Source organism: Erythrolamprus reginae, chromosome 1 (assembly GCF_031021105.1).
Source record: "Erythrolamprus reginae isolate rEryReg1 chromosome 1, rEryReg1.hap1, whole genome shotgun sequence".
Classification (NCBI taxonomy): domain Eukaryota; kingdom Metazoa; phylum Chordata; class Lepidosauria; order Squamata; family Dipsadidae; genus Erythrolamprus; species Erythrolamprus reginae.
In genome coordinates, this window is record NC_091950.1 from 268603424 (window position 1) to 268675512 (window position 72089).

At 41.7% G+C, this 72089-nt stretch overlaps 1 protein-coding gene across 1 annotated transcript; it reads right to left on the bottom strand.

Moving 5' to 3' along the window:
* Positions 1–2001: 2001 nt before the first annotated feature.
* On the bottom strand, positions 2002–18112 carry YWHAQ (tyrosine 3-monooxygenase/tryptophan 5-monooxygenase activation protein theta). Its single transcript, XM_070732967.1, has 6 exons — positions 17827–18112; positions 16046–16414; positions 4541–4664; positions 4211–4374; positions 3533–3628; positions 2002–3017 (listed from the first exon to the last, which is right to left on the bottom strand). The coding sequence occupies exons 2-6, from the start codon at positions 16337–16339 to the stop codon at positions 2958–2960; spliced, it is 738 nt and encodes a 245-aa protein (XP_070589068.1). The 5' UTR covers positions 16340–16414; positions 17827–18112; the 3' UTR covers positions 2002–2957.
* Between the last annotated feature and the right edge of the window lie 53977 nt (positions 18113–72089).

The following is a 72089-nucleotide window of genomic DNA, read 5'->3' on the forward strand; positions in this document are numbered from 1 at the left end:
CGGTCCACTTCCTCACGTGCCGTATGCTAGGAATTTAATTTAATTCATTCAATTTATAATCCATTGATTCCTATGGGAAACATTGATTTGTTTTACGAACTTTTCACCTTACGAATGTCGTCCTGGATCCAATTAAGTTCATAAGACAAGGTATCACTGTATTTAGTATTTCACTACTAACATTTTGCCCCTTAAATGTGACCCAACATTTTGCCACACCTAATCCAATGTTCAGTGGCATACTCCCCAGAGTGAAGGTGGCATTTTTAATTGGAGAAAAGGGGAGATGAAAGTACTTAATTTCAAAGAGAGAAAATTTTATCAGGCTACATATAGTGACAGCAAGATTCCTCAACATACTTTTTTCTTGCATTTCCAACCATAATCTCATCATTGAAGTCCTTTTGAGTTTACCTGATTAAGAAAATTGTTGTGATTGATCTCCATCCCTGGTCTAGCCAAACAAATGATGCTGCGCTGGCAGAATGCTTGAAGGCTGTAAAAGGTCTGGATGAGGAAGAACCTACTCACCCATGGCAAGGTGGAACGAATAATGTAAGATGGGAGTTTGCAACCGTAAAACACTCAGAGCCACTTGGACCTGTTTCCCACAGAAAATGGGGGCTACAAAACTTGGGTGTTTGTGGCCAACTCAACATCACTCCCACCTAGTCACATGATCACCACCCCCAGCTATACCTACCCAGCTTTTTTGTTTTCTGTGGGAAACTGGTCTCTTTCCTTCTCATTCCTGTTTTTCCCTCTCCCTCCTTTTCTTTTATTCTCTCCTCTCATTTGTTTCCCTTTCTCTCCCTCCAGCTTTATCTCTTCCTGTTTTTTTCTCTCATTCTTTCCCTTCCTCATTCTATCATTTTTCTCTTTTCCTCATTTTTTCTCATTTCTCTTTCATGCGTGCGTGCATTCACAAGCGGAGATACCTTTGCAATGTCAGCAGTGGCATTGATCGAAAGGCGCTCTCCAGGTGCCTTTAAATGTCACTCAAGGGATGCTTTCTAATAAATACTGGTGGCGGCACCACCCAGCTAGAATAATAAAACTCAGGGCGGAGGGAAAAGGGGGCCGAATCTTGCATGCACACCTGGGAATCAGGCTCAGGAAGCCAGAGAACCCGCACCAAAGACACTCGCCCATCAGCCTGTCCACTATGCATACCTTTAGCTGAGCCTGGCCACTCATTTTATTTATATACTCTTATATATTTATACACTCTCTTGAGGATATCCCTGCTCATGTGAGCCTTCCCGACCCAAGAACAGCTGGCCAGGGGTTCACGCAAGGAGACTTGTCTTCAGAGAAGCTACCACTTGTGCTTGTTCTTCATTGTACCCTGCTCTTGGATCCCATTCCCACCCCAGCAGCCCTCATGTTAACGAAGTTGGTGTTGGCCATAATCATGTTGGACCAGTGTCCTGGGGCGGAGAGATTACGTGACTGGGTAGCAGGGAACCGCAGGAGGGGCCAAAGAGCCACATGTGGCTCCAGAGCCATGGGTTGCAGACCCTGGGGCTAAAGGATCTGCCCTCCCCCTCACCCGACCCAGGTCATACTTTGTTCTTTTAACTCTGAATCAGAGTTTCTTTCCCCTAGTGTTAAGGTACTATTAGGTGACTGCACATCATAACTTGGTGCCATTTTTTTTCTTTTTAATGTCTTGGTTTTTAGTTTTAATGTGGTTTTGCATGTTCTTTGAACTTTTGATTGGGAGCCATTCGGAACTGCTTATGAGATGAATGGCTAGAAAAATATTTGAAATAAGCAGGAGGAAAATGGAAACCACAAATATTTCTATGAACGTTCTCAAAATATTGAGATTAACAAAGATTGAGATCAATGAACTTGGGGGTTGTTGAATTATTTTGTCCCCAGAGTTTATGTAAAGGATACAGTATAACTTGTCTTTACTTTCAATTCAGCAGTCCAGCTTGTTAAGTAAACAACTGTATTTTTAGAGAAGCTGCATGCAAATGTTACAAAGCAACATTTTATGGTTTATAAAATGTAATTTTATTTAATGTTATTTTGTTACATAGGGCATTAACATTTTCACAAGGCTTTTTTGGGACTACAATCAATGATTAGCAACACACAATAGTGGTCCATCTACCTACAGAACAAATCACTGGACGAACTTGACACCTTCATACATGTGCACAAATCTGCATGGAAAAGTTTTATACTTGGACATGTGACCACTTTCCCCATTCCAGTGTTAAGAAATGACATGCAATTTAGTCTGCCAAAAAGGCACTCCCTGTTTTCTGGCAGTAACATGCTGCTTCTAAGACATAATCAAGTGAATACCAGAACTACAAAGGCAGGAGTGTGATATTTTATTGGGAGGGGATAGCAATTGGACAGCAGCAACTGAAGAGTAAGAAGAGTCCCTGTATTTAAACACTCAATAGCTCCTGCTGTACACATACGTAGGAAGCCACACTACTATGCTTTCTATGTAGCCCAATACTCCCATATCCTACAGAAAGGAATTAACAATAGCATGTAAAATCAAACCAAGTAACCCCTGAATAATAAGGTAATGTGAAGAATTGTACTGCACAAAATGCTTTAGTTGTATTACTCAAACATTTGTGTTTTTTCCGTAATACCAAAACAATTGCTTGAAGGACCTGGTTCAGATTTATTTTAAAAAATACCAAATAACTTTAGTCTACTACTTAAAGTGTTTGGAAATTATTTGTTTATATGAAATTTAAGCCAGTATTAATACTTTTCTACAGCAGTAACCGCACACCAGGAAGGCCAAGACAAACACAAATCAAGGAATGGATTTTTCCCAAAGCTGCAGTGTGAAAAGACTATAAATTGATTTCCATACATATGGATGGGTTCTCTTTGCTATAGGAAATCCAAGTGGAGCTATAAGGAATGAGATGTGTAAAAAGATTTCTTGAGGAGAATGACACTTCAGGTACAGCTTAATTTTCTGCACCTTCCGCAGCATCACATTCTTCTCCTGCGCTGTCTGATGTCCATAACTAGAAAAAAGAACAACCAGACTGAAGTACAGCACATTCAGTTTAAATATATACTCATTCTAAATGACAAATAAGTAATGGCAAAGATAATTGGCTTTTTAAATGATAAATTAATTTCCTTTTAATAGCTTTACCTACATCATATGAAACTATAAACATCACATGTGTAATATACATTGTTTCCCTGAAAATTAAGACCCTGTCTTATATTTTTTTTATCCCTGAAATAAGCTCTTGGCCTTATTGCCATGCACTCAAAAGCCCAATTGGGCTTATAATCAGGAGATTACTTATTTTGGGGGAATAAGGTCTAATATGCATTTTTATTTACATTTAGCCAAGGGAAATAGTCTTAGAAAGACAATGTCAAAAATGCAGTCTACTTTTGTTCCTATAACAAACAGCCTTGGCTTGAAACTATTATTCCTAAAGATATTTCCCAAAGATTCACAATTAAGAGTTGCAAACTTAGATTTTAAACAGTTATTCTAAGAAAATTAAAAGGCATATCTTACTGTGAGGTTGTCTCTAAGCAACTGCATGATGAGTGTGCTATCTTTGTATGAGTCTTCATTCAGTGTATCAAGTTCAGCAATGGCTTCATCAAAAGCCTATAAGGGACACAAAAACCAATCTTAATTCATTTCAGGAAGATCTCCCCAAAGTAAACATTTAGTTAGAAAGCTAAATCAACTTTCTTCATAAGCATATATTATTTCTTTAATGAAAACTGCTCTGCATTATATTCAGGAACTAATAATTATTAATACAAAGCCTGTCTGATGAAGCATTTAAGCAAAAAGAGGGAGAGATATTTAGTCACAATATATTCATCTGGTCAACAAGATTTATCATACATACTTTAGATAAAAGGAAAAAGAGAGCATTCAGCCCTAAACACTGTTCCCCCCAATTAAGTTTCACTGAGATAAATGAAGGCAATGATGCAATCTTATATAGTGTAAATTGCATCCTGAAATCACTAAGTGATTAATTTGAAGAACAATTAAGTGCCCTTTTGTACACTTCATTGTTAATGGGCCTCATGTTTTAGCACATAATAGCAAATCATGGGAAAAGATACACCAATCTAGACTATATAAGAACTCTATGTTTTCTACACGCTGTTCTCATTTAAGAAAATAAGCAGATGGGGACTACAAATGCATGCACACATACACAAAATAACTTACTGTCTTGGCCAATGTGCAGGCCAATTCTGGATTATTGAGAATCTCATAATAAAACACCGAAAAGTTAAGCGCTAGACCCAAACGAATTGGATGTGTAGGTTGCATCTCTTTCTTGCTGATATCAAATGCTTCTTGATAAGCTGCCTGTGAATTTTCTATTGTTTCTGTCAAGAAAAAGGAAAAATAAGTGAAAGTGGCCTAAAAAAATTAGCTAGGACTACTACTATCCACAGAAACAGGCCGTATACATAATGCCTCTGCCTTTTATAATGCCTTCATACACATTGGTTCTAGCTGAAAACAAGAGATTTATATGAACACAGTACTCACGTTTCCTGTCGTCTTCTCTTGCAACTTCTGCAAGATAACGGAAATAGTCTCCTTTCATCTTCAGATAAAAGACCTTGCTCTCTGGATTAGTTGCATTAGCTATTAAGTATTTGTCCAGCAGTTCCTATCACAATAAAAATGAACACATTTGGTCATGTATCACCTTGCTTGGGTTCAGATAAAATTTTGCCACCATAATAGGGTACATTACATGATTACATTAAAAACATTTGAACTACTGTTCTAGGTTGTAACTGGGCACAGTTGCACTTTGGTTAAGAGAATGCCTTTAATAAAAGGAAGTTCTACAGTTATCTTGTTAATTGTGCAATACACAATATCTAGGCCAAGCTTTCCGCCCTGACAGAAAGGGGAAGAGTCTGGTATTGTATGAGGGGCAGTTGTGCATGTGTAGGTACAGCTTCATTTGTGTGAGCAACAGGCACATGGGCCAGTTACAAATAGACCAATAGGCATATCTAGGCATTATGAGGACCCTTATCTATACATACTATTAATAAGAAATTGAGGAACTCCAATAAATAAGAACAGCATAATACTTATACCTATTAAACCATAAACATTAAAAATTTGGCAGTTAGGCTTACAACATCCCCATTAAATCCTCTAATCTACTTCACCTGATTCCAGTGTTTTGGGGGGGAAACAAGGTCTTTTAAGTATTTTTCAGAATGCTAAGAGAGTACGGTATTTATGCTAACTGGTCATACACTTATTTAATTTAAAATTCACCCCACATTTCATTCAATATTTCAAGGCAACATGCATAGCTCCCCCTGCTATTTTCCCTCATACCTATTTGAAACAGCAACCTAGATTTTCCAATTCCTAATCAAATGCCTTAATTACTATACAATTCTAGAGGTTTACAAATGTTCACTATAAATATTAATACAACTGTTCTGAAGCATTCATGGGCCAGGAAAAACTATTCATCTGCTCACCTGGGATGATTTTTTAAAATGCTATCAAGCATTGTCGGTCCTTCCCGTTTTCCTTCCTCAATCCTCTTTTTTTTTAAAAAATAATTTTTTTATTATTATTTTTATTATTAATTATTATTATATTTGTATGCCGCCCCCTCCAAAGACTCAGGGCGACTCACAAAAATAACAACAATGTAACAAATCTAATACATTAAAAGAAGTCTAAACCCCATTATTTAAAAACCATACAACACACTTTTGTTGTTGTTCACTCAAGCCTTTTTTCCCTTATTCTTTCAGCACTATGTAATATAAACATTACTTTGCTTTCTAATTTAATTAATGAAGGGGCTTTCATGTGTTCACAATACAAAAATTAGAGTATCTGAAGAATATTGCTAGAGTGATTATTTTAAATGTGGGTGGAACAGTTATTTTCCCAAAATCTTAAATGAACATTTTGTGTCAACTGAAGCAGTTTGCCCAATTAAAAAACTATTTTGCAACAAAGATTCTTCAACAGCAATATATGGCTCTTTGTGGTGGTTTGCAAAATCATTTAAAAATTATATTAATATCATTCTGTACATGTTTATATGCTGTTCTAATCTGTAAGACTATCCAAGCCTGAAAAACAACAGTGTGTGTGTGCGATAATTTGTATTTGTGTAGTGTGGCAAGCTGTAGTATCCCTTCCCAACTAAATATGCAAAAGGGATAAAAGATACATAATGCCTAAAGTTTTTTACCCACTGGTAAAATGAAACTTCTATCAGAATTTCTATTTTTACTTTTAATTTTGACTTAAATCATTCTCTTAATAGTGCAGAAACACCATGCTGCTCAATGCAAGAGTTATGTGCATATCTTTCCAGGCAAGAAAATTCAAGAGTACAGTACTCAGTTTATTTTGTAATGTTCCAGACGATCTTTTAACTTTCCATTTTATGTAATTTCTCTCAACATTCAGTGGTTACTTTGAACATTTCTATAGTTTCATACATTTGGTTTAAATGTCTTAAATTTAGCTATCTGGGAAGCTTTATACCATTCTTTTTATTGAATTCTTTTGAACTGAAAATTCATAGAAATCTGATTTACAATGAAGCATTTCTGCCAACATTGTGCATTCTGAAACAATATGTTCAACTATTAGATCCTCTATTGCAGTGATTTTCAACCTTTTTTGAGCCGCGGCACATTTTTTTACATTTACAAAATTCTGGGGCACACCACCAACCAAAATGACACAAATCTAATAAATAAATAAATAAATAAATAAATACATACATACATACATACATACATAAATAACCCCCTCATATATACAATCCCATGTAACATCCCCTTATAAATACCTGTACAGTCAATCATCAATCATCCCTCCTGAAATTTATACCACTGTCTCATTTCTGGGTACTTCTCCTGTCTTTCCCCCTTTTCTCTCTCATGTTTCTCATTTCTCTCTCTTCCTCCCTTTTTCCCTCATTCCTTCTCTCTCTTTCCTTTCTCTCATTCCCTTTCTCTCTATCCTTTCTATCTCTCACTTGTTCTTTCTCTCCCTCCCTTTCTGTCTCTTTCCTTTCTCTCATTCCCTCTTTGTCTCCTGGGGCTGACTGCGCCTGCCCTCCACCCCCCACCGCGGAGGGAAAGCATTTGGCATCGGCACCGCCAACCCCCCCCTCCAGGAGCAGAAAAAGCCTCAGCAACGGAGCCGAAAGGCAAACGGCGCGATCCGTCACTTAGGCTTTTGCTGCTCCTGGAGGGGGGGGGGAGGATTTTCTCCTCCCCACCCCCCTGGCAGCCAAACGTCGCTGAGGCTTTGGGCATCGGCACCTTCCCCTCCACGAGCAGCAAAAGCCTCAGTGACGGAGCCGAAAGGCAAACAGCATGCCCCGTCGCTGAGGCTCTTGCTGCTCGTAGAGGGGTGGCGCTGATGCTCCCTCTCGCCGTCCCCATCTTCCCGCGACTGCCTGGGGCCGCTGCAGCCGGCACACTCCCGCTCCCACCGCTAGTGCCCTCCCGCCGGGCCCAAAGGACACTTGCCGCCGACGCCAGGAAACTCCAGCTGGGTGGGGCGCTGCCGGTGCCTCCGAGCTCCCACTCGCAGCTGTCCCCCGGCTCCTGCCTGATGCCGCGGTTTCTGGCGCTCTCCTGCTGGGCCCCAAAGAAGGAAGCCAGGAAAAAGTAGGCGCGAAGAATCAAGCTCTCCTTTTTCCCGCCTTCCTTCTTTGGGGCCCAGCAGGAGCGCGCCAGAAACCGCGGCAACGGGCAGGAACCGGGGGACAGCTGCGAGTGGGAGCTCGGAGGCACCGGCAGCGCCCCACCCAGCTGTAGCTTCCCTAGGAGCTTGGCGGCACACCTGACTGTGTCTTGCGGCACACTAGTGTGCCGCGGCACACCGGTTGGGAAACGCTGCTCTATTGAGGTATCTAAATGTCTATTTGTGGGCCTCTCTTGATCTTTACAGGAGCACATTTCATTTAAGCACCATCTCCCATCTTCCTTTTAGTATCTCTATAACATTAATTCATACAGCTGTAGCAGCAACCTATTCCCAGTAACCTGATATCTGTAACACTCTTGTAATCTAGGTACATGCCCCATTTTTTAAACAAAAAAAATAACCAGTTATAGAACTGAAAATGTTATCTTTGCTTATTTACAATGTAAAGTCTGAAAACACAGATACATTCTGCTTGTCTTATCTCATAACATTGCAGGTATGATCTGCCATAATTAGGTGTTTTAGATGAACATTTATTTTTTATACAAGTTTCTATGCTGCTTAATTTTTGTACTTACTATACGTATTAAAACAAATTCTACCCATAGTTGTCGACTCCTAAACCACAGACATATTAATATGACAAATTTCACTGGTGCCAGTGTAGTAATAAGTATATACCATGATATAAGATCATACAGCAGAGCAATATACAGTACATGATGCACAGAATATGATGTACATATGGAAACAAATGACTAGTTTTTTTCTTAACTACTTGTATGAGGATTATTCTTTATATTATTCATGTTGTCTGTCAGGCCTGGAAATCATGTCTGAGGCCTTGGATCTTCAAGCCTGCCACATTTGGTGCTCTGGGAAACTGGGAGAGGGGATAGGATGGAGCTGGGGAGATATATAGTCAACATAACATTCCTTTCTCCAAGAGTTAAGGCACTCTGCCCTGCAACTAGTGGAGTGTTCACTGGGAAGCATTTCCAATTGGGACAGTGCATTGATTGGATCATGTGATGGACATATGGGTGCTGGGGCAAGGACTTGGACGTTCTTTTGAGTGGGAAAAATCAGGAAGCTTTCAGATTCATGTTTTCCCAGATGTGCCAATGTGACATCTCTACTAAATTGGAACTTTGAGGAAACTACATTTAGAGTGTGTGTTAGTTACTTGGAACTTTGACATTAACCCGAATCACCTTTAAAATTATTAACTAGCGCCCCAAAACTCCGGGGTGCTGTCTGGGGTCCTGAGCCCTGAACATCAACCTGAAAACGGGTGGCACACTTAGGAAAGATAGAGTAAGACAAGAAAGTGACAGAGTGCAAAGCAGGGGCTGGCTCGTTGATTTATGTCAAGACCATCTACTCCCCTTCCCAAGCCATGATGGAAGCAGGAGGACATTGTCTTGTATGAACTGCACCAGTAAAGGCTAAACCAATTCCGTTGTATACACAGTGTACAATGATAATAAAGGATTTGAACTTAAACTATGCCACATATTGTAATTCTATATACCTACTATCGTGTGTCCCCACAATCAGGCATGCGCTGAAATAAGCCCCCCGCCGCCGCCAACTACTTTCTGGGGAAAGAGGGGAACATGCCAGCAGCCACTCTTTTTGAGGCAGCCATTCTTTTGGCCAGGAAAGCAAGAGCAAGCGAGAGGCAGATGCACGCACCCCCATGGGACTATAGTCCAGCTCCTCGGGGCTTTGCCTATGGCAATTTGAAACACACTCCTGCCTGCAAGGAAGAGGAGGTGGGCATCGATACCTGCCTCGCATGGAAGCACACTCCTTGCAATAAGGGTTTTTAAATTATTAAACATTACATTTGTTATATGCTGTTTTACTATTGTTGTTAGCCGCCCCGAGTCTGCGGAGAGGGGCGGCATACAGATCTAATAAATAAAATAAATGTGGTGGCAAGGCCGGTCACAGCAAACCCACAACTGCAGGGCTTGAGCACAAATGGGTACATCCATCCCCTCCCTGTCACTGCGCATGCAGCAGCCAGGGCTTTCCAGGTCCCTGCTGGAGGAGTCGTATGCTGACCTGGAGCTACTGCCACTGTTCCCTGCGGCAGAGGTGCTAGTGCACTGCAACTTTCGGGCACTCACTGCTTGTGCCTCTGCGGCTACTGACGTTGCAGAGCCCTGCAGTCAACTAGAGAGTGCCGGGCCATGGATCAGCCTTGCCACCCCTTCGGTTCTGCCTCCTGGCCCCGCCTCCCTCTCTGGATCAGGCCGCTCATCCTCCACCTGTCCTCCCCATGGGAATCCCCTTCACCCAAGAGCCAGAGGAGGGTCAGTGGACACAACACCAAGGAATGCGACAGAGGTATAAATCCCATGTAGGACATGCATCTCACGGCCAGTCCACCCTGCCACCTCCAAATTGCGCCTCACTGCAAGATGTGTGTCCTATCTGACACATGCAGCTCTGTCATGTTCCTTGATTTTGTGTCCAGAGAAGTCCATTGTAAAAGAGTTTTTGCAAGTTCAAGAAGTTTGATTGAACTCGCAAAAGGTTTTCTTCTACAATGGACTTCTCTGGACACAACACCAAGGAACATGATGGAGTTACAAGTATCAGGTAGGACATGTGTCTTGCAACGTAATACGTCCCACCTGCCAGAAACCAGACTCTGTGAGACTCATCACGCTACCGTCACTGCATTGTGGAGCAGGACTCTGCAAGGCTTGTGCTGTTACATGTACAAAACACAGGACCCCAGCTGTGCTGTATGATGAAGCTCACAGCAGTCCTGCAGTTCGTGCTTGCAATGGCACAACAAACCTTGTAGAGTCCTGCTCCACGAGGCGGTTGTGGCAGGCCAACTGCTCGGCCAGTGCCAAGGACGATAAGGCCAAGGCTCTATTTCAGGGTTCCAAAAAAATAAGCCCCTGTCTTATTTTCAGATAAACAGGGTATAAACCAGATTATTAGCATAATCCCTTGTTCATTGCTTTAAAGTATGACCCAAGATCTTAATAATCTTCATCAGAAAACTCTCAGAAGACTGATGAATCAGATTAAACAAACAATAAGTACACTATCAATTTAATTGTGCAAATTTACTCCTTTGAAATAAACAATATTGCAGCAAGACTTCCTTCCAGGTAAACTGGTTAAGGGAGACATTGATACAATATTTGGATTGCTGTGTATCTTCATTTAGAAGAAACTATTCGGCATTCAAGTCTAATAAATTAAAATGAATTAAATTAATTTAAATTCTATACTAACCAACACTGCATCATGCACCATTTACACCATTTAATATTTTATTTTATTTTATTAATTATCAAGGGACAAGGAACCTTGAAATGCTTGTCTAGGCACTTGTAACTTTGAACAGCTACATAACAGAATCCTACATTTCAAATGGCACAGACCACAGTCACTTTTTAAACAAGTAAAAAATGTTTGTAAGGCCAGGCTCCCCATAAGAAAATTTAACCGCTATATTCCAAGAAAGGGAGTTTCAATTAATTCATAGTTATCTTGCAGAATCTTTAATGCACATTAATTTATTTCAAGTTGAAGCCTGAAATATTATTGCTAAGATGAATCATTCATCAAATTAGACCTAATGCCACTACTTTAAATGTCAAAATGTCCATACACAATGTTCTACATTACTTTCAACTTTATGTATACATTTAAGTAATGTAAACTTATGGGCAGATACTGCAAAGAGGAAACATACAGATTAGTTACAAATCATGCAATGACCAAATTAGTCCAATTATAAATTCTGATATTGATAATACTTGGGGGGGGGGGGGTATCTAACCATGTTAGCACCGTGTTTTTGAATCTAAAAAGCAATGTTGATGCTTTTAGCAAAAAAACCCAAAATGAAAACAAAATAACAAAAATATTTCTAATTTTCACAATTAGGTTCATATGGGAAATATCACTGGATAATCAAGATTGTTGCTATTGGAGAGGGAAACATTTTGCCTCATACTTCATACAAATGTTAATAAAAGAATGTCTACCCCTCCCCTCAAGGGAATAAGTACTTAATGATTCAGCAATAATAACAACAATGATACTTGTTTTGTCTATTCTTATTGTTTTGTTTAGGGATAATAGGTACATTCGCTGCTCAGAATTCATAATAAAATGAAGACAAATATAATTCTAGGAAATGGGAAAAAATTCAAAAATGCCTAGTAAGGAAAAAAAAACCACATTGACCTCCATGGCTCAAACCTTATACGAGAGACAGGCAATTTAGTGCTTCCAGATGCTTTGACCATCAACTCCCATGAGACCCAGTTAGCATATTCAAAAGCAGAGAAGATTTGAGATAAAAGTATATTCATTACAACAAAATGTCTTGCTACCGTTATTCAACTTAACTCTTTAGAGATATCTATCTAAGGTTATATATCACTTACATACACAAAAACTGGCAGAGACAATCTAAATGTGCTAGTCAGGAAAGAGAACATTCTGTTTTTCTCCCAGAATGTTCCATGTATTCCCCAGAATACACCACTCTGAGCATCAGAATTGGTTCATGCAATTCTCAAGTAAGTTACCCACAATAGGAAAAAAATAATAGTGTTCTGGATGAGTACAAGGATAATCTAAATATAACTCACCAAGGCATAATATACTATGGAAATTTTGTTTCTATCTGCTTCTATCTATTATGTCTTGTCTGTTACATGTATCCTATTGAAATCTGGGATATACTGTAGCCCCAAAGTGCCTCCTCTAAACATTAGCCTATGAATTGTAAAATTGTATGTACAGAAAAAGGAATAAAATACATTGGAAATATGTATTCAACTTAATTTCAATTAAATTGAATTCAGTTTTTTATCTAGCCTTACCAACTGTTGAATTTCAGTGCTTTGAACATACAGAGGCCAAAATAAGTTTCAGTCTATAAAATACATGGCGCTGCTATATTTTAAGTTCCAGGATTTTTTAAAAATTGAAGTAGTTAAATCTATTTATCAGGCTGGGACAAACTGGAAATGTGTTTATTATTCTGCAAGTACCAGACATAAAAACTATCCCTCAGATGTAGATCAATATTACATTTATCTGAAAAATGGTGGAGACAGTACTATATTCTTTATGATGAAATCACCACTGACAGCTCAGGATACAAGAAATAATATGAAAGACTGTGAGGAAGTTAGATGAGTAAATACTGTCCCATACTCCTACCTCCCACAAAAACCTCAAAAGATTTGATTGTTCTATAAATCATCTGCGAAGCTTGCTGTAAAATATTCTTTCTGGTCAGCCTGGATCTAAGGTTTAAACCCAAACATCTGTTATATTATTCTTTTATAAAACAAAATTTGAGCAAATGTCTAGCAATACTGTAGTACTAACATAGGAATCTATGCTTCAAAAATTCAATTCATATGTTCTACTACTGTATTCTACATTAGGTAACTAGGCTGTTTCAACCAAAATTCATTATGATATCAAAGAACAAAGCATTCATATGTGCATTGTACCTCAAAAATAAACATTTACTGGAGATGAGCATGATAAGCAAAGTTATCCATAATGGCTTATACGCTATAGTTTCTTTTTTGGAATGGTTTTACAAATTAAATTTGTGGACTAATTTATAGACAAATTCCTTGTGTGTGTCCATTCCTCTTGGCCAATAAAGAATTCACTTCTCTATTCTATTTCATTCCACCCCATCACTGTAAGATTCATTTTTTTTTTAAATACATGAATATTTAAAACAGATCATATTGAACAGAATTATATTATTTGATATGTTCTACAAACCTGAACAATCCTATATGACTTGTACAAAATGTATTGCTAACTATAATTATAATCTGTCATTAGGCAAAGATAGACTAAGTACTGTACATTAGTTTAAATGACTTCTTTTCTAAGGCTTAGACTTCCTGAGCAGTTTATAGAAATCCAGCTAAGAAGTACTTAGCTGATCCTGGCTCATTTAACAAGGTAAGTAGAAGCAACTGGATAGGATATGAATGGAAGACCACCAGGAAATTTCAGGATAGTAGATTATATACTGGAAAGTTTAAAAGAATCCTAGAAGAAAAGAGTGGCAAAACATTTGACTCAGACTTTTATATTCCTAAAAATGGTCTAACGATTAAAAATGTCAGATCTATCTCTTAGCCTAGTTATTTCAAGCTGGAAAAAATTAAGAAATTTGCTTGTGTTAAAGAAGTTAGTGGCACATAACAGAGATGACTAAGGATTGGCTAGGATTCAAAAGATTCAACAGCTACACCCAGAAGCACAAACTTTCCCTGTGAACTTTTCATTTTCTTTTGAAAGCAGATTAAATACCATAATCTATTTAAAAAATAAACTTATTTCTGAAATGTTCTACTAAACAATACTACTATTAATAATTTATTGGACTTGTATGCCGCCCCTCTCCGAGGACTCGGAGTGGCTCACAACAAATAATACAAATACAAATATAATATTAAAAATAGTTATAAAAACCCATTATAAAAAGCAGTCATACAATCCAGACAAACCATACATAAAATAAAACAGCTAGGGTATATCACTTTCCCTAAGCTTGGTGACATAGGTGGGTTTTCAGGAGCTTGCAAAAGGCAAGGAGGGTGGGGGCAGTCCTAATCTCGGGGGGGGGGGAGTTGATTCCAGAGGGCTGGGGCCACCAGAGAAGGCTCTTCTCCTGGGTTTCGCCAGACGGCATTGTTTTGTCGACGGGACCTGGAGAAGGCCCACTCTGTGGGACCTAATCGGTCGCTGGGATTCGTGCCGCAGAAGTGATCACCTTGGCAACCTTAGCAACCTGCCAGTGACATCAAAGCTCCACCCCCGGAATCTCTTCGTGGGAGGGATTCCCCATTCCGGTTCGATCGAATTTTGCGTAAAGTTCGTCCGAACTTGCCGAACCCAAACACCGTTGGGTTCGCCCATCACTAGTCATTACCAATACGGTGGAGTACAATGGTACAAAATGCTGTTTGGGGGGGGGGGGGGAGTCATTTTGGGGCAAATATCAAAAGATGAAATTTTTTTGCTGCCACAAAATTACATGTGCATTACAAACAATATAACAACTGAACACGATCACAGACAGAAACACTTTTACACATTTAAAGAGAAAAGCATTTGTGTTGATTGACTGAATTCTATTAATCAGACCACCAAGCTAGAAATTAAAAACTTTAATGAAACTTATATTTTAATTTTAAAATGTATAGAAATTATCTTAATTGAAAACATATTCAACTAGAAATTTCAATAAACATGAAATGCGAGGTATTTTCCATCTGAAGCACCAAAATATAGGTTAACCCCTATGTTTTTTTGGAAAAAGACTAACAACTCCCAAGAATCCTTTGACATTATCACTGAAAACTAGTGGTACAATTTTTTTTAATCATATTGAGGTAGGAACATAATTGAAAGGTAGCAAAAACACAATAGAGATTTAATAGAATTTCAAAAACAAATCACATTCAAATTATGGGGAGTTTAGGTAAAGCTGTTTGTCTCTCAAAAATATTCAAATTGCCCAGGCTCAACCAAAGCACTTACTACTTTATGTGTGTGCATGCCTCCAAGTCAGTCTCTGTTCCTGTTAATTGTCCTGACAGGTCCATGTAATCTTCTTGGCAACATTTTTGGAAGTGGTTTGCCATTACCACTTTCCTTGGGCTGAGAAAAAGTGACTAGCCCAAAGTCACTCAGGTGGCTTCCATGCCTAAGACTAGACTACAACAAAATATTCTGGTTTTTAACCTGGCACTTTAATTCACTATACCAAACTGGCTCTAGTTAATTGCCATCTAAGCAGGTTAAAACTTATATACTATTTAAATATTTTAAAGTGATTTACCGTATTCATCTCTATTACAATTAATCAAAGTGCTTAGTCAGTCACAAATATAGTAGCTACAGAACATCAATAGATACTTTGGCCATCTTGAGAAAATATACATATTTTCTTTTATCACTTCTTTTTACTATGCTTAGCATTAACATTTCCATATTCATTAAATTCTTGATATAAAAAATGTTATCTGCTAAATATTTACAGGATCTTAATTGTGAATAGGATTAAGTATAATTTAATCAATGTTTTTTCTACAGTAACTTTTCAGAATCTAAAGATTCCTCAGTGAAAACCTATTTTTTTAATTTAACGGTACTTTTGGTAATCAAATTCTTAAATTTATACTACAATTTTTATTAGTATCGCAGAGAAAGGCAATTCATTCTTTTCACTAGACATCAACCTCTAATTAAAATATTATCACATAAAATTTGAAACCAAAATGACCATAGCCAACTCACCAAAACAGTAGTACAGATGGACTTAAGCTCACATTCTACTTTCTCTCGATAATCCTTGACAAGTTGCATTTTCTTATCATTGCCATCCGTTTTCTGTTCAATGCTCGAGATCACCCGCCAAGCAGAGCGCCGCCCCCCAACAACATTTTTATAGGCTACAGAGAGAAGGTTGCGTTCTTCATTGGATAATTCAGCACCTTGCTCTGTCACTGCCTTCATGCAGGTTGCCATATCATCATAGCGCTCTGCCTGCTCAGCCAGCTTGGCTTTCTGGATCATCTCGGTCTTTTCCATGTTAAACTGCAGTGGGGTCTGAGCAGTAAGGCAACTGATTTAGGAGGAAAGATGAACTGTACAGTTGCTCAAAACCTGAAACATCAAAGAAACACTCTTCAGTCTGTGGTTTATTTTTTCCCCTCAAGACAAAAGACCTAATGTTAAATTATTTATTATTATTATTAGTTATGAGACTTGTATGCCGCCCCTCTCTGAAGACTCAATATCCAACATAAATACAATATCCAACATGGGTTTAGGAAGTCAGAGCAATAAAAAAGGCAATGAGACTAAGAAATAAACCAAGTTTCCTACTTGCAAGCCACCAGATCAGAGCAAAAAAAATAAAAATGCCTTTCCTCTACCAGAAAATAACACGAGGGGGGTGGGGACGATTGCTTGCTCCTCCTATTCCAAAAACGACGAAGACTATCTATGTAAAGGAGACACCAGAAATGGTGGTCAGCAATTTTTAAAAAAAGACTCCTTAGGTTGAACACCCAAATGACATAATATTCAACTACCTTGGAAAGTCTTCCCCACAAGGTTTCTCCTCTCCCTCCCCACCCTCCCACTCCCAAAGCAGCCTTTGAAGTGTAATTTTATGGGGGCAAACGGTCCAGAGACCAACCCGAATAAGCGCGATTGGGACTCCTTGCCACAGGGAGAGCAGCAGGACCGCCAAGGCGACGATCCAAGAGGAATGATGGACGAGGAACGGGGGCGGTTCGTGCTCTAGAGCCGAGGAGCGATTTATACGGAATCGCTCCCAGAGACTGGCACCCTCCGGGTGATCTTTCTTTTTTTTCTCCAAGGCTGAGATACACCACCGCCCCCGCCACCCAGCGGTAGGTGCTGCCCGCGAGGTAAAGCAACCATAAAAAGCTAAAAGAATCTCGTTTGGCGAAGGAGACGAACCGGGGGGGGGGGAGGGAGAGACGGAAGCGAAGGGCACAAAAGGTCCCTTGACCTGTTCCGGAGGCCCATTAAAAAGCCTCCGACGGAAAGCGTAGGACTGTAAAAGCAGACGGGGGGAGGGAGGGAGGGAGGAAAGAAAATGAATCCGCATCGGAACGTCTTTTTCCCCCCCTCAGCTCCTCCTTTGGAAGGAAGGCAGCAGCGGAAAGGCCTTTGTCCCCGGAGAAGGGGGCCAAGCCCGAGACGGAGGCGGCGGTGAGGTAAAAGGGCACCGTCTATAGTCACCACCCATCCCCCGGGCCCTGCCTTCCCTTCTCCCGCCGTCCCATAAAAAACGCTGCTGCAGGTCCGGTGCGAAATGGCGGCGGCAGCGCCTCTCAGTCCCTCTTTCTCTCCCTTTCTCCCCGCGCCTGCTTGCCTGGCCTCCCCTGCCTGTCAGGGGACACCGAGTCCCGCGCCGCCTCCACAAAATGGACGACGCGGCGAGAGAATTCGCGAAGCAGGAAAGACGCCCGAGGCGAGGACGTTCCCCGCTTCTTTCTTCGGGCCGAACCGACGCCCACCCCCTCCCCCCTCTTTACTCTCACCGGGCTCCGCTGAGGCGCTGGGCCGGCCGGCTGGCGCCTTACTTGGGGTCGGCTGCGCTCGCTCCGCTCCGGCGAGGCGGGGAAAGGAGGAGGAAAGAGAGGGAGAAGAAGAGGGAGGGGAAAAAAAAAAAGCAGCTCCGTTTTTCAGCGCAAAGAAGCAGCGTTGCTAAAAAGGGCGTTGGCACAAAGCGAGCCTCTTCCCCCTTGCTAGGCCCGCGCTCGCGCGGCTGCACCTATCAAGGAGCGCCCTCGGGGCCCTGACTCCGCCTCTCCCGCCCTTGCCGCCAATCCGGTTTCCGGGCGCCGCCGCGAAGGCGGACGGAATCAGGGCGCAAGTTCGGTTGGTCGGTGGGCCGCCGCAGCTAAAGGCACGGGGTTTCCTCCAATTAGATCCAGGGTGAGGTGACGTCATCGTCGCCATGGAAATGCTGCTACAGCCCCCCTCCTCCCTTTTTTTGCCCCGCCCATCTTTTTTCTGTCTCTCTCACACACGTTTGCTTTCCCAGCCCTTTTTGGAAGGGTGGGCCGGGCGAGGCAAGAGAGGGTGCGGAGTCGGTCTCGTGCCGCTGCGGTGTCTGCGACCTGTGTTTCTTGCAGGGCAGGCGGACGCGGAGAGATGGGCTCCTCCCAAGCGAGCCAAGAGAAAGGAATTCGAGTTGCAAGGCTTCTTATATAGAGCGCCGCAGGGGAAAAGTGGCTAGCGCACTGATGACTGACGCAGGAAAGTTATCTCACTTTCATGCATTGTTACAGCAACTTTACTCTTTTTTTTAATTTTTATGATGGGTGGATTTTGGTCTGTTGTTTTGCCAACCAGGATGGATTCGGGGAAAATGTCAGTTGAATGGTTTAAATAGTTGACTTATTCACTAACTTATTCTTTCACCGTTTTTAGTATAAAAGTGCATTGGGGTTATTTGATGCATCCTACTGGATGGACATTTTCAGCGCTCAAAACCCTGTAGAATTTCACTTTTAGTGGTATATAAAATCCATTACAGTAATCAGATTTTTTTTTCCGGAATAATTTTCATTTCAACTGAAATGATTAGAGTCAAGTAATGAGGCTTTTCCTTATTAAATCGTCAACAATGGAACCAGCTGCAGTTCGCTTTTTACTGGATGTTTGGAGACTATCTAAGATGTTCCAAAAGAATTAATTTATATTTAATTAGACTATTAAATCTAATTAATTAGATCGGTAGATTAGATCTGAATTTCCTATTAGTGGCCAGTAAAAAAAACAACAACCCACAGTAGCCACCCAGAGTCCTTGGGGAGTTGAGTGGCATACAAATTGAATTAAATAAATGAATAAATAAAATAAAGTGTTTCAACAAAAACATGTCATTTTATATAACTATTTTGTTTGTTTATATATTAAAAACAAACACTGTCAGCCAAGTCAACTGAGGAAACCTAAAATAAAGGGAGCTGGGGAATTCAATTTAAATCTGTGTTCAACTTCTTTAGGCAGCCTCCAATGAAAGGTAAGTATTCCTGCTTCTCCCAGCTTCTAAATTTCTCAGTTCTGAATGAACTTTTCTATTGTACCAAAAGTAGCTCCTGTACCGCTAATAGAATAGAACAGAATAGAATAGAATTTATTGGCCAAGTGTGATTGGACATACAAGGAATTTGACTTGGTGCATACATAAAAGAATCATGCGTAAATTTGTCAAGAATCATGTAGTACAACACTTAATTATTGTTATAGGGGTTAACTAAGCAAAGAAGAAACAATATTAATAAAAATCTTAAGATACAAGCAACAAGTTACAGTCATACAGGCCTAAGTGGGAGGAAAAGGATGATGGGAAAAACGTGTAGAAATAGAAGTGCAGATTTAGTAAAAAGTCTGACAGTGTTGAGGGAAATATTTGTTTAGTAGAGTGATGGCGTTCGGGGAAAAACTGTTCTTGTGTCTAGTCTTGGTGTGCAGTGCTCTGTAGCGACGTTTTGAGGGTAGGAGTTGAAACAGTTTGTGTCCAGGATGCGAGGGGTCAGTAAATATTTTCCCCGCCCTCTTTTTGACTCGTGCAGTATACAGGTCCTCATTGGAAGGCAGGTTGGTAGCAATTGTTTTTTCTGATTATCCTCTAAAGTCTGTGTTGGTCCTGTTGGGTTGCAGCACCAAACCAGACAGTTATAGAGGTGCAGATGACAGACTCAATGATTCCTCTGTAGAACTGTATCAACAGCTCCTTGGGCAGTTTGAGCTTCTTGAGTTGGTGCAGAAAGAACATTCTTTGTTGTGCTTTTTTGATGATGTTTTTGATGATAGTTGTCCATTTTAGGTCTTGAGATATGATAGAACCTAGAAATTTGAAGGTCTCTACTGTTGATACTGTGTTGTCTAGTATTGTGAGAGGTAAAAGGGTGGAAGGGTTTCTCCTAAAGTCTACCACCATTTCTACGGTTTTGAGTGTGTTCATTTCTAGATTGTTCTGGTCACACCACAAGGATAATTGTTCAACCTCCCGTCTGTATGCAGATTCATCATTGTCTCGAATGAGTCCGATCACTGTTTTATCGTCTGCAAACTTCAGTAGTTTAACAGATGGATCATTTGAGATGCAGTCATTAGTGTATAGAGAGAAGAGAAGTGGTGAGAGTACACAGCCTTGGGGGGCACCTATGCTAATTATACATGTATCTGATGTGATTTTTCCTAGCTTCACCTGCTGCTTCCTGTCTGTTAGGAAGCTTGTGATCCACTTACAAGTGTGTTCAGGTACCGCTAGCTGATTGAGTTTGGTTAAGAAAATTTCCGGTAATAAAAGTTGGAGTTTGTTAAAGCGATTTCTGAATCCAAATATTTAATAGCTTCTCCCAATTTCACAATGTGATTTTCCTTAAAATACCATACCTGCAAGAAATTCTTCAATGGGTCACCCTTTGTCTAAGATTCATTATACAGTAAATGATATTATGGAGGGAGGATTGTTGGACGTTCATGTCAAGCTAACTTCTTTCTTTTCAACTAGAGGTATTAAAGATTAATTCTGATACTAAGTATTATAAATATTAGCAATAAATCAAGCTGGAAACTGCTTGTCCTTTCATACATTTTTTTTACTCTTGCACTGCCTATTGTCCTTTGAATTATACTCAATTCATTCCATATTTCACAGATTCAGACATCAAGCAATTACTTTTCTAAATTTTTGGCTACAAAAATAGGCTTTAAAACAATTACAAATGTGTCATATTTTTGTTATCTCAATATATTGGGGGGGGGGGGGAATAGATCTGATAGATTCAGCTTCCTTCATTATTGACTGTTGTTGATTAATTTATATGATTGCACTTAATTTCTTTCAAGCTGTTCCAGTATTGATTGTGAAAATTTGACAATATTTCTTAATCTGTCTTTTTGAAGTATTAAATGTTTTACCAAAGGATGCATTAATGAAGTAATGAAAATTATGCTACAGTTTTTGGAGACTTGTTTCCTATTGTTTTTTATCCGAAGAAAAACTGCATAGAGTAGTATGCAATCTTTTGACAGCTTCTTACTGCTGCTTCTTGTAAATATTTATCAATGCAGACATTTCTTTATCTCTCTTTTTCTGTTGACACTTAAGCGTGGACAATATGGTGCCTCTCATTTGGTTGCACATTTCTTAAACATTTCCTAACAACTTCCCTTCAGTAATTTCCCTTCAATATTTCTTCTCCCTTATACAAATCTACCCCATCGCTATCATTCATAACTTTTTTCTTTGCCCTTTTATAGGGATCTTATTTACTATATCAGATGAGTTACTTCTCATGTTCATATTGACAAACTGAAATGGTATTAAACTTATGATTACATTTAGTAACCATTCAAAGTTACAACGGCACCGAAAAATGGTCACTTACGACCATTTTTCACACTTATGACTGTTGTAGCATCTCCATGGTCATGTGATCAAAATTCAGATGCTTGTCAACTAGTTCATATTTATGATTGGTTGCACTATCCTGGGATCATGCAGGATCCCCTTTTGCGACCTTCTGATAAGCAAAATCAAACCAGATTCACTTAACTATGTTAAAGTTGTTGAATCAGCTACAGTGATTCACTCGTCAGAAATGTTGGGCTTACAGTTGTAAGTCGAGCTCTATCTGTACTTAAAATATCAATAAAAATGAGAATAACTATGATAGTTATTCTGATTTTTATGGACATTTTAAGGAAATTATTCAAGTTTAAAAGCATTTTGACAATTTCATTTAAAAATAATTTTTAATGTGACCTAATACAGACTTATTAACGGGGGTTAGTTTATGATTTCAGTGTGTTGTGTAAAATGAGCAGTTGGAATAACTCAGTAAACCGTGGGTTAGAAAGTTGTGCAAATGTATAGCTGACGATATTTCAGATGAATGTTTCTCAATAACTGTTATAAATGCCGGATTCTGTTGGAGGATGGTAATAGTGTTATTTGTGCAAAAAAAGATTACCTACCCTACCAGTACTAGAGTCTTTACCTCCCCCAAAACATTGTGTTTCTGTTACTAATTGAAGAGAGTTAGAAGAAATATTCCACATATTTACTAGCATTAAACTTTCTTCTTTATAATTCGTATTAATAGTATTGGTTTGCATTGTTTGTAATATTCTGAAGTCTAACCCCATGTTCATTATCATAAGATTGCAACTCTGAATCCATGGGACCCCTGTTTTTCCTAATTCTAAAGTGACGGAAAAGGACTTGATTGGATCTAAGGTACTAAGGAAGGGGACCTTGACATGTAACACTTAATTCCTGACATGATAACCACTTAATTCCTATTGTGGCATATTTGACAATGATGAGGCCACCCAGGGGTCTATATCCACTTTGTCAGAAAAAAGTACCTAGCTGACCCTAAAATTTATGCTGATTTGAACCTAGAAAAAGGAAACCTTTTTTTTTAAAGGCAAGGGGAATTAACTTCTGTAACTCTGCCAAGGAAAAGGAAGGATACAATCACAGAAATTGAGCCTGACCTGGCTTACTTTTAAGAGGCCTCCTGCCCATTTAAAATGTATTCGGAAGATCCTTTAGCCTATTAATAGTTCTCACTGTTTTATTGCTTTGTGTTGTACATGCCTGGGAGACTACTCAACATAGCTAGGAGATTACTGGGGAACTGGCAGTTAATTGCCTCTTGAATATAGTCCATGGGAAGAGTATTACAGTAATTCCTTTTCTTTATTTTATATGGTACAGCAATATTTAGCATCCAAACTACAAATCAAGTATAATGCTAATCAAAGACAAATACAGTGATACTTCATCATACAAACTTTTCGAGATACAAACCCAGGATTTAATATTTTTTTGCCTCTTCTTAGAAACTATTTTCACCTTACAAACCCACCGCCGCTGCTGGGATGGCCCACCTCCGGACTTCCATTGCCAGCGAAGCACACGTTTTTGTGCTGCTGGAATTCCCCTGAGTCTCCCCTCCATGGGAAACCCCACCTCCGGACTTCCGTTGCCAGTGAAGCGCTCATTTTTGCGATGCTGGAATTCCCCTGCTGGGATTCCCCTGCAGCATCGCAAAAACACAGAAGTCCAGAGGTGGGGTTTCCCATTGAGGGGAGGCTCAGGAGAATCCCAGCAGCGCAAAAATGGGCACTTCGGCTGGCAAAAGGGGTGAATTTTGGGCTTGCACGCATTAATCGCTTTTCCATTGATTCCTATGGGAAACACTGTTTCGTCTTACGTTAAGAACCTCGTCCCAGAAACAATTAAGTTTGTAAGACAAGGTATCACTGTACTTCTCAGGTAACATAGTCCATTAGGTTTTCCTCCTGTAATGAACTTTGCAATACTGAGTATGAACTTCCACATTTATCCTTGGCCAATATATAGCTACTTTCAGATGCTGTTTAGAGTGATTGTTGTCACAAATGAATCAGATTTAGCATTATTTTTTTAGTATTAATTCTTCCCATGCTAAGTAGTATATTGGTGTAGGAGATGACCAGGCTGACTCCGAGGGAGGGATCAAAGGCATCATAAGCCATGAGTCCCGGCGCCAGGAGTAGGTTCCAAAATTTCTTACTACCGCTATGTGGGCATGGTTTAATTTTGTGGGAGTGGATTGGTGATCATGTGACTGGGTGGGCGTGGCTTGATGGTCATGTGACTGGGTGGGCATGGCCAACTTGACATTACTCATGTCAAGGGTTAGGGTTAGGTGACTGGCCTCTCCTTGCCTCAAAGGCCTCAACAAGATACAATTTCCCTATCTATTTACTACTACAACTGAACATCCAAAATATACTATTCAATCCTATGTGTATATGCCATATGTGTACACAGGCACACAAAATATACATTATCTACTATATATATATTGTATGTGTATGTACACACACACACACCTTTTCTAAAATTACACATTCAACCTCACTGCATTTGGAAAAATACATCCAGTGCCATATATTTAACCATAACTTCTGTATATTCGAACATTACACATGTCTTTAAATGTACTTCTGCACATGCTCAGAAGAAAAAAAATCCAAAAACCTTTTTTAAAAAGATGGCAGTGTCTATGGATCCAGTTCGGTGATGTCATTATGATGTCATCAGCGGGCTGCTACCAGTTCGAGCACCATCACACCACCTGCCATGCACCTGCAAGGGATCTAAATCCAGCCCACCTTGATTGCCTCTCCTATCTCCTGTGCATTTCCCTTAACAGCCATTTGGTCAGGTTCTTGTGGTGAGGTTAGGCTTGCAATAAATCTTTATACTCATTACAACTGCCTGAACCTCCTGATTTCCCCAAGAGACTTGACAATTGGGCAGCAAGAGATCTGGAGCATTTTCAGTTTTGAGTGACTACTTCAATGTCCTCCCATTACCTGAAGCCAAAAACAAAGTCAGGACATTATGCTCCATATTTCTTCAACAACATCACTAAGCAAGTTCATATATAAATATTCCAAAGCCCAGAAGGGAAAATTGCCCTTAGAAACATCCCATGTGGCAGTCCTGAGGAAAGGGATAAGCAGCCTTCAGGTGCCACTGACTTTCCAGGAAAGACCAAATGGTGGTCAACTCCTAATGCTGGAAGAAATCCAGAAAAATATTTTGTCCATGGGGCTACAGATGTTGGCTAAGCTCACTAGCGAATTAGGATCTGAGTTTATCCTGAGTTTTTTCCCCTCCTATCTGCACAGAAACCTCTCCTGCTTACCTGATCCTATCTTTAAATATTTGTCTATGGTTTAACCAAATGTAGTTTCTTCAACAATTGTGGCTGATCAAACCATTGCTTAGCACATGTGACGTCCTTTGAAAATGTACCCAAAAGGTTTCAACATTCTCCTAGACCAGTGATGGCGAACCTATGGCACAGGTGCTACCGGTGGCACTCGGAGCCATACCTGCTGGCACGCGAGCTGTTGCCCTAGTTCAGCTCTAATGTACATATGTGTGCCAGTCAGGCTGATTTTTGGCTCACACAAAGGCTCTGGGAGTGCGTTTTTGGTTTTCAGAGAGCCTCTTTGGGGTTCGGGGAGGACATTTTTACCCCCCCCTAGCTCCAGGGTCAGCCCTTGGAGCCTGGGGAGGGAAAAACACAAGGCTACTGGGCCCACCAGAAGTTGGGAAACAGATAGTTTCCAGCTTCCAGAGGACTTCCAGGGAGTAGAGGAAGCTGTATTTGCCCTACCCAGGCACGAATTATGGGTGTGGGCACTCACGCATACGTGAAAGTGTACACACATGCTCTTTCAGCACCCGAGGGAAAAAAGGTTTGCCATCAGGGTCCTAGGCTATGCCAGTGGTATAATTTAGGGGATCTCTAGCTCTATTTGGCTGAGAAAATTGATGGGCACAACATTTGGGAAGACCTGTATAATAGTTACAGTAAGATCATTTTCAATTCAATGTTTGAATTTCCATTGAAATGTAGTGTAGTGTAGTGTAGTGTATTGGCAGTTCTGTGTTAGCAAAAACTTCAGAAGAGAAGGATTTAGGGGTAGTGATTTCTGACAGTCTCAAAATGGGTGAACAGTGCAGTCAGGCGGTAGGGAAAGCAAGTAGGATGCTTGGCTGCATAGCTAGAGGTATAACAAGCAGGAAGAGGGAGATTATGATCCCGCTATATAGAGTGCTGGTGAGACAACATTTGGAATACTGTGTTCAGTTCTGGAGACCTCACCTACAAAAAGATATTGACAAAATTGAACGGGTCCAAAGAAGGGCTACAAGAATGGTGGAAGGTCTTAAGCATAAAACGTATCAGGAAAGACTTAATGAACTCAGTCTGTATAGTCTGGAGGACAAAAGGAAAAGGGGGGACATGATCGAAACATTTAAATATGTTAAAGGGTTAAATAAGGTCCAGGAGGGAAGTGTTTTTAATAGGAAAGTGAATACAAGAACAAGGGGACACAATTTGAAGTTAGTTGGGGGAAAGATCAAAAGCAACATGAGAAAATATTATTTTACTGAAAGAGTAGTAGATCCTTGGAACAAACTTCCAGCAGATTTGGTTGGTAAATCCACAGTAACTGAATTTAAACATACCTGGGATAAACATATATCCATCCTAAGATAAAATACAGAAAATAGTATAAGGGCAGACTAGATGGACCATGAGGTCTTTTTCTGCCGTCAGTCTTCTATGTTTCTATTCTAGATAGCAGTGTGATATCTAAACACATACAATCCAGCCAAATGAAGAAGGGACTTGTTGAGAAAGATTTAGTTGGCTTGTTTTGCTGATTGTACTATATACCAGTGGACCAACTTGGGGGAGGGGGAAGGAGGTGGTACCTTCAAGCAGTGGGTGCGCGCAGCTGTATTTGTGCAAGCTATGAGCATGCTTAAGTATTAAACACATCCAGAATTGAAAAGAATGCCATAGTCAAAAACTGTGAAGAAGGGAAAAGAAATCCTGGAATGCTAATACATATTGATTTCTATGGTAATGCTTTGATTTCTCTCTGAGGTTTTCCAGTGATATTATTTTTTGCTACTTTGCTATTTACTGTTGCTGCTTTTATTTTGATATTGCAGGATAGTCCTCAATTTACAACAGGTCATTTAGTGAACATTTGAAATTACAATGGCACTGGAAAAAGTGACTTATGACCATTTTTCACACTTATGACTGTTGCTGCATCGCCACGGACATGGGATTTACATTCAGATGCTTGACAACTGATCCATATTTATGACGGCTGCAGTGTTCCAGGGTCATGTGACCATCTTCTGTGACCTTCTGACAAGCAAAGTCAGTGGGGAAGCCAGATTCACTTAACAACCATGTTACTGATTTAACAGCCACAGCGATTCATGTAGCAAATGCAGCAAGAAAAGTCATAAAATGTGGCAAAACTCCCTTAACAAATTTTATTTATGTTTGTTTATTTGTTTGTTTGTTTGTTTGTTTGGATTTATATGCCGCCCCTCTCCGAGGACTCGAGGCGGCTCACAGCATGTACAGAAAAACAGGAAACAATAATAACAATCCAATTATACCTTAAAAAACAATTAAAATTCTAATTAAAAACTATCAATATCATTCATTCAGCAGTCAAACTAAGCATTCAGCAGTCAGGGGGAAGGTCTAAGGAACCCCAAGCCTGGCGGCAAAGATGAGTTTTTAAACTTTTTTGGAAGGCAAGGAGGGTGGGGGCAGTACGAATCTATGGGGGGAGCTGATTCCAGAGGGCCAGGGCCCCCACAGAGAAGGCTCTTCCCCCAGGTCCCACAAGCCGAAATTTCATCCTTAGCAACATAAATTCTGGTCTCAATTGTGGTCATAAGTCAAAGACTATCTCTAATTATAACAGGAGCACTTCAGCTCTTCTAATATGTAAATTAGGCAGGCAGAATGATGGGTCTTACTATTTCACTTTTATACATCTATCGGGGAAGCAAATTTCTATACATATCTAGTGGAATATACAGTGGTATCTCTACTTACGAACTTAATTCATTCCGTGACCAGGTTCTTAAGTAGAAAAGTTTGTAAGAAGAAGCAATTTTTCCATAGAAATCAATGTAAAAAATAATAATGCGTGCGATTGGGAAAACCACAGGGAGGGTGGAGGCCCTGTTTCCTCCTAGGAGATTCCTGGAAAGGTCTCATGGAGGCTTCTCCCGCCTTTTCTGGCCCTGTTTCCTCCCAGGAGATTTCTAGAGAGGTTCCACAGAGGCTTCTCCCCCCCTTTTCCGGCCCTGTTTCCTCCCAGGAGATTCCTAGAGAGGCCCCACAGAGGCTTCTCCCTGCCTTTTACAGTTACAGTTTAGGAGGCTCGGGTTTATAAGTGGAAAATGATTCTTGAGAAGTGGCAAAAAAATCTTGAACACCAGGTTCTTATCTAGAAAAGTCCGTAAGTAGAGGTGTTCTTAGGTAGAGGTACCACTGTATACTGTAGAATGTTTTGCAGTTAACATTCCCATTAACAAACTTTTCCATTAATGCACATTCCCATGTACTGCTTCTAATTATCACTTAACTGTTCAGAGAGACGGTTGTACTATTTCAGCGCCCTCATCTTACAGATTGCAAATGGTTGAGCTTGTGTGAAATTAAGAAATTATGGAAATGACTTTCCCAAACATACTTCTTTCAGATGTATTCTGTTTCTCATCACATCAGTTGCAGACTATGTGACAAAGTTCAACTTATTTGGAGAGTCCCAAATTGGAAAAAGCTGTATCAAATGTAAAGAATTCCTTACATGTGTTGTCATACCGTTTGGATAACATTGTAATAAACTGTCTTCAAATTAACAACAGCGATAACCGCATACACACTTGCATGGGCTTTTCACACTGATGTTATTCCAAAACTGCTTTTGAGCTTTTTGCAAAGAAATGCTACAGGCAAGCACAACTTTCAACAGCAGAACAAGATGAATAGAGGGGCACCTCATTTCCTCAAGGGCTTAGTGAGGTAGTTCACCACTGCCAAAATTAAAATACTCAGGGTAATTTTTAATCTTGAAAAAGTAAACAGGGTTAGGTCTGGCTAGTATCTGAATGAGATCAGGAAACACCAGGATTGTAAGTTGGACTAGAAAGTCATCAATCTCCTAAAAAGACAGTGGAAAAGGCAGCTTTACTGTTACCACAAAAATTATATAGCTGTGTTGATGTAGATACCATTAGTTAAATTCTACCTGAAGAGATTAACCTTTACCTCACTTTAGATTGTGGGAGGATAAGCATCGTAGTTGCAGACAAGGTCAACAGTCTTGTTTGAAATATAATTTTTTATGACCAGGGATTTTATAGCTGGGAGTTCATGTTTTCTGTGTAATGAGATACATAGCGTACAGTATTTGTATTTATTATTATCTATTTATTTATTTATTTTGTCCAATACACAATGAGAGTTTTAGTGGGTATATATATATATATATATATACACGCAAAGTAAAATACATGATGAAGGTTATAGAGGAGATACTCATAGTAAAATATATCTAAGAAAGAATAGAAGAGAAGATATAGGAATAAAACATATCAATGAAAGAATAGAAGAAGAGATATAGGAATAGAAGAAAGGTATAGGAGATATAGGAGAGCAATAGGACAGGGGACGGAAGGCACTCTAGTGCACTTGTACTCGCCCCTTACTGACCTCTTAGGAATCTGGATAGATCAACCGTAGATAATCTAAGAGTAAAGTGTTAGAATAGAATAGAATTTTTATTGGCCAAGTGTGATTGGACACACAAGGAATTTGTCTTGGTGCATATGCTCTCAGCGTACATAAAATAAAATATACATTTGTCAAGAACCATGTGGTACAACACTTAATGATTGTCATAGGGGTCAAATAAGCAATGAAGAAGCAATATTAATAAAAATCTTAGGATATAAGCAACAAGTTACAGTCATACAGTCAACATGGGAGGAAATGGCTGAAAGGAATGATGAGAAAAACTAGTAGAATAGAAGTGCAGATTTAGTAGAAAGTCTGACAGTGTTTAGGGAATTATTTGTTTAGTAGAGTGATGGCGTGTTGTATCTATGTACATACTGCACATACATACATAAATATAGACATACATATATATATGTACATATTCTTGTCACTTCTAACAGGTTTTATGCTGTTTCCTGATCAACTAATCACCTGGAGTGGAAATAATATTAATTAATAACACAGAAACAAAAAAATGTTCCTGCACAGATATTTCTTTTTTAAAATGAGTTTGCTGGCCTTCATTTACAATCATCAAATGTCCCTAGGAATAGTGCAGTATATATAGGCTGCTTAAAATAGAAACTATTCGGCATCTTGCCACATTTTTAAAAAGAAAGTCTGAACTGCTCGGATGTTAACAGTTAAATTTTGGCAGAAAGGAAACCTTTGTGTTGAGAAGATTGCTTTATTTAGCGCTATGAGATCCTGTGCTAATATTGTGATGTTCAGTCTTGTTTTCCATAGTTGCAGCACAACTCTTGGCACAAACGATCTGTCCCAGAGAAATGTTAATGTAGTAAAAAGAGATTTTCAAAGTCTAAGTGTGGAGCTGGGTAAAATAACTGATTCAGTGACTTTCTCAGAGGTGTTACCGGTTTGTGGCCAGGAGGGTAAAACAAGTTGTATCAGAGAGTTTAATGTGTGGTTAAGGCAGTGGTGTAAAGCTGAAGGTTTTGGTTATGTAAGTCATGATGTCAGTAGATGGTCTAATAGGGAGTTGTTTAAGAGGGATGGTTTGCATCCATCATACAGAGGTACCCAGGTGCTCGGTGAGGAATTCAGAGCTTTTTTGGACAGGCATTTAAACTAGGTAAAGGGGACAGAGATGTACCAGATGTGGAGGATTTCTGTCCCCGACCAATGAGGATACATCAGTTTCTGGAAGCTTATGAAAAGGGAGCTGAAAATAAAATAGATGTAGTTGTTGATGATAAGGGGCAAACTAATAATGAAAATAATGTTCTTCGGGTAATGTGCACGAATGCTCGAAGCTTGAGCAACAAGCTCTGTGAGTTAATGGCCATAATATCTAGAGATAATTTGTATCTTGTTGTATCTTGTAATGGCTACCTTGTATTTCCTGTAGATAGTTTGTTCCGTCTTCCAGCGCTGTCTGAGCTAAAGCAGGAAGTCGCTCCTGATTGGCTCAGACGCGGCTGGCTCTTGCTTTGGCGGGAGCCGCAAATGTATAAAAGAAGCGGTTTCTCCAAGCAGAGTCAGTCGGTACTCGCTGAATTGTCACTTGCCTTGCTGAGCTGTCACTTGTTCTCTGAGCTGAATAAAAAGTACCGATTTGTTTGAACCCTGTCTCTGGGTCTACTTCACTGGCGACGACGGACGGAAGAAAACCTCGCGTGCAACATGAGCAACGTCCAGATCGGCCGGGCTCCAGAATTCTTCGACCCCGAAAAAACATCCTAGGACGAATACCTGGCTACCTTCGAGATCTTCCTCGAGGCGGCAGGAATACAGGACGCCGACGCCGATCGCAGACGGGCTATTTTTTTAAATTACTGCGGCCCAGAAATCCGTGGCCTTGCCCAGACTCTCACCGACCCGCAGCCAGCAAGAACCGTCGCTTGGGACGTCCTACAAGCCAAGCTAGCGAGCCACTTCAAGCCGACCAAGCCAGCCATGGTTTTTCGGCATCAGTTCTCCATGATGGCTCAGAAGAAAACAGAATCAATCAACCAGTTTACAACGCGACTTCGGACGGTACTTGCACAATGCAAGTTTAAAGACCCGGAAGCTCGCCTCACCAATGCCTTGGTTTTCGGAATGAGAAGCGCCACGGTGAGGAACAAACTCCTCACCGAAGACGAACCGACTCTACAAACCGTGATTAAACTAGCGCAAACCGCTGAAGCTGCCGACGCAGCGGCTAAGGAATTAAAAGAACACGGAAGGCGAGAACTCATCGCCAAGATTGACTCCGCGTCTCCCCGCGCCGAGTGATTAGACGACATCAGCCAACCAGCTCACAACGTGGACAACTGCTTCCTGGTACAAGACCAGCCAAGACACCACAGAGCTACTCACCCCCCAGCCCCCTGCGCCGGCTGCCGAGGGAACCACCAGCGCCATCGATGCCCCTTCCAGGACGCCACATGCCACCGCTGCAACCGTCGAGGCCACATCGCCATCGCATGCAGAGCATCGACACCAGAGGAAACTTTCTCCACACCGCGCCACCAACGGCCACAAAAACAAACGCCCCAGCCGCGAGAAAACCGACCGTTCCGCTATTCGGGTCAAAGGAACTACTCAGCCGCCAACCATGACTACTCAAGAGGTAACACTCAATTTTCCGTGAATAACACGGCAACCAAAAAAGGGGGCAAAATTGTTATCTCACTGTTACTTAACAACCAACCATGCTCGATGGAGCTTGATACAGGGTCTAGATATACCATTATGCCATGGGAGAAGTTTAAACTGTATATGCCTAATATGTCTAAATCTGATCTAAGGCAAACCTCTTTAGTAATCAGAGATTTTCAAGGGGGGGTAATCTCGGTCCTGGGAACAGCAAATGTACCTATTGTATTCAAGAATGTCAAATGTACCCTACCCATGCTTATTGTCACAGGGGCTAAGCACTCTCTCCTGGGTTTGGCTTGGATGGAACCTTTGGGGATTGAAATTTCTGGTGTTTGTACTGTAAACTGTGATAATATGCCTAACTTTGTGCAAGAGTTCCCTGAAGTGTTCAGCCCCACCTTGGGATCGTATAAGGGGCCCCCTATATCATTTTCTATTGACCCCAAGGTCCCACCAGTCCGGCTCAAACCTCGCAGGGTACCCCACCCGTTTCTCCCCAAGCTAGACCTGCAGCTAGATAAACTTATAAGCCAAGGTATTTTGGTCCCTGTGGAACAAGGGCCATGGGAAACGCCCATAGTTACGCCTCTTAAGCCAGGTGGTTCTTTAAGGGTTTGTGCTGACTATAAATCTACCCTTAATAAGGCTCTCCAACATCACCCCTACCCCATCCCGGTGGTACAACAACTCCTACACTCCCTGGGGGAGGGGAAAAGGTTTGCAAAAATCGACCTCGCGCAGGCTTACCAGCAGCTTCCGGTCGATGAACAAACAGCAAACGCACAAACGATTGTAACGCACAGGGGGGCTTTCAAATGCACGAGGTTACAGTTTGGGGTAAGCATAGCCCCAGGGATATTCCAGAGTATTATGGAACGCCTATTGTCAGGGGTAAAAGGGGCCATCCCATATTTTGATGACATCTTAATTGCAGGGGAAAACCAAGAACAAGTAAACAAAAGGATAAGGGAAGTACTTAAGAGGTTACAGGATAAAGGCTTAATGATCAAGCCTGACAAATGTGTCTGGGGAACCAACAGTATAGAATTCCTGGGATATAAAGTGGACAAAGAAGGTATCCACCCCACAACAGAGAAACTGAGGGCCATTAGGGAAGCCCCGGAGCCACAAGATAAGAATGAACTGCAGGCATTTTTAGGCCTCCTTAATTTTTATTCCATTTTTTTAAAGCAGAAGGCAACAGTAGCAGAGCCTCTACATCGTTTACTCCAGAAGGAAACCCGTTGGACCTGGGGGGAAACTGAACGTGAAGCCTTTTTCCAAATAAAGCAACTATTAACTTCTAAAAGTGTGGTAGTCCAGTACAGTACTTCACTACCCATTAGGCTCACGTGCGACGCTTCACCGTACGGCATAGGAGGAATCCTAGCTCACGTTCTACCTAATAAGACAGAGGCCCCAATAGCATTTTTTTCCAGAACCATGACCAGCACAGAGAGGAATTATAGCCAGTTAGATAAAGAGGCTCTAGCTTTAGTAGCAGGGGTGAAGAAATTTCACAATTACATTTTTGGAAGAAGTTTTGAATTGGTTACAGACCACAAGCCCTTACTAGGCCTGCTAGCCCCCAACAAGCCCACTCCGCCATTTATGTCTCCAAGACTGATCAGATGGGCTCTTTTCCTCTCAGGGTACCAGTATGATCTCACCCACAAGGGGGGGAAGGAAATCAATCATGCAGATGGCCTCAGTAGGTGCCCCATAACAGACTTAGTGGAGGACCCTGCTCCTTCCACAGATGTATTAATGATAGAGCTCGAGGATAACCCACTAACCACGGCCAAAGAGGTAGCTGCACACACGCAGCAAGATCAAATCCTTAAACAAGTGGTCAACTGTGTACTTAAGGGATGGCAAAATGACTCTGTGAAACCTGAAGTGTGTGATTTCAAAACCAAAAGACTTGAGTTATCATATGTAAAGGGTTGCCTGCTGTGGAGAGATAGAGTAGTCATCCCCAAAAGCCTAAGGGTAAAGGTACTCAAAATGTTACATGTGGGCCATCCTGGGATTGTCAGGATGAAGAGCCTAGCGAGAGGGCATTTATGGTGGCCAGGTTTGGATACTGATATTGAAAACTGGGTATCAAAGTGTGACCCATGCCAAGAATCACGGCCCAATCCCCCCAAAACAACTCCAGCAGAGTGGGAGCAGCCTGCTGGGCCTTGGTCAAGAATCCACATTGACTTTGCTGGTCCAGTGGGATCCCAGTATTTCTTAATAGTGGTTGATGCGTTCTCCAAATGGGTGGAAATAATAGCAATGAACAGCATAACCACAAGTGCCACCATCAAGGTATTGAGTAGACTGTTTGCCACCCATGGTTGCCCGGATATCTTAGTGTCTGACAATGGGCCACAGCTAACAGCCAGGCAATTCGAATTGTTCCTAGATGGCCTAGGGGTCAGGCATGCCCTCATCTCGCCTTTCTCGCCATGGGCTAATGGCTTGGCAGAATGTTACGTTCATGTGGCAAAGGAGGCATTGCGCAGGTCAGGCCCTGGGGATGTACAACAAAACTTGGACCAATTCTTGCTCACCCAACACATCACCCCTAACTCTCACACACATGTAAGCCCTGCAGAGTTACTGATGGGAAGAAAATTAAGGTCACCACTAGATAGGTTGAACCCAAGATTCTGTGTTAATAATCAAATGTTTGTAAAACCTGAAAGAGAAATGTACTTGGGACAAAATGTATATGTAAAAATTTTTGATGGAGGTGTAAACTGGATGAAGGGAATTGTTGTTAAACAAAATGCACCAAAGACTTATGTGGTAAAACTAGAGGATGGTCGACTGTGGAAACGACACATCGACCACATTCGGAAACGAACAGAAAATCCTTTGCCACAAACCGCTGACATGGACTCTCCCCCCTCAACAGACTTTAACACATTGCCCGAATTAAGAGACACGCAAAGGAACTTATCGGGCCAGGGAGAGCCATCCAGCGACGCCGAGCCATCCTCCTCCTCCGAGGTCCTCGTTGGGCCCGCCAGGCCCAGTCCACCGCACCGGGAGAACAACGGAGAGCCATCCTCCACAGTCGGTGTCGAAGGAGAAATGGAACTGCGCAGGTCAGAGCGAGCTTCACGAAGACCCCACCGATTGGACGACTTTGTCACATGGCTATCCTGATGGATGTGTCCAACTATGAGGGGAGGGGTGTTGTATCTTGTAATGGCTACCTTGTATTTCCTGTAGATAGTTTGTTCCGTCTTCCAGCGCTGTCTGAGCTAAAGCAGGAAGTCGCTCCTGATTGGCTCAGACGCGGCTGGCTCTTGCTTTGGCGGGAGCCGCAAATGTATAAAAGAAGCGGTTTCTCCAAGCAGAGTCAGTCGGTACTCGCTGAATTGTCACTTGCCTTGCTGAGCTGTCACTTGTTCTCTGAGCTGAATAAAAAGTACCGATTTGTTTGAACCCTGTCTCTGGGTCTACTTCAGATCTGGTTGCCATAACTGAGACATGGTTTAAGGATTCCAATGAATGGGAAATATCCATACCAGGATATACACTGTATAGGAAGGATAGAATAGAGAGAAGGGGAGGTGGAGTAGCCATTTATGTTAAAGAAAGTCTAAAAACAATACTAATTCAAAATACATGTAAAGATCTGGAGACCCTCTGGATTTGCATGCAAAATAAAGATGGTTCTGTCATTAGAATTGGGGTGATCTATAGGCCTCCAGGGCAATCTGAGGAACATGACAACAAGATGGTGGATGAGATTACCCTAATGGCAGTAAAGGGAGATATTGTGGTTATGGGTGATTTCAACATGCCTGATGTTGACTGGAATATCCCCAGTGCCCTTACATGCAAAAGTAAGAATATAGTAGAGGCCTTTACAGGAGCAGCTATGGCACAGCTAGTTAAGACACCAACTAGAGGGGAGAATATTCTAGATTTAGTTTTTACAAATGGGAATCGGGTTTCAGAGGTCAAGGTGGGAGAAAATTTAGGTTGCAGCGACCATCTATGTTTGTGGTTTGATGTAAAAACTGATTGTGAGCAATCCTATACTGCAACCAAAGTATTGGATTTCAGAAAAACAAATTTTAATGCAATGGGGGAATATTTAAATAATGAATTAAAGGGGAGGGATAAAATGGCAGGAGCGAGCACCCAGTGGACTGTATTAAAAAAGGCCATCTTAAAAGCCACAAGACTTTATGTAAAGCAAGTAACTAAAGATAAAAGGAAGAAGAAACCGCTATGGTTTAGCAATGATGTAAGGGCTATAGTCAATGAAAAAAAGGCTGCCTATAGGAGGTATAAAGAGTCTGGAAGTATAGCTGATAGAGAGGTGTATAAAATGAGACAGAAGGAGGCGAAACAGATAATATATGCTGCTAAAGCCTCAAAAGAGGAAGAAATAGCAAAATCTGTAAAGAAGGGGGATAAAACCTTCTTCAGATATATTAGTGATAGGAAGAAGAAAAACTGCAGCATCACAAAGCTTAGTACCGGGAATAATACATGCATTAATGGGAATAAGGAGATCGCTGACCATTTCAATAGCTACTTCTGTTCAGTTTTCTCAAAGGACACCTTACAAAATAATACTATAGAGGGATATAGCATTGCTTCCAGCTGTACGGATTCAGCTCCAGTGATCTTAGAAGCCGATGTCTTAGAAGAACTTGAAAAATTAAAGATAAATAAGGCAATGGGTCCAGATGGCATCCATCCCAGAGTTCTTAAAGAACTCAGATCTGTCATTGCTACCCCCCTGACTGATTTGTTTAACCAATCCCTGTTAACAGGAGATGTTCCTGAGGATTGGAGAATGGCCAGTGTTGTGCCTATCCACAAGAAGGGCAGTAGAGAAGAAGCTGGAAACTACAGGCCAGTTAGCTTGACATCAGTTGTAGTTAAAATGATGGAGACTCTACTCAAAAAGAGGATAAATCAGCATCTAAAAAACAATAACTTATTGGACCCAAATCAGCATGGCTTTACTGAAGGCAAATCGTGTCAGACTAATCTCATTGAGTTCTTTGACTATGTCACAAAGGTGTTGGATCAAGGTGGTGCCGTGGATATTGCCTATCTGGACTTCAGCAAAGCCTTTGATACGGTTCCACATAAAGAGCTGATAGATAAATTAGTGAAGATTGGACTTAATCCCTGGATAGTTCAGTGGATTTCAAGCTGGCTGAAGCATAGACATCAGAGAGTTATTGTTAATGGCGAGTATTCTGAGCAGAGACAGGTTACAAGCGGTATGCCACAAGGGTCTGTTCTGGGTCCTATTCTTTTTAATATGTTTGTGAGTGACATAGGGGAAGGTTTGGTAGGGAAGGTTTGCCTATTTGCCGATGACTCTAAAGTGTGCAATAGGGTTGATATTCCTGGAGGGGTCTGTAATATGGTAAATGATTTAGCGTTACTAGATAAATGGTCAAAGCAATGGAAACTGCAGTTTAATGTTTCCAAATGTAAAATAATGCACTTGGGGAAAAGGAATCCTAAATCTGAGTATTGCATTGGCAGTTCTGTGTTAGCAAAAACTTCAGAAGAGAAGGATTTAGGGGTAGTGATTTCTGACAGTCTCAAAATGGGTGAGCAGTGTGGTCGGGCAGTAGGAAAGGCAAGTAGGATGCTTGGCTGCATAGCTAGAGGTATAACAAGCAGGAAGAGGGAGATTGTGATCCCCTTATATAGAGCGCTGGTGAGACCACATTTGGAGTACTGTGTTCAGTTCTGGAGACCTCACCTACAAAAAGATATTGACAAAATTGAACGGGTCCAAAGACGGGCTACAAGAATGGTGGAAGGTCTGAAGTATAAAACGTATCAGGAAAGACTTAATGAACTCAATCTGTATAGTCTGGAAGACAGAAGGAAAAGGGGGGACATGATCGAAACATTTAAATATGTTAAAGGGTTAAATAGGGTTCAGGAGGGAAGTGTTTTTAACAGGAAAGTGAACACAAGAACAAGGGGACACAATCTGAGGTTGGTTGGGGGAAAGATCAGAGGCAACATGAGAAAGTATTATTTTACTGAAAGAGTAGTAGATCCTTGGAACAAACTTCCAGCAGACGTGGTTGGTAAATCCACAGTAACCGAATTTAAACATGCCTGGGATAAACATATATCCATTGTAAGATAAAATACAGGAAATAGTAAAAGGGCAGACTAGATGGACCATGGGGTCTTTTTCTGCCGTCAGTCTTCTATGTTTCTATGTTTCTATGTTTCTATGTTTCTAACAGAGGCTCAGGAAAATGTTTGAGATACAGTAGTAGTAGCAGTTGGAGATTAGAGACAGTCCTTTCCACAGTTCCAAGATGGTTCCATACCTATTCTTCCTATCCAGGTGATCCTGAGGGCACAGATACATTTTCAGGTGGCATCAACAACTTACAGAAAGAGGCTAACAACCACATGACTGCAAGGAATATAAATCTTTCCATTCCCCACCATTCAGTCAGAACTGAAGAACCTTCTTGAATGGGGAACGAAATATCTTCAAAGAAAAAAAAACAAAGTCCAGTTGCCTTTGGGACCTTTGGGACAACCATGACCTGGATGACTGAGAATCTCCAAAGACATTATAAGCCAAAATTATCTAGAGTTTACGGTATCCAAAATGAGCAATTGCCACTTCCATCTGCCTCATTCAGTCTGTTAAACTCAAACAAGCTGAAGTAAAAGCTAGAAAAAAGGCTTAACACATCTCGGACATCAACACCCTTGAAAATGTCCAAAGATACTTCACCAGAAGAGCCCTTCACTCCTCCACTCGAAACAGAATACCCTACGAAAGCAGACTATCAATCCTAGGTCTAGAAAGCTTAGAACTACGTCGCCTAAAACACAATCTAAGTATTGCCCACAAGATCATATGCTGCAATGTTCTACCTGTCAATGACTACTTCAGCTTCAATCGCAACAACACAAGAGCACGCAACAGATTCAAACAATATTAACCGCTCCAAATTTGACTGTAAAAAATATGACTTTAGCAACCAAGTTGTCGAAGCGTGGAACTCATTACCTGACTCAGTAGTGTCAACCCCTAACCCCCAACATTTTTCCCTTAGACTATCCACGATTGACCTCTCCAGGTTCCTTAGAGGTCAGTAAGGGGCGTGCACCAGTATGCCTTCCATCCCCTGTCCAATTGTCTCTCCTTATCTCATTTATCTTTTCTTCCTTTCAAATATGTTCACCTGTATTTTTATATCTTTTCTTCTATTCTTTTCTTTACTTATATTATTACATATCTTTCTCTTCAATGTGTATTATGTATTGGACAAAATAAATAAAATAAATAAATAAATAAAAATAAAATTTCAGTTTGCTAAGTGCTCAACAAGCCAGGATATTTGAACAAAGCCTTCATTTAGTTACTTCAGCTAATAAGATTGGTTTATTTCTTTAACTCACAGATGGGTAATAGTTCACAGAGTAAGTGATAGTTGGAGACACTAGAGTGCTCAGTCTGGCAAAATTCTCTCTGTTGGTATAAAATTATAATAAAGAACAGCAGCTTGGCAGAATCACCGCATGACAATCTTGGTTTAGGGCCTGCCAGGCAATCTCTAAACTCAGTTCTGTTACCTTCAGTGATTCCCAATTCCCAAAAAGGATGAAAGATGAAGTGGAAAACAAAAGTGAATATTGCAATGAAAAACAGCGCTTGCTGTAAATCCACATTGTTACCAGCAGTCTAGTTGCTCTTCTCTTACTAGGCACAATTGGAGTGGCAGCTCTCACTACAGGAAAAGACACAGCTAGTCTCTAGCAAAAGAAAACAAGGCGGCTGGGTGTGTAAAAATAGCACTCATCAGACTTCCGGATTTGTTGACCCAAAAGCAAATATAATTTGTACAGCACACTAAGAAACAGGAAATGTATCTGCCAAGAAACTAGAACAGGAGGAACTGACAGCAAATGAGTCTTCCAGTTAATTGTTAACAGAAAACAAGGTTATCAATGAAAGAAAGAAATTAGGATAGTCTAAATTCTTCCTATAGATGTCTTAAATATTTGGTTTTTAATTTTTTCATTATTTAATAGAAATAATCCTAAGGTAAATCATATGCACCAAAAGTATACGGTCTAGTCTAGTGGTTCTCAACCCTTCTAATGCCGTAACCCCTTAATACAGTTTCTTATGTTGTGATGAGCCTCAACCATAAGTCTAGCATCAATTCTTTCAACAGAGCTTTAAGCTGATTGGCAGGAAGGTCAGAGGGACACCCCCATTGTAAATGCCTGATTGGTCAGATTGTAAAAATATGTTCCAAGGCGCTAGAATAGAAGTTTTAATTCCTAGCGCCATGGGAAATTTGTCTTTTCCCATGGTCTTAGGCGAACCGTGTGAAACAGTCGTTCAACCCCCAAAGCGGTCATGACATTTTGGGGCTGGTTCAGACTACACACTGAGCTATGCTCTCAAGTTATTCTTGCCTCGGGTGCAGTAGTGGGTTGTAAACCCCATCGCTACTCGTTTGCTCGCACGCTTGACGCTTCAATGCATGCGCATAAGTGTCCCGGGCAGGTGGCAGAGCCTCCTGCCACTGATGCTAGCAGTTTACTCAAACTCAACCCAGACAAGACGGAGTGGCTGTGGGTCTTGCCTCCCAAGGACAATTCCATCTGTCTGTCCATTACCCTGGGGGGGGGGGAACTACTGACCCCCTCAGAGAGGGTTCGCAACTTGGGCGTCCTCCTCGATCCACAGCTGACATTGGAACATCATCTTTCAGCTGTGGCGAGGGGGGCGTTTGCCCAGATTCGCCTGGTGCACCAGTTGCAGCCCTATTTGGACAGGGAGTCATTGCTCACAGTCACTCATGCCCTCATCACCTTGAGGTTCGATTACTGCAACGCTCTCTACATGGGGCTACCTTTGAAAAGTGTTCGGAAACTTCAGATCGTGCAGAATGCAGCCACGAGAGCCATCGTGGGGCTTCCTAGATTCGCCCACGTTTCTGCAACACTCCGTGGCCTGCACTGGCTGCCGATCGGTTTCCGGTCACAATTCAAAGTGTTGGTAATGACCTTTAAAGCCCTACATGGCATTGGGCCAGAATACATCCGGAACCGCCTTCTACCGCATGAATCCCAGCGGCCGATAAGGTCCCACAGAGTTGGCCTTCTCCGGGTCCCGACGAAAAAACAATGTCGTTTGGCGGGACCCAGGGGAAGAGCCTTCTCTGTGGCGGCCCCGGCCCTCTGGAATCAACTCCCCCCAGAGATTAGAACGGCCCCCACCCTCCTTGTCTTTCGCAAATTACTCAAGACCCACCTTTATCGCCAGGCATGGGGGAGTTAAGATATTCCTTCCCCCTAGGCCATTACAAGTTATGCATGGTATGTTTGTGTGTATGTTTGGTTTTTATAATAAGGGTTTTTAGTTGTTTTATTAATTGGATTATTACATGTTGTTCAAATCTCATCACCGGCTCAAGGTTGACTCAGCCTTCCATCCTTCCGAGGTGGGTAAAATGAGGACCTGGATTGTGAGGGCAATATGCTGGCTCTGTTAAAAAGTGCTATTGCTAACATGTTGTAAGCCACCCTGAGTCTAAGGAGAAGGGTGGCATAAAAACCAAATAAATAAACAAACAAACAACAATAATAATAATAATAATAATAATAATAATAATAATAACTGAACCGGGAGCATCCCACTGCTGCTCAGATGTAGATAATGCGTGGTTTGGTGTGATTACACGCTCTGCAGATTGAATTAACTGAATTCTAAGGAAGGTCCCATTTCGTTTGAAGGAGGACGTGCAGGAGGACACTTTTGACATTAGTGGGTAGAGTGATATAACATGCTAAACCAAAACCATATAAACCTTGGGACATGTCAACCCAGTCACTGACAAAGTTGTTTAACCATTTAACAATCTAAGCATGGAAGAACAGGCAAGTCTGACATCAGACAGCAAATTCCTGAAAGCAACCTGTGATAGGATGTCTTGAGGATCTCCTTGTTCATGTATTGAACATTTGGACTGCTCTTTTATTCATTGCAGCTTCAAACATCTGTAACACCCTGTAGTATCTATCATAATGAATAGCCAATGTCTGTCTGTGTGTTAAGGAGAGATAAACAAAATGGAAATGACGTACCATGTAACTTTTCCTTTCTTTTTCTATTTTCTTTTTCTTCTATTTTCTTTTCTCTCTTTTTCTCTCTCTGTCCATCTTTCCTGTTTCTCTCTTTTATTTTGCTAGGTGTTTCCTTTTTTTCTTCTCCTTCCCCTTTTCTTTCTCTTAATTACATGTTTGTAATAGTAATTTACTATTCCTTTTTGAATAGTATTGTTTTTCTATTTGTGAATAAAAACTTATTTTTTTAAAAAAGAGAGAGATAAACATTGCCATGGAATTAATACCCACTCATCCCATATAAGGTGTTAACCTAGAACTGTTGTCTTCAATGACTCTTCTACGCCAAAGTCTCTGGCTGACAGGAAAAGTGAGTCATTGGTCAGCAATATCCATAAATATAGACAAATCCTTGTCATTCACATACAGAACTGGCTGCTTTCCCCACTGGCTCCACTAATATAGGACAATTACTGTACCTGCATGGTGGCAATCCATGCAGGCTACTACAAGAGCAGCCATAGCTGCCTCTCCTCTTCCTCCTCTACCACCACCATCACAATTGCTGTCACCACCACAATTCATCTTGGGTCATCTGTGTGGGCGATCCCAAAGGTGCTTTATTTTTAGTAAGCAACTGGATTTTCTGATTTTTTTTTCCTTTGAAAATGTTTCACTTCTCATCCAGAGGTCGTATTCAGCTGGTTTGGACCGATTCGTGCAAACAGGTAGCGGAAATTTGGACCGATTTGCCGAACCGGCAAAATAACACCTCTGGTTGGCCCACCCAGTTTCCTGCTCACCGCTCGCCCCTGCCCACCCGCCCTCTCACTCATTGCTCACCCTGCTTGCCCATTCACCTCACCCCACCACCCTATATATTTATTTATTTATTAGATTTGTATGCCGCCCCTCTCCGCAGACTCGGGGCAGCTCACAACACAATAAAACAATTTATAACAAATCTAATAATTTAAAAAACATTTTAAAAACCCCATTATTAATCAGACATTATTATTTATTTATTTATTATTTATTTATTACTTAGATTTGTATGCCGCCCCTCTCCGAAGACTCGGGGCGGCTCACAACACGTGGAAACAATATTAATTTATATATTTGTTTGTTTGTTTGTTTGTTTGTTTGTATGCCGCCCCTCTCCGAAGACTGTACATACATACAAGCATACCATACATAAATTGTATAGGCCCGGGGGGGATGTCTCAATTCCCCCATGCCTGGCGACAAAGGTGGGTTTTAAGGAGTTTACGAAAGGCAAGGAGGGTGGGGGCAGTTCTAATCTCCGGGGGGAGCTGGTTCCAGAGGGTTGGGGCCACCACAGAGAAGGCTTCAGCACACGACCCAACTAATTGCCTCACCTGGCCTCCGCACCTCCCTTACTCTGCTTACCAAAGGTAAGCATGCCGCTTGCTTGCCCTTTGCGCCATTCCCTGAGGACCCAGAGCCTCCGCCTGTTCGCCATTCGCCTTGACTGAATCAGGGAACACGCCATTCCCCGGCTCCTGCCTTGCCCCAGAGCTTCCACCTGCTTTCCCTCCACCTTGCTCACCTTCGCCTGCACCTTGGTGGGGGTCTCTGGCAAGGCTTGGCCGTCGAGCCTCCAGCCCCTGGTAGTTTTCAGGTACCTTCTCAGCAGCTTTGCTGTGATGCCGTCCCTCTGGCGCAGCAGGTAATCCTCCTGGTCGGGTAGTTGGGGAAGGGGCCTTATTGGGGGGGGCTTATTTCAGTGCATACGCTGAAAAGCCTGATTGGTCTTATTATGGGGACATGTATTATTTTCAGGGAAACATGGTAATATAAAACTGAAAAGTTTGATTCTCAGAAAGAGCAAAACAAGCCATAGCTGAGCCCTTAAGCATTATCTTCCTAAAATCCTTCAGGACCAGTACTCTCCCCAAGCTGTGGTCTAAAGCAGTAGTCATCCCCATCTTCAAAAAAGGAGACCCATCACTAGTTGACAACTACAGACCAATATCACTATGCTGCGTCCCTTGTAAAATCATGGAATCAATCATAAATCGATCAATCATCCTTTACCTAGAATCTAATAACCTACTATCAAAAAAACAATTTGGATTCAGAAAGAAACTATCCTGCAACCTACAACTACTTCACTGCAAAAACATCTGGACTACCCACCTTGATCAAGGAAAATCCATAGATGCAATTTATATCGACTTCTGCAAAGCCTTTGACTCAGTGGTTCATGACAAACTTCTCCTAAAACTCAAATCCTATGGCATCTCAGGACTCCTCCACAACTGGATTACTGCATTCCTGTCAAACAGGCAACAAGTTGTCAAAATCGGAAGCGCCATTTCCTCCCCTGTCCCTGTCAAAGGCGGCGTTCCCCAAGGCAGCGTACTAGGTCCTACTCTTTTCATCCTATACATCAACGACCTCTGCGATAATATCGCAAGCAACTGTGTGCTCTTCGCCGATGATGTAAAACTTTTCAACACCACTGACAACACACTCACTCTCCAAAAAGACCTTGACTATGTTTCAGATTGGTCTAACATCTGGCAACTTCGAATCTCATCCAACAAATGCTCTACCCTCCACATCAGCAAAAAGAACCCAAACCTCATATATTAACTGAACAAACAAATCCTCACAGCAAACCCACACTCAGTAAAAGACCTCGGAATACTAATTTCAAATGACCTAAGTGCTAAAGCCCACTGCAACAATATTGCCAAAAAGGCTTCCAGAGTTGTAAACCTGATTCTACGTAGCTTCTGCTCTGGCAATCTCACACTTCTGACCAGAGCCTACAAGACCTATGCCAGGCCCATTCTCGAATATAGCTCATCTGTCTGGAACCCTCACCACATCTCAGACATCAACACTCTCGAAAACGTCCAAAGATACTTCACCAGAAGAGCCCTTCACTCCTCCACCCGAAACAGAATACCCTACGAAAACAGACTAACTATCCTGGATCTTGAAAGCTTAGAACTGCGGCGCCTAAAACAAGATTTAAGTATTGCCCACAAAATCATTCGCTGTAATGTCCTTCCGGTCAACGACTACTTCAGCTTCAACCGCAACTACACAAGAGCATGCAACAGCTTCAAACTCAATGTTAATCACTCCAAACTTGACTGTAAAAAATATGACTTTAACAATCGAGTCGTCGAAGCGTGGAACTCATTACCTGACTCAATAGTGTCAACCCCCAACCCCCAACATTTCTCCCTCGATTGACCTCTCCAGGTTCCTAAGAGGCCAGTAAGGGGCGTACATAAGTGCACTGATGTGCCTTTCGTCCCCTGTCCAATTGTCTTTCCTTTCCATTTTATCATATATATTCTTTCCTTCCCACCTACTTCTCTTCCTCTTCACTTCCTATCTTTTATATATCACTTAATGTTTATTCCCTTTCATATGTATTATATATTGGACAAAGAATAAATAAATAAATAAAAATAAATAATAAGCCAATTGATAGCTTTGCGTTATGGATTTGGAGACTGATCTATCAAGAGTGTTTTGGCATGCACTTGCCAAACTCCCTTAAAATTACATTGCAATTTTTTCATGGTTTTGCCACAGAGCTTGGGGGGACGGGACGACAGAGGGCACAATCTTTCATTATAAAAGGTTTGCAAAAATTATAGATTGGGGCCGTGGAGCCATAGGTTGCCCATTCTGGAACAACCTACCAGCGGATGTTGTGAACTCCAACACTCTGGACATTTTTAAGAGAAGATTGAACTGCCACTTGACTGGTGTGCTATAGGGTTCCTGCTTGGGCAGGGGGTTGAACTTGATGGCCTTCATGGTCCCTTTCAACTCTAACAATAAATAAATAAACAAACAAACAAATTCTGGTCTTATTATGTGATACATGCAAAGCACAATGATTTAATCATTTTTAACAGTATGTCTTACTTGTGTTGCGAAACTAGATCCCAGCAACTCATGAAAAGAATTATTGCTTCTATCTTCAAAAAGGCCTTCAAGCTACCGTAGCAGACATTTCTGTTTAGAGGAGACGTGGGTTTCACTGAGTTTTTTTATAGATCCTTTTTAATCTCCCCATGCTCTAGAGCAGTGTTTCCCAACCTTGGCAACTTGAAGATATTTGGACTTCAACTCCCAGAATTCCCCAGAATTCTGGGAGTTGAAGTCCAGATATCTTCAAGTTGCCAAGGTTGGGAAACACTGCTCTAGAGCTCTGGAATGGGATGAAATAGAGTGTGTGGACAGAAGGAAAGGAAAAATTGTTTTCCTGCTTTTCTTGTGGTGAAATTAGGGACATTTCATGAGTGGGATTCCACCGAGGGATGCGTGAAAGCCTATTCATGAAGCTATAAGGAGCAATTAGAACTAAGGCCCAGAGTACAATCATAGTGCTGGAGCATAACGGCAAAACATAGTGATTGCCTGTAAAATATTTATAGATGTGTGAAATTATTCTGCCAACAAATATAATAGGAAAATGCCAGTGTTTCTTCAAAAAAAGAGCACCTAATAAAACTTTTGTTCTGCTGTCTTTTTGCTTGCCAAGAAGACATTTATTCATCTCTTCCTTTAAAAAAAAAAATCCAGTTATATTTTAGATCATTTGTTTAAAAAGTATTCATCCTCGCACATACATGACAAGGCTATTTTGTAAGCTCTCTTTTGGAAATGTTCCTGGATTTAAAGGAAAAAAAAAATTCAGGAAATACCTGTTTAATCACACCGGAGCTTCTTGAGTTTGAATAGGTTCTGTAGAGGGATGATTGATCAAACAAAGCTGGATTTATCATAAAATATGCAAAAATGATTCTTCTGAACAGGAAAGCCAGGATTGGGGTTGCCACTTTCTATCTCTAAGGAATCTGAAAATGCCAATACTGAACTCATCCGTTAAAAAACCAAGGTGGGTAGGATGAAGCAACAGTAAAACAGCCACTAAATTAAAAGAGACTTATTTCTGGGTAGGTTTGGGTTATGTTGTAGTCATTAGCTGCCAATTTGCTATTTGGGATTGGTGAAAAGACAGTAGAAGAGAGGTTTATATAAATCTTATAACATTCTTTATTATAGAGATTTCAGACAAATCGTTATCCAACATCATCTTAAAAACTTCCAGTGTTGGAGCATTCACAACTTCTGGAGGCAAGCTGTTCCACTGATTAATTGTTCTAACTGTCGGGAAATTTCTCCTTAGTTCTAAGTTGCTTCTTTCCTTGTTTAATTTCCACCCATTGCTTCTTGTTCTACCCTCAGGTGCCTTGGAGAATAGCCTGACTCCCTCTTCTTTGTGGCAGCCTCTGAGATATTGGACCACTGTTATCATGTCATCCCTAGTCCTTCTTTTCATCAGATTAGACATATCCAGTTCCAGCAACCGTTCTTTATATGTTTTAGCCCCCAGTCCCTATATGACTATTTTATACTATTTATACTATTTTATAGTCATATAACCACACTATAGAAATAAGAACAGGTTTCAGCTTCAGGGGAAAATCTATCAAATACTGTATCTGTATAAAATTGAATTTCAGTCTGTATGAGGTTGAACAGGGTAAGACAATGCAGTGACAAAAAGAGATTGATGTTACCTTTCAAAAGTAAACACTGAATCTCCTTGCATTATTCAGTCTTACTTCAGTGTCAGTGGACTAAAATCACTAAATGACTCTCCCTTCTCAATACAGTGTTCCCTCAATTTTTGCGGGTTCGAACTTCGCGAATAGCCTATACCACGGTTTTTCAAAAAATATTAATTAAAAAATACTTCGCAGTTTTTTTCCTATACCACGGTTTTTCCCACCCAATGACGTCATATGTCATTGCCAAACTAATAATTTTTGCAAAAAAATAACAAAAAAAAAATATTGTTAATAAATAATTACGTTTATAAATATCAGGATCACTAAGTGTCTTATTTAATGGTGAGTACCAGTAATAATGGTGAGTAAATGGTTGTTAAGGGAATGGGAAATTGCAATTTAGGGGTTTAAAGTGTTATGGGAAGGCTTGTGATACTGTCCATAGCCAAAAATGGTGTATTTACTTCCGCATCTCTACTTTGCGGAAATTCGATTTTCGCGGGCAGTCTCGGAACGCATCCCCCGCGGAAATCGAAAATACCATTTGATTAAACAATTACTTCTCTCATAATTTCATCTTAATACTACCAGAGGTGCTGACTGCAGTAGACAGAGGTGCTGAATAAACGCTGAATATAAATGATGAAATAATCTAATGTAATGTAACATAACATAACATAAGAGCCGAAGTGGCTCAGTGGGTAGAGTGCTGTACTGCAGGCCACTAAAGCTGACTGCTAGATCTGCAGGTCAGCGGTTCAAATCTCATCACTGCTCAAGGTTGACTCAGCCTTCCATCCTTCTGAAGTGGGTAAAATGAGGACCCGGATTGTGGAGGCAATGTGCTGGCTCTGTTAAAAAGTGCTATTGCTAATATGTTGTAAACTGCGGCATAAAAAAATGAATAAATAAACAAATTTATTGTTGTTATTATTATTGCTGTTGTTGTTATTATTATTATTATTAATTAGATTTGTATGCCGCCCCTCTTTGAAGACTCGGAGCTGCTCACAACAACAAAACAGTACAAATCCAATGATTAAAAACAATTTAAAACCCTTAATATAAAAAACAGTCATACATCTAAGACAAACCATACATAAAACGGAGATGGCCCAGGGGAATAAATTTCCCCATGCCTGACAGCAGAGGTAGATTTTAAGGAGTTTGTAACATTATAGTATAGTAATAGTACCTTATAGTATGGTATGGTATGGTATGGTATGGTATGGTATGGTATGGTATGGTATGGTATGGTATGGTATGGTATGGTATGGTGTAGTATAGTATAGTATAATATAGTATATAGAAATAATATAATGAAATGATACAAATGAGGAAATAAAAGATGAAGTTGTACAGTAGTTCAAAAGGAAGATGGGGAAGATTGCTGATGAAGCACAAAGCTTACATTGGAAGTAATGCCTTTTCATTTCCTCCCCTCCAACAAATTATCAAAATACGATATTTTTAGTGGGATGATACCTTTGAAAAGTGACTGATGAAGCCTTTGCTTTTGAAAGCCACTAAAAAAAAACCTCCAACAGTAAATGTCAAGTTTACTTTCAGTTTAAGTAGAAGATAATCTACTTCTTTAGAAACATAGAAACATAGAAGTCTGACGGCAGAAAAAGACCCCATGGTCCATCTAGTCTGCCCTTATACGATTTTCTGTATTTTATCTTAGGATGGATATATGTTTATCCCAGGCATGTTTAAATTCAGTTACTGTGGATTTCCCAACCACGTCTGCTGGAAGTTTGTTCCAAGGATCTACTACTCTTTCAGTAAAATAATATTTTCTCATGTTGCTTTTGATCTTTCCCCCAACTAACCTCAGATTGTGTCCCCTTGTTCTTGTGTTCACTTTCCTATTAAAAACACTTCCCTCCTGGACCTTATTCAACCCTTTAACATATTTAAATGTTTCGATCATGTCCCCCCTTTTCCTTCTGTCCTCCAGACTATACAGATTGAGTTCATTAAGTCTTTCCTGATACGCTTTATACTTAAGACCTTCCACCATTCTTGTAGCCCGTCTTTAGGAAACACATTCTGCTTACTTGGAGGTACATTTTAATTAAACACACACAGTTTGCCTCTGTGGATTCACTTGAAGGCTCTAAACTCTGGATTTTAAGAGAAAATGGGAAAGACAGAAAGAAATGAATTATGCACGCATTAATTATTATGCAATTAATTATGCAAAATTATAAACTGACAGTGAGCAGGATGCTGTTATGACTCCTGAGAATAAATGATCCATTTATCAGTTTACTTAGGGGCAAATTTCTATCTTCTTTATAACAGTTCAGACTGTTCATATAAGCTTTATAAATAAATTCATTTCTTTATGGCATTCCCTGTTTCCCTGCAGTCCCACATCTGTAATCCTTTTACATCATTTTCTGGAGAAAAGTGGGAGAATAGTTAGCCACTTGCCCGGTCTAAGAACTGTACAGCTAGTCCTCAACTTATAGCACTTCATTTAGTGACTATTCAAAGTTACGATGATATTGAAAGTGACTTATGACCATTTTTCATACTTACAACCGTTGCAGCATCCCCATAGTCATCACCTATAAAGCAATTTATGGCACCGGACCAGGGTATCTACGAGACCGCCTTCTGCCGCATGAATCCCAGCGACCGGTTAGGTCCCACAGAGTGGGGCTTTGCCGGGTCCCGTCAACTAAACAATGTCATTTGGCGGGGCCCAGGGGAAGAGCCTTCTCTGTGGCGGCCCCCGGCCCTCTGGAACCAACTCCCCCCGGAGATTAGAATTGCCCCCACCCTCCTCGCCTTTTGTAAGCTCCTTAAAACCCACCTCTGCCGTCAGGCATGGGGGAACTGAGATATTCTTTCCCCCTAGGCCTTTACAATTTATGCATGGTATGTTTGTATGTATGTTTGGTTTTATAATAAGGGTTTTTTAGTTGTTTTAGTATTGGATTTACATGCTGTTTTGTACTACTGTTGTTAGCCTCCCCGAGTCTACGGAGAGGGGCGGCATACAAATCCAATAAATAATAATAATAATAATAATAATAATAATAATAATAATAATAGTCACGTGATCAAAATTCAGACTCATGACAGTTGTAGTGCCTGGGGGGGGCATTTGATCACCTTCTGTGACCTTCTGACAAGCAAAGTCAAAGGGGAAACCAGATTCATTTAACAACCATGTTACAAACTTACCAACTGCAGTGATTCACTTAACAACTGTGATAGGAAAGGTCATAAAATGGGGCAAAATTCACTTAACAAATGCTTCACTTAGCAACAGAAATTTTGGACTCAATCACAGTTGTAAGCTGAGGACTACCTATACTGGTTCCTGACTTGCTGTGGTTGGTATTATGGTATACCATCCCTGAGAGTCTGAAGACTTGTAAACGTTTATTATCCAATTAGCTATAATACATATCACACACATACAAAAAATCTCTACAATGTTCCCTTCCCAAAGATTTTACAAAGAGTGGGAAAATACGTAAAAGAGGAATTTTAACCCTGCTGAGCCAGAAGTCCTTAAATATCTGAAAAGTCTCTGAGAGGAAAAAGCTATTACTTTTGTTGCAAAGTACTGAAATTCTGGGGGATGGATTAGCAGAAGCCAGGAATCGTATTTCTGGGGTAAAATAGGATGATTTAAAGCAGTGCTTCTCAAATAGTGGGAGGGGGGCGTGGAGCATTGGCAGGAGGGTGTGTGTGACCCCAGGAATAATGGGGGGGTTTGCCGCAAGGAGTAGGACGTGCCTCCTACCTGACACTTTGTTGTGGTTAGCTCTGGCCCAACTCCTGCCCCAAGGACTGTGGATGTGGGGGAGACATCCACATGCTGCAGGCCTGTTTTTTCCCCAGTGGAATCTGCTGATGAAGGCTCCTCTGACCAAGAAGACATGAGGGACAGGGAGGAGGAGAGTGTGGCAGACAGCTCAGAAGGAGATCAATTATCTAGCTCCTCCTTGGATTCAGAACAAGAGTTAATGATACAGCCACGCATGCGGAGAGTGATGCATAGGCAACAACAACTGAGAGATTATTATCAAAGAAAATGAGGCCACCTGTGGTTGGGTGGGGCTGTGGTAATTAGTGAGGCTGCTATAAATAGCAGCCTGTGGGTTTGGCCCTTGTGGAGGATTATCTGATTGTTGTGTTTCGTGACTGCTTTACTGACTTTGACCTTTTGTGTGCTGATTTTTCCCCGCTTTGAACCTAAATCAGAGCAAAGTGTGTTTCCCTTGTGAAAGAAGAAGGACTGTGAATTGCCTCATAGCTGCAAGCTAAGTATCTCCGAACTGATAAGGGACTTGTACAAATTACCAGTTTGTTTGGAGACGAGTGCTCTTTGCTATACCAAAAGAGGGCTTAGTTTAAGTGAATTTTCATTATAAAGAACATTGTTTTGAATTTTCAAATGTGTGTGTGTCTGAAATTTGTACCTGTGAATTTTTGGGAGGAGTCTACCAGAGAGCCCGACAGAACACACTTGTACTGGTATCTCCGTTGCATTCCTCAGTGTTGTGTCCAGGGCAGCCTATTATAAAAGAAAACATCTTGCGAGTTCGTTCAAACTTCTTGAACTTGCGAGATGTTTTCTTTTAGAACGAGCTGCCCTGGCCACAACACCGAGGAGTGCGATGGAGGTACCAGTGCAAGTGTCAGGTAGGATGCGCATCTCGCGGTGGGGTGCAATTTGGGGATGGCAGGTCAGGCTGGGTGGGATGCAAGATGCACATCGATGGAGAGTTAGGGGGCCGTGAAATGTTTACACTTCTTCCTAGCGGGGGGGCATAACAAAAAATAATTGAGAAGCACTGATTTAAAGCAACAGCACACATTTCCAGCTTAATATCTGGATGGGCACTAGTATGTTAGTATTAAAAAGAGAGATACAGTGGTGCCTCTACCTAAGAATGCCTCTACTTACAAACTTTTCTAGATAAGAACCGGGTGTTCAAGATTTTTTTGCCCCTTCTCAAGAACCATTTTCCACTTACAAACCCGACCCTCCAAAACTGTAACCAGAAAAGGTGGGGAGAAGCCTCCGTGGGGCCTCTCTAGGAATCTCCTGGGAGGAAAGAGGGCTGGAAAAGGCGGGGAGAAGCGTCTGTGGGGCCTCTCTAGGAATCTTCTGGGAGGAAACAGGGCTGGAAAAGGCAGGGAGAAGCCTCCATGGTGCCTCTCTAGGAATCTCCTGGGAGGAAACACGGTCGCCATCCTCCCTGTGGTTTCTCCAATTGCATGCATTACAGTGATACCTCGTCTTACAAACCCCTCGTCATACAAACTTTTCGAGATACAAACCTGGGATTTAGGATTTTTTTTGCCTCTTCTTCCAAACTATTTTTACCTTACAAACCCAAGCCACCGCCACTGGGATGCCCCGCCTCTGAACTTCCGTTGCCAGCGAAGTGCCCGTTTTTGTGCTGCTGGGATTCCCCTGAGGCTCCCCTCCATGGGAAACACCACCTCCAGACTTCCGTGTTTTTGCGATGCTGCAGGGGAATCCCAGCAGCGCAAAAATGGGTGCTTCGCTGGCAATGGAAGTCCGGAGGTGGGGTTTCCCAGCAAGGGGAGCCTCAGCGAAATCGCAGCATCACAAAAACACGGAAGTCCGGAGGTGGGGTTTCGAGGACTTCCGTGTTTTTGCGATGCTGCAGTTTCACTGCTGGGATTCCCGTGCAGCATCACAAAATGGGGTTTCCGATGGAGGGGAGCCTCAGGGGAATCCCAGCAGCGCAAAAACGGGCGCTTCGGCTGGCAAAAGGGGTGAGTTTTGGGCTTGCACGCATTAATCGCTTTTCCATTGATTCCTATGGGAAGCATTGTTTCATCTTACAAACTTTTCCCCTTACAAACCTCGTCCCGGAACCAATTAAGTTTGTAAGACGAGGTATCACTGTACGTATTTGCTTTTACATTGATTCCTATGGGAAAAATTGTTTCTTCTTACAAATTTTTCTACTTAAGAACCTGGTCATGGAACGAATTAAGTTCATAAGTAGAGGTACTGCTGTACTATTAACATATGGGAGGGAGAGACAGAGACACCATAGAGTTGAGGCCAGCTGTGCAGCTGGGGCTGTTTTTGTTCAATTTAAAAACTGCAGCCCTCTGAACTATGATTAAGGCAGATCAAGGGCACGTAGCAAATGTAACCCATTTGCTACATTTTCCCCATGTAAACCATAATCACTGTCTACATAAGATCTCTGAAGATATAAAGGCAAACAGTTCAACTTCTAAGAGTCCTAAAGAAAAGATTTGAACGATAGAAATCTACCTTTAAAAAAAAATTATAAAAGTTGGCAGGGGTGGGAGGGAGACTTTCAGGCATCTCCTTATGGATAGTGTAACTGCAGATTTGCTACCTGTTTTTATGTGGCTTCCTTTTATTCCTGAGGCCATAGAAACCAAAACAAGCACAGACATATTCCTCGTGTAATTCCCAAGGCACCACTCCCTGATGTCCATGATGGTATCTCTACAAAGGAGTTCACACCCTGTTTAGAAGCCTCTGCCTTTATTGAAACAATCCTTTTCTTTCTGTTCTAAAAGGCTGCATTGAGGTTGCACAGCCTCAATCCTAACAGAACGTTGGCCCAATTCTTCTCATACTACTTACCAGAGCTTACAAAACTTTTGCCAGACCCATCCTCGAATACAGCTCATCTGTTTGGAATCCATATCACATCTCAGACATTAACACCCTTGAAAATGTCCAAAGATACTTCACCAGAAGAGCCCTTCACTCCTCCACTTGAAATAGAATACCCTGTGAGACTAGAATTTCAATCCTGGGCCTAGAAAGTTTAGAACTAAGACGCCTTAAACAAGATCTAAGTATTGCCCACAAGATCATATGCTGCAACGTCCTGCCTGTCGGTGACTACTTCTGCTTCAACCACAACAACACAAGAGCACACAACAGATTTAAACTTAATATTAACCGCTCCAAACTTGACTGTAAAAAATATGACTTCAATAACCGAGTTGTTGAAGCGTGGAACTCATTACCGGACTCCATAGTGTCATCCCCAAACCCCCAACACTTTACCCCTAGACTATCCACAGTTGACCTTTCCAGATTCCTAAGAGGTCAGTAAGGGGCGAGTACAAGTGCACTAGAGTGCCTTCCGTCCCCTGTCCTATTGCTCTCCTATATCTCCTATACCTTTCTTCTATTCCTATATCTCTTCTTCTATTCTTTCATTGATATGTTCTATTACTATATCTTCTTTTCTATTATTTCTTAGATATATTTTACTATGAGTATCTCCTCTATAACCTTCATCATGTATTTTACTATGTGCATATAGATATATACCCACTAAAACCCTCATTGTGTATTGGACAAAATAAATAAATAAAAATAAAGAAATAAACCTATCAGAGGTGACTTCTGGATCCTTGTGCTGTTGGTTTGCTCAGGGTTGTGCTGGACACATGTGCAAGCTTTGTGCATGCACATGTGTTCGCAGCAATAAATAATAAAAATTAGCAAAAATCCAAGATGGCGGCGCTCACGGAGACACCGACAGAACCAGCTCTATGATGTCATCACTGAGTCACTAACCAGTTAGAACCAGTTAGAACTGGTAAGAACCTACCTCTGAAACCTATGCACATTCAGATCTATTTTTGACATGTTGTGATCCTGTATATGATCTGTTAACATGGCAAGGAACCATAGGAATTATTCAAATTAGCAGGACCGTAATAGCACTCGAAAAACTTTCAGTTATAAAGATGCTAAGCTACCTGCCTACCTTGGCATTAACTTCAGATTTGTAGATCTGTGTGTGTCTTTGTATGCAGTAAATAACCAAAAGTTGCTTATTGTTATTGTTCCTTGAAAAACCCAGATGCCTTGACAAACCATTGCTTTGTTCGGAAGAAAATAATAATCATGGCTCAAAATCTATCATTTTCCCGCACTGGGAAAACAGTCAGTTGACAGTATTTTTGGAGTGAATTGTGAAGGCCACGAGGTTTGTGATGGGACCGTATCCAGGACAATCCTGTAATAGACTAGCAACTTACCTCTCCCCATCTTTTATACAAAAAGGCATATAATTATTTTTAATACAGTTGTTTATGCTAAAATAGCATTCGAGCCAAATACAGCCTCTGGGGATTCCTTGATTAGCTCAGTTCCCATCACTCAGGCCCCAGTGTTTTAAGAATAGTTGCTTGCAGATAAGCACAGTTACCATCATCTGCTTTGATAAGATTGTTAATATTTCTCTATCAGATCCAATGGATCATTTTTAGGCTGTAAATGGATTTCTTCCTGGGCAAAGAGGAATTAGTCTCCTCAAGAAATGCTGGGCCTCCTCTTTGTAATCTCCTCTCCAGTAAGATTTTGGAAATAAGTCTGTTACGTATTCCCTAAGGCAGAGGTCTTCAAACTTGGCAGCTTTAAGACTTGTGGACTTCAACTCCCAGAATTCTCCAGCCAGCTATGCTATAGCCAGCTATGCATAGCTGGCTGGAGAATTCTGGGAGTTGAAGTCCACAAGTCTTAAAGTTGCTACGTTTGAGGACCCCTGCCTTAATGACTTCAAAAATACAAAGTGAGTTGTGGCATCTTAAAATTAACAGAACTATAAACTGTGTGTCACATGAAGTAGATTATGGTCCCAAATTCTCACAATACTAATGACCTGTGGTTGGTGACAACATCTAGGGCCATGATGGCGAACTTATGGCCCACGTGCCACAGGTGGCAGTGGATCCATATCAGAGGGCACGTGAGGCGTTGTCATATGTTAGCACCAGTGTGCATGAATGCGCTGGTCAGCTGATTTTCAACCTTGGAGAAGGCCATTTTGCCCTCTGGAGGTTTCAGGGAAGCTTCCTGAAGCCCCGAAGTGCAAAACCACCCAACTGACAAACCGGAAGTTCAGAAAAATGGACTTCCGGTTTGCCCGTTGTGCTGTTTTTCGCACTCCAGGACTTCCCTGAAGGCTCCAGAGTGCGAAAACAGCACAACAGGCAAACAGGAAGTAAATAAAGGTTCGTCATCACTGATCTAGGGGATCTTGGCTGACCCTCCCACCAAAGCTAAACAAGGGTGGCTTGGTCATACTTGGATGGGGAGCACCAGGAACCTTAGGTTTGCAGATGAAGCCAGGACGATAAGAAAATATGAAAGAGGGCAATGGCAAATCAGTTCTTTGATGTTGCCACAGTTATCCAAAATAGTTTGCCTCAAAACAAGAGGACTTTTTTCAGATGCTCATGCTTTTGTCTCTTCTCCATTGTCAGTATGTGTCACGGGCAAAAGGAAAGTGAACATATGAATGCCTTTGGGAAAACACGTTATTGGCATTTATCTCTTTCCCAGATACTTTTCCCCACATTAGTGTGGCAACTGGGGTCATGAAGACGTCCTTCCTGAAGTCCATGTTTCAGCCGGCCAGGAAGGACGTCTCCGTGACGTCAAAGCTCCGCCCATGGAACCCCGGGTTCGTATCTCGAAAAGTTCGTAAGACGAGGGGTTCGTATCACGAGGTACTACTGTATTTTTTTTTATAAATCAAGGTTGTTACTGCAGCAACCGGGGTAAATTCTTTTTTGCCCTGATATTTGTTAATGAACAGGAAGAGGAAGAAGTACTGTAATGGAAAAACAAAGGGAGACAGGAATAAATAACAGGCATTTGGTCAGCCAGAGGATTCCAGTATAGAGGAAGGAAGTTATTGGAGGAGATTGGGTGGCTAGTTAGCAGCTGCAAATATATGGAGTCATAAACAACGGTAATGGTCTGGCACATTATTTCCTGCTCCAAATCCTAATTAGGAAAAGATAAAATAATGGAAACTGCACACACAGGGGACACACCCATGAGGGTTCTTTGCTCTCCAAGGACTGGACAGTGTAGCAAATCTGTACACAATACTTTATCGCAGCATATACCAATGATGGGTTTCATTTACCTTGGCTACCAGTTTGGGAATGGGAATGCACGCACGCTTGCTTTGTACAGAACCTTCTGCGCATGCACTGAGGTTTTTTGATGTCCAGGCGGTTGGGTGGTGCCTTCTACCGCCACTATTGATTCACCCAATCCAGGGTCAGCTGGTAGCAACCCACCACTGGCGAACAGCTTCCATAACAACAAGCCATTGCTCTGGGCCAACTTGACCTTCTAGGACTTGGCAAGGTGATGCACTGAGGTTTTTTTATGATGTCCAGGCGGTTGGACGGTGCCTTCTACCGCCACTATTGATTCACCCAATCCAGGGTCAACTGGTAGCAACCCACCACTGGCAAACACCTTCCACAACAACAAGCCATTGCTCTGGGTCAACTTGACCTTCTAGGACTTGGCAAGGTGATGTTGCCATGCCAATACATCTTTAATACTATCTCCTTTAGTTATTCTTTTAATACCAAGTTCAGACCAAAGTCTCAAAGACTTTAAAGCAGGGGTCCCCAAACTTTTTACACAGGGGGCCAGTTTACTGTCCCTCAGACTGTTGGAGGGCCGGACTATAAAAAAACCCTATGAACAAATCCCTATGCACACTGCACAAATCTTATTTAAAGTAAAAAACAAAATGGGAACAAATACAATATTTAAAATAAAGAAGTAATTAAATAATTAAGTAATAAATTAATTTATACTTCTTTATTAACAAATAAATTTAAACTTAAATCAACAAACTCCCTCCATTTCTCCTTCCTTCCTTCCCTCCCTCCTTCCTCTCCATTTCTCTCTTCCCTCTCTCTTTTCTTCCTTCTCTCTCATTTGTTTGATTTCCCTCTCCCTCGTTTTCTCTCCATCATTTTCTCATTTTTCTCTTTTCTCTCTCTCTCTCACTCTTTCCATCTATCCCCCTTTCTCTCTTCCTCTCTATCTCTCCCTCTTTCTCTCTCTCTTTCTTTCTCTGTCCCTCTCTCTTTCTTTCTCTCTCTTTCTTTCTCTCACTCATTCTCTTTCTCTCTCCCTCTTTGTACCTCACTCTTTCTCTCTCTCCCTCTCTCTCTATCTCCCTCCTATCCTCCCTGCCCCTTGCCTCTGTACTGCCTCCTCGCTCAGCAGCAGACCGCGGTGAGTTGACAGGAGATTTGGGAGCTTATTATATCTATTGATAAAATCTCGTGGGCTGCGCGGGCCGGATAAATTGCCTCAGCGGGCCGCATCCGGCCCCCGGGCCGTAGTTTGGGGACCGCTGCTTTAAAGTAACATACAACCTTTCCCTTTTCTCAAATGTTCTTACAATAGTTTGGATGAGCTTCTTTTGTCACCATGGTTGCTCCTTTTCTACAAGGGTTGCCCAGAAAGTAATGCATCACATTTTTATTCTTCAACAATTATTTATTGAATGCTATGAAACTTACAGACAAGAATGAATGGTGTTTCTTCTACACTCCCTATTTTTCCATGTAATCTCTGTCCTGTTATATGGCCTTCCTCCAGCGAGACACAAGGGCATGTATGCCCTGTCAGTACTACTCCTTGTTTTGGTTACAAAGCCATTTCTGCACTATGCGAATCACTTCTCGTCATCCTCAAAATGTCTTCCGCGACTAGCCATACTTCTGTCGACTGCAGATTCTCCATAAACTGTACACAAACATTTGTGAATGTTCCCAACAGTTTCTTTCTCTGCAGTGAGAAATTCAATGACGATACGCTGCTTGTAACATACATCACTTACAGACGCCATTTCGAAACACTGCTGCAGCTACACTGTCTGAAGAAATGCAAAATTTACACACACGCTCCTGACAATTCAAATAATGTATATCTAAAGTTTCGCATTCGTACCATTACTATAGGCCAGGGATGGCAAACCTATGGCACGGGTGCCACAGGTGGCACACGGAGCCATATCTGCTGGCACACAAGCTGTTGCCCTAGCTCAGCTCCAATGTGCATGTGTGTGCCAGCCAGCTGATTTTTGGCTTGCATAGAGGCTCTGGGAGGATGTTTTTGGCTTCCAGAGAGCCTCTGGGGGGACAGGGGGAGCATTTTTACCCTCCCCAGGCTCCAAGGAAGCCTTTGGAGCCTAGGGAGGGTGAAACACGAGCCTACTGGGCCCACTAGAAGTTGGGAAACAGGCCATTTCCAGCCTCCAGAGAGCCTCCAGGGAGATGGGAGAAGCTGTTTTCGCCCTCCCCAGGCAGTGAATTATGGATGTGGGCACTCGCACATGCGCGATAGCATGCGCACATGCTCTTTTGTCACCCGAGGAAAAAAAGATTCGCCATCACTGCTGTAGGCTGAGCAAAAAAATGTTGTGCATTACTTTCTGGGCGACGCACATAGTTTCTCACCATAGCTTGTGGTTCTGGCAGTTGAGTGAAGGTCCACTTGCCTGCTTGTGTGAGCTGGCAATCCCAAGACATGGCCTCCACTTGCTTGATTTCTCATATGTAAGCCTCGTGTGCTTTCACTTTTCCTGCTCCACACAACCGTCTCCTCCCACTCGGTCTTTGCATTTGTTTCAGTACACTCAAAGGACTGAATTGGGCGACCACTGCCTCTGTTCAGGTCAGCATGTCCTTGAAACCACCAGGCTTAGCTCAGTTAGCCAGGCAGCTGGGACACTGGCTTGGATTCCTATGAGGAATGGATGTTTGGGGAATGGATGAATGAATGCCTGAGGGAAGGCGGGGGTGACTTGCCTGCATGGCTGCAGCTACTTTTGAAAAGAGCAGACAGTGAGCTCAGCTCTGCTCTCTCACACCACCCAATCCCAGACAGAAACCCAGAAGCTTGAGATACCACAATGTATTGTGCAAAATGCATAATGACCTGCCCCAAAATGGGCCATCCATTTTACCGGCTGTATTAGGATGCACTTGAAAGTAGTCAAGATCTGTATAGTCTGGAGCAGTGTTTCCCAACCTTTTTTGAGCCGCGGCACATTATTCATGTTTTCAAAATTCTGGGGAACACTGAAGGGGGGGGGCGGGGGGGCTAAAGAAAAGTTTGGACAAAAAAAAAATCTCTTCCTCCATTTCACTCTATTTCTCCCTCCCTCTTTCTCTTCCTTCCTTCCCTTCTTTCTCTCCATCCCTCTTTCTTTCTTTCTTCCTCTCTTTTTTGCTCTCTTTCTCTCTCCCTCCTTCCCTCCCTCTATGTCTTTCCCTCTCCCTCCTTCCCCCCTTTCTTTCTCTCTCTCTCTCTTGCTTTCTTTCCCTCTCTTTCTCTTGCTTTCTTTCTCTCATTCTCTCTCCCCTCCTTTTTCTCTCTCTCTCTTTCTCTCTCGTTCACCACGCCAGCAACAGAGAGAAAAAGAAAGAGCGAGAGAGAGCCGGAGAGAGAATGGAGTGCGCAGCAGCCATCAGCCTCCTCGCCCTCCCAGACGTCCCCAGCGCCCGGCCTCACGCCGCCTCCCGTTAGCCCGGCCGAAAGCCACACAGTCCCGGACTCCCGGATCGCTTGCTTCTCTGGCCAGCGCGGCGCTTTCCTGGGCAGATGGTTTTGCTGACCGGAGAAGCGAGCGATCCGGGAGTCCGGGACTGTGTGGCTTTGCGCCATGAAGAGAAAACGGCAGCAGGGAAAAGTCGGCCGTTTTCTCTTCATGGCACAAAGCCACACAGTCCCGGACTCCCGGATCGCTCGCTTCTCCGGTCAGCAAAGCCATCTGCCCAGGAAAGCGCCGCGCTGGCCGGACAAGCGAGCGATCCGGGAGTCCGGGACTGTGTGGCTTTGCGCCATGAAGAGAAAACGGCCAACTTTTCCCTGCTGCCGTTTTCTCTTCATGGCGCAAAGCCACACAGTCCCGGACTCCCGGATTGCTCGCCCCAAGGCAGGAGGCGGCGGCGGAGGAGAGTGGGCGGATCGGGCGGGCAATGGGGCAGGGCGGAGAAGCCAGGGGCGCGTTTGGCCGGAGGCACCGTGGGGAGGCAGGGGCAGGGAGGTGCGGCAGTAGGTGCCTCCGGCCAAACGCGCCCCTGGCTTCTCCGCCCTGCCCCATTGCCCGCCCGATCCGCCCACTCTCCTCCGCCGCCTCTCGCCGCGGCACACCTGACGATGTCTCGCGGCACACTAGTGTGCCGCGGCACACCGGTTGGGAAACGCTGGTCTGGAGGACAGAAGGAAAAGGGGGGACATGATCGAAACATTTAAATATGTTAAAGGGTTAAATAAGGTTCAGGAGGGAAGTGTTTTTAATAGGAAAGTGAACACAAGAACAAGGGGACACAATCTGAAGTTAGTTGGGGGAAAGATCAAAAGCAACGTGAGGAAATATTATTTCACTGAAAGAGTAGTAGATCCTTGGAACAAACTTCCAGCAGACATGGTTGGTAAATCCACAGTAACTGAATTTAAACATGCCTGGGATAAACATATATCCATCCTAAGATAAAACACAGGAAATAGTATAAGGGCAGACTAGATGGACCATGAGGTCTTTTTCTGCCGTCAGTCTTCTATGTTTCTATGTTTCTAAGATATTTAAACTGATGCCCAGGCTTTTCTGTAACAAAATAACAGAGTTGGAAGAGACCTTGGAGGTCTTCTAGTCCAACCCGTTGCTTAGGCAAGAAACCCTATACTGCTACAATCCTATACCAAAAGAAACAGTCTGTTTCTAAAGTGGCTGGAAGAAAAAATGGCTGGGATTTTGACATTTAAATTTCACGGAAGATATATGGATATGACAACTGTGATTTCTTCCAGTCCTTGGCTATTTAGTTGTTTAGTTGTTACAGTGGGCTCTGGCACTTAGGTCATTACATATGAGTACTCCAAGGTTCTTGACAGAGAGAGGGTCATCTATAAGGTCATGTCCTCCAAGTTTGTATTTTGTGTTCTGATTCTTTTTGCTGATATGTAAGACATTTATTAGTTGAGATTTGAAGTTGCCAGTTGTTTGACCATTCTGATACATGGTTAAGGTCTTTTTGAAGGGTAGCAGTATTGTCAGTGCTATTAAATAATTTAACATTGTCAGCAAAGCGGATGCAGTTGTTTGTAATATGAACACAGAGGTCATCTATGAAAAGTACTATATGAATAGTGTTGGTCCTAGAACGCTGCCTTGAGGGACACCACTGTTGACAGGTGCAGGATTTGATAGGGCACTCCCTCTTTTAACCACTTGTTGTCTGTTTGACAAGAATGCAGTTATCCAGTCATGAAGGGGACCTGAGATGCTATAGGATTTGAGTTTCAGAGGATGTTTTTTGTGTACCATTGAGTCAAATACTTTACAGAAGTCTATGTAAATTGGGTCTATTGTTTTACCCTGATGGAGATGTGTAGTCCATATGTTTTGGCAGTGTAGGAATTGCAGGTTACAGGATAATTTTTTCTGAAACCAAATTGTTTGTTAGAGAGTAGGTTGTTGGTTTCTATGTGGAGGGTATCCCTATCTAGATGGTGGGATAGATCTCAAGTCTTTGGGTTGGGTTATTTACAAAGTTATAGAAGGCTCATGTGGATTTCATGTGCAGAAGGTTTTCTTCCTGGTTGATGTGGTAATTGATGAATTCAGTCTTTATTTGGTGGCATAGATTTTTGTAGCAGCTTTTAAAGTTTGTAATATAGCTAGTTTTGTTTCCACCAAAGAGATTTTTTTGGATTGGAGCTTTCTTAATTTTATGGGTAATTTGTTTTTCTTGGTTTTGCTGATTGTTAGTGGTATATATAGTTTAATGACTTTTTTCATTTCAAGCAAAAAGATATTGTAGTAGTCTTCAGCAGTACTTCAGCCAGAGAATAATGTCTGTCAATCAAGAGATGAGAGCTTGTCATCTATGACAGGGGTCCCCAACCACCGGGCCGCGGACCAGTACCGGGCCGCGGGGCATGTTGCACCGGTCCGTGGAGTCAGCAGCTGCCAGTCCTCCTGCCGCCGCCCCTCCCTCCAGTGCTTCATCTCCCGCTGGGAAAGAGGCCTCGGGAGGCAGGTTCTGCCGGCCACAGGGCGATGGACATGACAGAGGGGCGGGAAGGACCGGGAGGGTCAAGCCTCTTTTGGCTTCTGCCGTGGCACGCCTTTGCGTTTTTGGCTGGGGGGGGAGGCAGGAGGGCCGGCCTGACTCCCTCCCTCCAGCGCTTCACCTGCCGCCAGGCAAGAGGGTTTGGGAGGCAGGTTCTGCCGGCCACAGGGCGATGGCTGGAAAGAGGGGCGGGAAGGACCAGCACCCCCATGCTTAATCCCGCCCCCAACCACACCCCTTTCCGCCCCCACCGGGCCATAGAAAAATTGCCTTGCTGAAACTGGTCCCTGGTGGAAAAAACGTTGGGGACCACTGATCTATGATATCATAGTTGGCTCTTTCAAAGTTGTAATTAATTGTCCTATTATTATGGTCATTTTTGTAAGGACGTATATTGAAACGAAAGTCAATCATATTGTGGTCGCCGTTGGAAAAGGACTCTTTTATTTGTAGTCCATAAATTGAGTGTGAACTGTTGCAGAAGATGAGATCAACACAATTGCTGAGTCTATTATTATTATTATTATTATTATTATTATTATTATTATTATTATTTATTGGATTTGTATGCCACCCCTCTCTGTAGACTCGGGGCGGCTAACAACAGTGGTAAAAACAACGTGCGACAATCCAATACTAAAACAGCTAAAAACTCTTATTTTAAAACCAATCATACATACAAACATACCATACATAAATTGTAAAAGCTTAGGGGGAAAGAATATCTCAGTTCCCCCATGCCTGACAACAGAGGTGGGTTTTAAGAAGCTTATGAATGGCAAGAAGGGTGGGGGCTATTCTAATCTCTGGGGGGAGTTGGTTCCAGAGGGCCGGGGCCGCCACAGAGAAGGCTCTTCCCCTGGGTCCCGCCAAACAACATTGTTTAGTTGACAGGACCCGGAGAAGGCCCACTCTATGGGACCTAACTGGTCGCTGGGATTCGTGCGGCAGAAGGCGGTCCCGGAGATAATCTGCATTAAGTATTGTTTGTTACTAGTTTGAGTCCTAGATTGGTAATAGCATTGTAAAGAGTTGAGTGTATGGGTTCAGTGTAAGGAGTGTATGGGGTGCTCAGGGAGGGATAACACCTCTGGTGTAGGTTAGGGCAGCTTTTAGGGTAGCTCATTCACCTTTTGTTCCCACGTGTCACTCAGCTCTCACCGATGGCTCCCAGGCAACAGCTTTGACAGGCTGGCGAAACCAGACTGAGAGTAGCCAAGGGGACTCTGACCTTCGGCAAGATAGGGACTTGTCTATCCCAAGCATGTGAGGACAGATTCTGGCCGACTGAGCAGATAAAACTTACTAGAACGGTGATGAAGGCAGTCTCTGCAAGTGATGTGGTATGCTAAGAGCATGGTAAGACACAAAAGATATCCTGGTCAACCACTAGGAGAAGGGAAACACTGACTGAAAACCTTCACTGCCTTGTGGCTATATCCATCATTGGAAAAGGCTTCAAGAGTAAACATTGAGGCAAAATCCAGAGCCGGAGTCCAAGAAGCAGTTTGTGACTGGGTACAGCCACGTTCTGATAACTTACTTACTTACTTACTTACTTACTTACTTACTTACTTACTTACTTACTTACTTATTAGATTTGTTTGCCGCCCCTCTCCACAGACTCAGGGCGGCTAACAGCAGTAAAAAAGACAAATATAACAAATCTAACATAAAAAGTAATTTTAAAAACCCCAATTTAAGAGACCAATCATACAAACAGACATACCATGCATAAATTTTATAAGCCTGGGGGAAGGGAATATCGCAATTCCCCCATGCCTGACGACAGAGGTGGGTTTTAAGGAGCTTACGAAAGGCAAGGAGGGTGGGGGCAACCCTGATATCCGGGGGGAGTTGGTTCCAGAGGGCCGGAGCCGCCACAGAGAAGGCTCTTCCCCTGGGTCCCCCCAAACTCCTGCAAGATAGCTGGAACCAATCATTTTGGCCTTTCAACCAACAAATCCTCTGTTTTAAACACATTTATTTGTATCCATTCCATGTATTCAATTAATGTTTATACTCATATATACTATTTAATTCTTGTTTGACAAAACAAACAAACAGATATAATTTGCAAGAGCTTCGTGGTTGTGGCTTTTCATATTTGCATTCCACTCATAATTCACACCTCACATTCAAACTCACAGATCATTTATAGAATAGAATAGAATAGAATAGAATAGAATTTTATGGGTCAACTGTGATTGGACACACAAGGAATTTGTCTTGGTGCATATGCTCTCAGCGTACATAAAAGAAAAAGATACATTTGTCAAGAATCATGTGGTACAACACTTAATGATTGTCATAGGGGTCAAGTAAGCAATGAAGAAACAATCAATATTAATAAAAAACTTAGGATACAAGCAACAAGTTACAGTCATACAGTCCTAAGCGGGAGGAAAAGGATGATGGGAATGATGAAAAAAACTAGTAGAATAGAAGTGCAGATTTAGTAAAAAATCTGACAGTGTTAAGGGAATTATTTGTTTAGTAGAGTGATGGCATTTGGGAAAAAACTGTTCTTGTGTCTAGTTGTCTTGGTGTGCAGTGCTCTGTAGCGACGTTTTGAGGGTAGGAGTTGAAACAGTTTATGTCCCGGATGCGAGGGGTCAGTAAATATTTTCCCCGCCCTCTTTTTGACTCGTGCAGTATACAGGTCCTCAATGGAAGGCAGGTTGGCAGCAATTGTTTTTTCTGCAGTTCTGATTCTCCTCTGAAGTCTGTGTCGTTCCTGTTGGGTTGCAGCACCAAACCAGACAGTTATAGAGGTGCAGATGACAGACTCAAATACATAGCTATTGCTAAAATATAGCTAAGATCATTTCTGTGTGCAGGCCAAGACATCCTTAATAGACATTTTGCATTATAGAGCAGGAAAAATAAAAATAAATTTGGCAAGGGAAATAATTACTCAGTGAAAAAAGTTAGGTAGTTTTTAAAGCTCCCTTAAAAGTGAGTCACAATGTTTATCATCAGTGTATTTAACAAAATGTGGCTGCATGGTAGATATTAAGCAAAGGCTGAATTAAGCCAAATTGGAAAAGTAGGTTGAGATGTTAACATCAGATTATGATGTAGAGAATGATCACGTAATCATTTCTAACAGGAGGAAAACGTTCAAAATGTATTCTTTGGTAAAAAGGACAAATCAAGAGTATAGTGCTATTTCTCCATTTTATTAGGCAGTGTTGTGTCTTTCTTGAGATATCCTGACTAAATGTGAACATTCGCTGGCTGGGGAATTTTGGGAGTTGAAGTCCAGATCTCTTCAAGTTGCCAAGGTTGGGAAACACTGATATAGATTATGGGTACTGAAAGGAGTAAATGGTCAGTTTTAAGTTTCTGGGTGTTATCATAAAAAAGGACCTGACCTGGGGCACTCACATCGCAGCACTGGTCAAAGGGCGTAGCAGAGTTTATACTACCTGAGACTTCTCAGGAAACAACAACTGAATGAAAAACTGCTAGTGACTTTCTACTGCTGCACCATAGAGAGTATTTTAACTTACTACACCTGTATATAGTTTGCCAAATGCACTGTAACAGAAAGGAGATCACTCCAGAAGGTTAACACCATTGCCCAGAGGATCATTGGTTGCCTTCTCCCCTCTTTGGAAGAGATTTATAGCTCCTGCTGCCTTAAGAAAATTCAAAATATTTTTTAATAACCATCCCATCCCGGGCACCCATTTTTTAAATTACAGTGATACCTCGTCTTACAAACGCCTCATCATACAAACTTCCTGAGATACAAACCCGGGATTAAGATTTTTTTGCCTCTTTTTACAAACGATTTTCACCTTACAAACCCACCGCCGCCGCTGGGATGCCCCACCTCTGGACTTCCATTGCCAGCAAAGCATCTGTTTTTGCGCTGCTGGGATTCCCCTTATGCTCCCCTCCATGGGAAACCCCACCTTTGGACTTCCGTGTTTTTGTGATGCTGCAGGGGAATCCCAGCAGCGCAAAAATGGGCGCTTCGCTGGCAACGGAAGTCCAGAGGTGGGGTTTCCCAGCAAGGGGAGCCTCAGTGAAATTGCAGCATTGCAAAAACACAGAAGTCCAGAGGTGGGGTTTCCCATGGAGGGGAGCCTCAGGGGAATCCCAGCAGCACAAAAACGGGTGCTTCAGCTGGCAAAAGGGGTGAATTTTGGGCTTGCAAGCATTAATCGCTTTTCCATTGATTCCTATGGGAAACATTGTTTCGTCTTACAAACGTTTCACCTTAAGAGCCTCGTCCATGAACCAATTAAGTTTGTAAGACAAGGTATCACTGTATTTCTATCTGGCAGACATTTCTGGATAATAAAAACAAGGACAAATAGGCTGAAAAACAGCTTCTATCCCAGGGCAGTTAACTATTTTGAATTCTACTGTATAGTGCAATATTGATGCAATATCGGGTTTTCAATTCAATTGTATAGAATGTGAAGGATGTGTGTTTTATTTTTATGGTTATAATGTACACTGACGATGGTATTTAATTTCATTGTACAATAAATGAATTGTACAATATTGTGCAATGACAATAAAGTAAACTAAGCTATGCTCAATAAAACATTCAGATCTATTCATACTTTTCAGGATGCCAAAAAAAAAAAAAGGATTGTATGAACGGCACCTGAAAATAACAAGAGATATACCCGTGTAGAGCACTAGAGTGCCTTCCGTCCCCTGTCCTATTGCTCTCCTATATCTCCTATACCTTTCTTCTATTCCTATATCTCTTCTTCTATTCTTTCATTGATATGTTCTATTACTATATCTTCTTTTCTATTATTTCTTAGATATATTTTACTATGAGTATCCCCTCTATAACCTTCATCATGTATTTTACTATGTGTATATAGATATATACCCACTAAAACCCTCATTGTGTATTGGACAAAATAAATAAATAAATAAATAAATAAATAATAAATAAATTATTTGACTTAAAGCTGATATCTCACCTTTCACTCCTGCAAAAATACTTTCTAAGGACCCAAAGTTTATGAAAGCTAATTGCTACAAGCTTGTTTCAAAGGTAAATCTGAGTTCAGATCCGTTCAGAGATGCTTTTGATGACTGACATTCCAGCCTAGCCAGTGTGGTGATAAAATGGGGCAAGCCATTTACGCCAACCCCTGTTCTTCAAAGGAAGGATGCGATAACAAAGGAATACCATTTGCGCACAGATAACACATGCTTTGGAGATTTGAACAATCTCATTTTACTAGGAGGAAGCAGAACCTTGTTGCTTTACATTCTGTTATTTGGCAGGAATCCACCCATGAGTCATTGTAAAACCGCACCTTTTTTGCAAACCTTATTTGGAAAAGTGAGGGTGGGAACGGGTTTAGAGAGGCTGTGGGAAAAGGCTTGGCACCAATGAAACCTTATCTGCTTCTTCCTAATTTTAGAATTAGCCACAGGGCCATTTATTTGGGCACTGATTTTCAATGTCTCTAAATCCTTCAATCACAAAAGGGAATACACAAGGACAATTCCAAGGCCAGGTCAAAATAGAGGTCAAAATAGTGAGTTTGCAAACTGTTATTTTAGCTTAAGCAAAGGAATCCCAATTCCATCCAACAAAGGGAAGGCAAAGCTTAATTTCTTATTTACATTAGGTAAAGGGAAGGGCAAGAGTCAACATGCCTCCTCTTCTCACTGCTCCCAAGGATTCCAGGAAATTTTCCTGTCAATTCCTTGGCAAAACAAAAGAGTTGGCCTCCTCCAGGTCCCGTCGACGAAGCAATGCAGGTTGGTGGGACTGCGGGGGAGAGCCTTCTGTGTGGCCGCCCCGGCTCTATGGAACCAACTATCCCTCGATGTCCATACTGCTCCCACTCTACTGGCTTTACGTAAGCCCACGAAGACCTGGCTTTGTTGTAAGCTGCCCTGACTCTATGGAGAAGGGCGGCATAAAAATCAAATCAAATCAAATCAAATCAAATCAAATCAAATCAAATCAATAATTCTGATGAACTAACAAATGACAGGGCCACACTGTATGTATGTATGGGATTATGACTGCTTTATAATTAATGGGTTTCTTTTAATATTGGGTTTTATAGTTTTAGATTATGTTTGACTTCTTTTTATGTTTTGTATCTATTTGTATTTCTATTTCTATTATTATTGTAAGACTTCCTTCGGGATTGGGCAGCACAGAAGTCGAATAAATAAATAAAAATAAATAAATAAAACTGAGAAAGAGAGAGAGAGAGAGAGAAAATAAAAATTCCAGTTACAAAGCTGGACCCCACAAATCCAAAATGGCAGCCATGCCAAATATGGCCATGGTCAAAAGCTTCCATTAAAGTGTAACAATTTGAAACCCAGCCTTTTCCCCTTTCCGACAGAGAAAAGACCTTTATTCTATTGACACATGGGCCAGACGTTGCTAGAGTTCCAGCAAGATCACGTCATCTGGGAGCATATAATGCATACTGGTTTCTGGGAAGGAAGATTAGAGTCAACATTGGAAATACCTCCCTTCAGATATCCCTTCAAAAGGGGTTTTCCCCATTTGCCTTTAATCATGGTGCAAACATATTCTCAGAACATTCTTTTTCTGCATGTCCCGGGATGTCTATTTATTTGAAGTGTTTATGCGGGTGAAATTCGGAAAATTTGAATATCGTGCAAACGTTCATTTATTTCAGTAATGTAACTTAAAAGTTGAAACTTAATATAGGAGAGACATTCATAACATGCAAGGCAAGATAGTTCAAGCTATGATTTGTTATAATTGTGATGATTAAGGGGTACAGCTCATGAAAACCCCAAATCCACCATGTCAGAAAATTAGAATATTACAACTGGAAACGTTACACTGGACCTCAAGCATTTTGCAGTGTGTGCCTCTCCATTCTTCCTCCATACTCTGGGTCCTTGGTTTCCAAATAAGATGCAAAAGTTTCCAGTCTGTGTTGTTTTGGGGTGCCATGTCATCTGCTGGTATTTGTATACTGTGCTTCGTTAAGTCCAGGGTCAACGCAACGGCACCGAATCAGGGTATCTATGAGACCGCCTTCTGCCGCATTAATGCCAGCGATCGGTTAGGTCCCACAGAGTGGGCCTTCTCTGGGTCCCGTCAACAAAACAATGTCGTTTGGTGGGGCCCAGGGGAAAAGCCTTCTCTGTGGCGGCCCCGGCCCTCTGGAACCAACTCCCCCCAGAGATTAGAATAGCCCCTACCCTCTTCGCCTTTTGTAAGCTCCTTAAAACCCATCTCTGCTGCCAGGCATGGGGGAACTGAGATATTCTTTCCCCCTAGGCCTTTACAATTTATGCATGTTATGTTTGTTTGTAGGGATGTTTGGTTTTTACAATAAGGGTTTTTAGTGGTTTTAGTATTGGATTTATATGATGTTTTTTATTACTGTTGTTAGCCGTCCCGAGTCTACGGAGAGGGGCGGCATACAAATCCAATAAATAAATAAATAAATAAATAAATAAATCTACTGGGAGATTTTGGGGTGCTCCATGCTTCCATCTGCATACGAGCTTTATGGGGATGGTGACTTAAATTTTCCAGCAGGACTTATTACCTGCCCACACTGCGCAAAGCATCAAAACCTGCTTCAATGACCGTGTCCTTGATTGGCCAGCAAACTCGCCTGACCTGAACCCCATGGAGAATCTATGGGGCATTGCCAAGAGAAAGATGAGAGACATGACATGGAACAATGAAGAAGAGTTGAAGGCTACTATTGAAGCATCCTGGTCTTCCATAACACCTCAGTAAAGGCACAGGCTAATAGCGTCCATGCCACATTGAGGCAGTAATTGTTGCAAAAGGAAGTACTGAGTACATATGCATGCTTATACTTTTCAGAAGTCCAATATTGTTCTATGCAAAATCCTTTCTTTATTGATCGCATATAATATTCTAATTTTCTGAGATAGGGATTAGGGTTTTCATGAGCTCTACCCTCTAATCATCACAATTATGATAAATCACTGCTTGAACTATCTTTCCTTGCATGTTATGAATATCTCTCATATATTAAGTTTCACCTTTTAAGTTACATTACTGAAATAAACGTTTGCACGATATTATAATTTTTCAAGTTTCACCTGTATACAGCATAGCTTCAGTCTGAATGGTTGTAAGCAACATATAGTTGAGACTCTAGAAAGTGCAGAGAAGAGCAACAAATATAATTAGGGGACTCGAACAACAGTTACAGGAACTGGACATGGCTAAACTAGTGAAGAGAAAGACCAGGTGAGATATGACAGAAGTATTCCAATATTTGAAGGGCTATTACAGACCCGGGGGGATCCACTTGTTTTCCAAGGCACCTGAAGGCCAGATAAGAAACAATGGATGGATTAGATTAGATTAGATTAGATTAGATTTATTGGATTTATACGCCGCCCCTCTCCACAGACTCGGGGTGGCTCACAACA

What these genes read in the sequence shown, in the direction of transcription:
- YWHAQ (XM_070732967.1), bottom strand. Translation starts at nt 16,339, where the DNA reads ATGGAAAAGACCGAGATGATCCAGAAAGCCAAGCTGGCTGAGCAGGCA. An exon ending in CCATCTGTACTACTGTTTTG is followed by an intron (nt 4,665 to 16,045) that starts GTGAGTTGGCTA and finishes TTATTGTGATAG; the next exon opens with GAACTGCTGGACAAATACTT. An exon ending in AAGAGAAGACGACAGGAAAC is followed by an intron (nt 4,375 to 4,540) that starts GTGAGTACTGTG and finishes TTTTCTTGACAG; the next exon opens with AAACAATAGAAAATTCACAG.